The sequence below is a fragment of the Aedes aegypti genome, chromosome 2 (assembly GCF_002204515.2).
Source record: "Aedes aegypti strain LVP_AGWG chromosome 2, AaegL5.0 Primary Assembly, whole genome shotgun sequence".
NCBI lineage: Eukaryota > Metazoa > Arthropoda > Insecta > Diptera > Culicidae > Aedes > Aedes aegypti.
In genome coordinates this window covers 58,815,717-58,887,805 of record NC_035108.1, presented here as the reverse complement: position 1 = coordinate 58,887,805, position 72,089 = coordinate 58,815,717, and the positions used below count along the sequence as shown (strand labels likewise).

At 35.5% G+C, this 72,089-nt stretch overlaps 2 protein-coding genes across 2 annotated transcripts; both read right to left on the bottom strand.

Moving 5' to 3' along the window:
- Positions 1-43,675: 43,675 nt before the first annotated feature.
- On the bottom strand, positions 43,676-59,462 carry LOC5568105 (WD repeat-containing protein 78). Its single transcript, XM_021846476.1, has 3 exons — positions 59,190-59,462; positions 58,704-58,928; positions 43,676-45,644 (listed from the first exon to the last, which is right to left on the bottom strand). Exons 1-3 carry the CDS (start codon positions 59,460-59,462, stop codon positions 43,854-43,856), a joined length of 2,289 nt encoding a protein of 762 aa, XP_021702168.1. The 3' UTR covers positions 43,676-43,853.
- On the bottom strand, positions 59,328-67,031 carry LOC5568104 (ras-related protein Rab-34). The gene is made up of 4 exons (XM_001651993.2): positions 66,534-67,031; positions 66,278-66,473; positions 65,829-66,042; positions 59,328-59,578 (listed from the first exon to the last, which is right to left on the bottom strand). The coding sequence occupies exons 1-4, from the start codon at positions 66,899-66,901 to the stop codon at positions 59,508-59,510; spliced, it is 849 nt and encodes a 282-aa protein (XP_001652043.2). The 5' UTR covers positions 66,902-67,031; the 3' UTR covers positions 59,328-59,507.
- Positions 67,032-72,089: the final 5,058 nt, after the last annotated feature.

Sequence of the window (72,089 nt, the reverse complement as noted above, 5' to 3'; positions counted from 1 at the left end):
AGAGTATCAAACATGATAAGAGATTTCATTTAGGAATTCAAAGAAAATTTTCATCAAGGGAAAACATTTCTGAGCCAAAATATCTCTGATTGAAATTGGAATTTCATATTTCAAGCTGATTATTTTATTGAAAAGTTTGTTTCTGGGTACAATAAAACGTGAACATTTTAATAAAATGTGATCAATATCTTCATAAAATGAACCGCATTCACAAAGATTGGTATCTTTTAAATTCATACGATATAAATAACAATTACAAATATAATGATTGGATATTAATCTAGAAAAAATACATATGAAATTCCGTTCAACAGATAAATTTTTGAACCAGGGGATAGTATTAACCCTAGGACAAATAGAATAACAGTATCTTCCTTTATCACTTGTATCCCATGAAGTTTGCCAACTGTTTATGGAATCTCTTTTCAATTTAGAAAAATATTCGGAAGGACAAATGATACGTTTATATATTCTACCACGAAAAGCACCAAATTTTGCTAAAGAATCAGCTTGTTCATTACCGTAAATGTTGCAATGAGCTGGAACCCAAACTAATTTTATGAAATATCCCTTGCTATGTAATTCATGTAATAAGCTTTTTAACATCAATATAGTATGATGTGATTTAAAACAAAATTTGACAGAGTTTAAAGCTTGAAGACAGCTCAAACTGTCAGAACATACAAAATATACATTAGGAATACACGATTTAATCAAACTACACGCAAAATATAAAGCAGTCAATTCAGCTATGAAAACAGAGCAAGGGAATTCCAACTTTAAGAAATGAGCCAAATGTATATTATACACGCCGAACCCTGCAGTATTGTTAATCAAAGAACCATCTGTAAAATAAATTTTCTCAGGGTCAACTCCAACGAATTTACGTTTGAATAAGTTATCAGCAAAATGAAAATGTAAATGATGAGGAATATGATTCAGTTCTGCATGTAATGATAAATCGATACATGGGCGAAATGCATGAACATTTATATTATGATTATAAAAACCATTGTTAGATGGGATGAAATTTTCAGTATTACAATATGTGAAAGAATTTAAAAGTCTACAAGTAGGATTAATTTCATATAAAGAATTCAAAATATTGATTATTGGATGATTATTTGAAAAACATTGTACTAAAAATTTAGAATTTAACTCATGAAATCTATTTTTAAGTGGAATTATACCTGCCAAAACTTCTACAGATTTTGAATGAGTAGAATTCAACAATTTTAAACAAATTTTCAAACTACGGAATTGTATCTTTTCAAGTTTTGAAAAATGTGTTTGAACAGCACTTGAAAAGGTAAAACAACCATATTCCATCACTGAAAGTATTGTTGTTTTATAAAGTGTTATCATATCATGAGGATGAGCTCCCCACCAAGTACCAGTAATCGTACGAAGAAAGTTTATTCTTTTAAAACAAATTATTTGGATATATTTAATGTGATTATTCCACTTCAATTTTGAATCAAACCATATGCCAAGGTATTTATAATCAAATACTTGTTCAATTTGATGGTTATTAAGATATAAATTGATGTCAATGGGAGAATGTTTTCGGGAAAATAAAATAAATTTGGTTTTTTCAACTGAAAAGGTAAATCCATTATTATGAGCCCATGTATGAATATTATCCAAAGAACATTGCATGAAATGACGAATAACTTCTCGATTCTTTCCACTAACAGAAATTACTTTATCATCAGCAAATTGGATAAAATAAGTTCCGTTAGGAATTATAGAAGTTATGTCTCTTGTAAATAAATTGTATAAAAAAGGGCTTAAACAAGAACCCTGCGGTAGTCCAAAATAACTATAACGTATCATTTTTGAAGAACCATTATGATAAAAATGCATTATTTTGAATGAAAATAAATTACATATAAAATTGGAAATTAATGGAGGAATTTTACAATCATTCATTTTTTCAAAAAGTAAATCTATGAGAACTGAATCATATGCACCAGAAACATCAAGAAACGTAGAAACAACATCTTGTTTTCTATTGAATGATAGTTCAATTTGTGAAGCTAAAAGCGCAATACAATCACGAGATCCACGACCTTTCCTAAAACCATATTGAGATGAAGGAAAAATATTATTTTTTTCAGCCCAGAATTCAAGACGATTTAATATCATTCTCTCCATTAATTTACGAAGACATGATAATAAACTAATTGGTCTTCTACTATTGACTAATGATGGATCTTTACCAGGTTTAATGATACTAACTACTTTAATGAAACGCCATTCAGTAGGAAATACGTTCTGTAAAATAAATTCATTATATACAGAAAGTAAATATAGTTTACCTTCTAAAGGTAAATTTTTCAAAATAATAAATTTTATGTTATCAATACCAGGAGCAGTATTTTTGGTACTTGACAAAGCTAAATCCATTTCTTCAATCGAAAATTTAGCACAAAGTTCGGGAAAATAATTGTATGATGTTGTATTTTTAAAAGGAATATAACGAGGTACAAAATCAGGACAAATTTTAGAAGCAAATTGACTAATCCAATCTTCCGAATATTCTGAAATGATTGGAGAAGAGGCATCAAAATTTCTCAAATTTCGTGCTACAGTCCATAACGTTGATAATGAAGTCTGAGGGTCAAGATTTTCGATAAAAGTTCTCCAATAATTTCTTTTCTTATATTTGATAGTTCTAGTGAATTGTGCCTCAGCTTTACAATATAAGAAATAATGATCTCTAGATCCAGAACGACGAAAATTTTTGAAGGCATTAGATTTATGTTTTAAAGCTATACTACAATCATTGTCCCACCAAAGAGTTGGATTACGTTTTTTATGCGGACTGTAATTATTTGTTTTTAGTTGAGATTTACATAAACAGTCGATTAATAACTTAGAAAAAAAATCATAATTATTAATTGGAGAAAGTGAATTATCACAATTAATTAAAGCAAAAGAAATTAAATCAGAAAATTTGGACCAGTCAACATTTTTTGTCAAATCAGGAATGAAGGATTCATTAGAAAATTTCTTACGGATGGGATTTTGAATTTCAATTATTATTGGTAAATGATCACTTCCGTTAGGATCATCAATAGTATTCCAAACAGTTTTAATTGATAAATTATTTGAACATAGAGATAAATCAATACACGAATGACAAGCAGGTGGTATAGCAATCCTAGTAAAAGATCCATCATTAAGTATATTTAGATTTAATTCATCAATTAAATCCATTATTAAGAAACCTCTACCATCAGTTTTATCACTACCCCATGCTAAATTATGTGCATTTAAATCTCCAAGTATGTAAAAAGGAGGTGGGATATTTTCTAAAACTGATTTTATATCATTTACAGAAAATTTCACATTGGGAGGAATGTATATACAAACAATAGAAAATTGTAAATCATTATATTTTACTAAAACAGCAACACATTCAATTTGTGAATTGGAAGTTAAATTTAAAGATTTGAACTCAATATTTTTACGAACTCCAATTAAAACACCTCCATATGAAATATTTCTATCCTTCCGAATAATATTAAACGATGGAATACGAAACGATTTTGAATCCTCTAACCATGTTTCATTGAGACAAAAAATGTCAAAATTATGATTAGTAATCAATGCTTTCAATCTGTCAATTTTTGGAATGATACTACGACCGTTCCACTGTAAAATTTTCAAATTATTAAGATTAAATTTAGCCATTACAAGGCAAAAAAGGAACTGATGAGGGGTCCAAATGAGTTTAACTTTTCAAGAATAGAAGCTAAAAATGGTAAAAACTTTTTAATTATTTTTTTCCATAAGTCACTCAAACCTAAAAACTCTAATATATCTTCCAAAATGCTCAAAATAGAATTTTCAGATTTATTACTAGAATTATTGTTATTTGTATCATCATTGCTATATTTAGTGTATTCATTATCTTTCTTGAAACCAGGTATATTTTGAGAAGATTTAGTTTTATTTAAAGGGGGGAAATTAATATCGAAAGACGTTGATGGCTGTGGATCATGATTTTGATATGACTTGTGAATCCTTTTTCTTTTACTGGGAGGTTTATAAATGAAGTTATTTTCCTCATGATTTAGATCATTATCATCAATACTAGATAAAGGTACAAAAATATTAGGAGAACTAAAATTTTCAGAAGATTTAGTCACCTCTGAATATGATAATTTACTTTTATTTTTAATAGATTGATTAAATTTTTGTTGATGAGCAATGTGAACAGAACATTCTTTTAATGAATTATGTTTTCCCCTGCAATAAAAACAAACATCAGAAATTTTTTCACAATCTGAGGATGAATGATTTCCATTACATTTTGAGCATTTAGGTTTGTTAGAGCAAAAGTTAGCTGTATGTCCAAAAAGAAGGCATCGATTACAATGCATTATTTTTGGAAAATAAAGCCTCACATGGAATTTAACATTATCAATTATAACATAATCCGGTAAAATTGACCCTTCAAATGTAATTTTAATACAATTAGAATGGGTATAAAAAGAATCCTTGTCAGTAAAAGTTAATTTGGATAAACGATTACATTCTAGAATTTTAACTGACGAAATTGATTTATTTTTAAAAGATCCTAAACCATGATTCAAAATATCTTCACAGTTTAGGTCTTCATCATAAATTACGCCGCTTATTTCACATGAATCTGAAGGGGCATAAACTCTATATAAATTGAAAAATAATTTAGATTCCAATAAAGAGTTGGCATCTTCACGGGATCCAAATATAACTCTAAGTTTGTCAAGAGAAATTTTTTTAATTTCCTTGACAGACTTATAAGTTTTATAAATTTCTGAAGAAATAATTAAAACATTAATTGGTTTATCCTTTTTACGGAAATAAACAACAAAAGGACCAAGAAATGTTGAAGGATATGTTTTAATTCGAAATGATTTATCTGATGAACTCGATTCCTGGAGAATCGAATTTTCTGCAGATTTGTCTCCATCCCCGTCAGTCTCCATAATAGGAAAACGACGGGGGTGATAATAAAGAACTATGTAACAGAATTAAATCACAATAGAAAAAACATTAACAAATAAAAATTATACTTAACGAACACCAATCCACTAGAATTAGATGGATAAAACCAGCACCAGCACGAAATCAACGCAGCAAGAAATATTCCACTTCTTTCTTCTCCTCCTGAGTCACCGGGCACCAAAATCGTCGGGTACCAGAATCGTCGAACACCAAAATCGTCGGGCACCAGAATAGTCAGTCTATTGATCGTAACACCAGCTGCTACGGAAAACTTCTGTTTTGATGACTCTTCTATCGATCCTTCCCTTCTTCCTTCAGATTAGCTCTCCTACACACGAAAATCACTGCTTCACATCCAATTCGTCAATACTCAGAGATCACCTGAAAAACAGAAAAAAAAATGACAAGCGCAGAAAAAATCCACCAACCCTTGTCAAGGCCTACTTACCGAGTATCTGTAAGTCATTACGGATCCAATTTTAATGTTACAGGTCGGACTCGATTATCCGGAGTATCGATTTATTTTTTTGCTCTGGATAATCGAATCACTAAAATAAAAATGTAAATATGCGTTAACAGAACATAAATAGTATCTTTTTCCGTTGCTTTATTTATATGATACAGTGACGTAATGAGAAACTATATCTAGGAACATTAGAGGTCTTAAGAAGTAAAAAAAATATTAATCAGCATACAATAAAACCCCATTTTCAAACCCCCTTTTCTTACCTAGGTCCAAAACTGCTTAACCATTCATATTGTATATTGCAATACTAATATACTCCGGATAAGCGATTCTAAAATTCCGGATAATCGAGTCCGACATGTATTAGTATTATCTGAGATGAGAAAAAGATGAAAAAGCATTGTATTAGAAATAAATTGTTAATAAAAACTTCATTCATCGGAACAGTTTTTCCAAAGATGCTGATAAGTCCAAACACAAGACTAGTAATTTTTAATGTACCATACCACGAAATTTCTCTCAAAAGGCTATTTATGCTTCGGTGTGATGCAAACGCAATACTTTTTTGTTCAGATGTTCATGTGAAGGTTTGAACGACTTGTTCATTGATTGATGTAAACACAGAGTGGAATAAGATAAACTCAAAAATCACAGAAAAAGAAGACCGTCTTCGCGAGCTTCGTCTCAGATTATTATTAATAATAGTATATTTTATTATTGTACAATAATCTGGATAACTTGAGCATTCACATAACATTTTCTAAACTTTACAGTATGGCCAACCCGGGAGCATCATGACAGCTGCCATACAATGTCAGTGTACCGAAAAATTTTGGTCCGTGGTACTGTCAAACTCAATGAAATCATGGAGTGTGCTCGAAATAGGGCGCAAATTAAAATGATGCCTAATGGACATATTTTAATTTTTATTTTTGTTTGGCATTTGTAATATCATTATACATCAGTGATCACCAAACTGAAAAGGTTTTGTGCGGTCCTCGGGAAGATTTTGTATCACCAGCATGCTGATGGTGACGATTTTCCATGGTAGGAAGATAGAATAATACGATCCGTGAGTATCTGCAGTGGATTTGACCTCTCCTCGCAGCAAACTTTCACGAAATTAAGAATGATTCGAAAAAAGTACTAAGTCCAAACTGTAAACAACAGGACCAGTACCTGTCAAAATTGATGCGTGACGTCACAGTGCAGTGGAGTATTGTGATTTTGTAATTCACGAATTTTTCGTCTGCTTTCTGTCAAGTTCAGTGCTTTGGTTAGGCACACCAGCCGCTAAAACTGGCGAAGGTGAACAAATGAAATCGCATGGCAGGAGATAAACAAGGCACTTAGAAAAAATGACAAAATTAAATCTCACGTCATATTTGCCCGGCATATTGAATCAGGCAAAAAGATCAGGCAAAATTTTCCATCACATTGAACTGAATATTGTTTATGTAGATCACAAGAATGACGTATTTTTAGGTTTAAATACCATAAAATTTACGGCATCTCATTTTGTACATCAAGTTTTTTGTTTTCCATGAAATTTACGTCATATGTATGACATTCTTGCTGTATTAACTTAAATTAAAGTTAAGCATCTCCTTCTGGTTGTTAGTAACTATACAATGAGTCTTCAATAATTAAGACAGTCATTTTAAATTTAGCGGCTGAAGACTTATAAAATAAGTCGAGTCGACCAAAAACGACTCGACTGGAGTCACTGTCGACCAAAAATGTTGCTCGACTCGGCTCTGTCACTCGAGTTTATCGACAATTGTCACTCTATGTGGTCGACGGGTGACATCTGAAATAGGCATGCTTACTTTGATCGACAATGACTATAGACGAGTCACATGAATCCGCTCGATTTACAAAATAGGGCCCTTAATTTTCAATATAAGCTCGGATCTACAAATTCCATGGAACTAAATAATAGAGGCTGCCTAAGTAACAATTTAGATAATTTAGATTCTAACTGGCTTTATTTATTTTTATGATAGTTTTGTTGTAGATTTGCATATTCTTCTAGGTTTTATAGTGATTTTCACCCAGTAGAAATGATCTTGAACCGTTTTTGGTTTTAAATACTTCGTCAAGAACACTTCAGATGCATCACATAAAACTTCATTTTCAATAAGAACAAGTGACCTTGGCAACAGTTTTATGAAACTGTCGTACTTATCTGTAAGAACGCGCTCGAGTGAGAGTAAGAACTCTTGGCCGAAAACATCATAAATTTCACCCCTATCAATCAACGCACTAATATGTACATTATTGATTGTAGTATTATGAATCCTATCGTTAACGGGGCGCCTTGCATGGATTTTCGATCTGTTTTTCACGGAAGTCGGACACCAAATTGATGAAAATGTTTTTTGAAAATGCAACATTGTCGAGGCGCATTGTGCGTGTCGAGTGTTTCATGCATGATATTCACGATGTAATATGCGAGACAACCGAAAACACTGGTAGGTACCGTAAAATGGGGTGTTAAGGACTCGTGGGGTTTTGAGGGATTGAACTTCTCAATCAAGTTCGACAAATCACAGAAACGTGGACAGTCCATATATAGGGGCCTATTTTATAAATCGAGCAGATTCATGTGACTCGTCTGTAGACACTGTCGATCAAAGTAAGCATGCATATTTCAGATGTAATCCAGTCACATAGAGTGACAACTGTCGAAAAACTCGAGTGACAGACCCGTGTCGAGTAAATTTTTTGGTCGACAGTGACTCCAGTCGAGTCATTTGGATCGACTCGACTTATAAAATAGGGCCCATAAGTCATCTGAAATGCTCGATTGCGCTATCCATAACTGTGGGGGACTGTAATCAAAGTCATACATTTCCATTTAACTTTGAACGCCTTTAGGTATGCAACGCCCTTCAAAATTCACAGAATTCTTTCGATTTTGTTCTAAATATACTTGGTTACTTAACTCGTTTATTTGGAAGGCTCAGGTGCCGTAGGGCATAACAGAGCCGAAATCTTTTCTTTTTTTACATTGTTTACATTTTAAATATTGTATTTATTTTAAAAACTATGTTAGTATGGGGAAGATTTAAGGTTAGTGAATACATTTATACAACAAGAGAGGAAAAGATTTTTCGGGATTTCTTAAACTATTTAGATTTCTATGTTGATGGGACAGAATATCCAGATCTGTAACGAAACTAAACAGAAACGGTTTGTGGGAGACACGACGAGAAGAGGACAATTTGAAGGGGAAAACGAAAGACAGGGAACGAACGACAATCAAAATCGGATATTGATACGCTTCAAAAACAGGTAAATAAAATTCATATATTCCAAATCAAGGGCCGCCAACACTTCCCTAACAGGTTTCTGCTGTCTTCCTCGGATCCGGAGAGTTTCAGTCAGTTCAGATCTGATGCTACGATGCTCACCGCATCCCCATATGACATGTTCGATATCCTGGTAAGCCACGCCGCAAACACAGAGATTGCTTTCAGAGAGCCCAATACGGTGGGTATGCGCGCTTAACGAATAGTAATTGAACATACCTAAGCCGACACATGACACGAATGAAATCACGGCTCATGCCCAACCCCTTAAACCATGGTTTTTTCGACACTTCTAAATATACTTTGGGGGCCCAGATAGCCGTAGCGGTAAACGCGCAGCTATTCAGTATGACCATGCTGAGGGTCGTGGGTTCGAATCCCGCTGGTCGAGGATCTTTTCGTAAAGGAAATTTTCTCGATTCCCAGGGCATAGAGTATCTTCGTACCTGCCACACGATGTACACATGCAAAAATGGTCAATCGGCAATGAAAGCTCTCAGTTAATAACTGTGGAAGTGCTCATAAGAACACTAATCTGAGAAGCAGGCTTTGTCCCAGTTGGGACGTAACGCCAGAAAGAAGAAGAAGAAATATACTTTGGCAGTATCCATTTATTACGTAACGCTAAAATTGGAATTTTTTTACCCCTCCCCCTCCGTAACCCTTTTGTATGGAAATTTGTTTTTGTATGAGTCGAAACACTCGATCCTATCCCCTCCCCCCCCTTTGAGCGTTACGTAATTTGTGGACGGCGTCTTATTTATTGCTGTGTGCGTTTGAAATTCAAATGTCAGCTCGGCGTTAGCCGTACGCGCGTAAGCATGCGCAATCATGCTTGCATATACGTTGTATATATAAGGGCGTTTGATCACAGAGTAATTGTTCTATTGGGCAGCGTCCATTTATTACGTAACGCTAAAATTGGAAATTTTTGACCCCCTCCCCCCTTCGTAACGCTTTTAGTATGAGCCGTAACGCTTGAGCCTACTCCCCCCTCCCCCTAGAGCGTTACGTAATTTGTGGATGCCGCCTTGTACATGCTGATTCGAAAAATTTGCATTTATAAGGTTCAAATTTGAACGTAACTACAGCGTGGCATTACTTTTACTGAAATTTGAATTCAAACGGCTGTTATGAAATAGAAGTGGCCGTTTTGCCCCAAGAGAAGATTAAAGTTTAGGTTCTTCAATACACTTAATAAACACGCAAAAAATTCAACACATTTTTTTCAAATGGATAACACACTATGAGAGTACACAAGGCGATTATCGGTGGTAGTTTCAAAAGTTTGGTTATACATTGACCTGAAAAATGGCCAAAAAATCACACGAAGTTGAAAACTTTTTGTGTTCAGTTTTTCACAATTTTTGCAACAAAAATACTTTAAATTTAACTAGAGAATCATTTTATACATATTCTATTATCTCGGGTAAAAAAGCGTTCCAAAACACGTCGTTCATTCAAATCAAGGGTGGCGCGTTTTATCCCGACGGCACATTTTTTACCTAGTTCCCCCATATTCCAAAAACGATTGATTTATTATAAATCAAATGTCAAGACATGATTATCAATTGATATCTATTCAGAGATATAATTTAATGCAAATTTTAATCAACTTTTTAAGGTGATTTTTTTATATATTTTGTATTTCAATCAATAAAATCTAATTAACGGTCTCTAATGACAATCTCCAATCCAGTTCTAACTGCAATGATGTCAAACTGGAGTTTGGTTGTGGATTTCCATGTGTTTATCTTCCCATTATCGAAGTTACCCCAGTACCGAAAATGTCGATTATATGAAAAGTTATAGACTCATTAAAACGAATCGTTATGTAATCTTTCAACTGCAATCGATAACTAAGGTACCAGTACGTGTTTTGGAAATATCAAATTGTGGGCTCCGTGGCCGTGCGGTTAGTGTTACCGTAATCCGGGGTAACATTGATCATTTTTTTTAGTTATTCTTAATTTTTTCATTTCACAATACAAATGTTACAAGTTTCATATTTTTAAAACAAGTACTGGCACCCACCGCTCCTAGCTAAGTACTTTATTTTGTTTTTCGAAAGTTTTAATTATGTTTAAATAAATGTTTTAAGTGATTTTTTGATTCAGCTGATATGGGGTAACATTGATCACCCAAGTAAACAACGTTCGCTAATATTGGAAATGTCGTTACTTACTAAAATCAGGGCCCCTGAAGCCGAATATGAAGACCAAACTCTTACAAGTCATTTACTTTTTGAGTTATTTCAAAATTAAAAACACCTTGAACCGCGTAATACGCCTAAAAGTAGGCAATTTCCACAGGAAATTCTACGTTCGTAATAGTAATTAGTTGATGTTGCCTAATTGAATAAACTTAAGAAAGATTTGACAACGGAATCGTTTTCGGCGATGCCATTTTTAGTAACACCCGCATTTTCCTTGATCACATCGTCTGCAGAACTCATGTGAGACATGAATTTTCGGTAGTGTCAGTGAAAATGATAGAAATCATTGTTTCAAAAAGTTGACAAATTTGCGCATGAACTAAACGTAATTTTGGCAAAAACCTTAATTATCATTAGCTTATGAATATACGAAAGAGAGGCACCATTCATGGTTCGAAAATGTTTCATCAATAAATCTTTATTTGAACGTTTAACAAGATGAGTCATCCCGATCAATGTTACCCCGCTGATCAATGTTACCCCGGATTACGGTACCAAGCATCTAGCCGCATCGAGTCAAGATGTGTGGGTTCGATTCCCGCTTCAGTCCGGAATACTTTTCGTCAGGAACGTATTTCGGCAGTGCCACTGGGCGTTGCATGCTAGTCCGTTGTCTAGTGTGGTGCTTCCTTCAAAGGGCAAACTTGTCCACTGGAAGTATTAACGTGTCGGTGTCTATTTAAAATTGGAATCATGAAATCTTAAACTATCAAAGTTACCTGAAGTTCGAAGACACAAAAGCCAATTTGGACAAATTGAGATGTAAAATTGGAAAAATGGAATCGTTCCAGTGGACTCCCAATACGCTAGACTGGGCGCGTTAACCAGCTACGCCACAGAACGGGTAACGATTTTCCAGCTGTTTTTATGTGACTTTTCCATCCCAAAGCAAAATTACAATGCCAGTTCGATTTTGGCGCGATTTAAGCGATATGAATATTTTTGTCATGTTGCCAAAATCGAATGAGTACTGTAACATAATTCGTAAAAAAATGGTTTGTTTTTTTTTTGTCCCACACAATTCGTATGGAAAAAAAACTTAAAAACATCTTATAAATTATCGAATATTTCATTTTAACTAGATTTCTTGATGTGTAATTATTAAACTTTAAATGAAAGTTACAGTCGTTATAGTCGACCAAAAAAATCGCTCGACACGGCTCAGTAACTTGAGCTTTTCGACAGTTGTCACTCTATATGACTGGATTTACTATGGATCTTTGAACGAGTTCACTAATTTGACGTTTGAGCGGTGCCGAATTCACTGGTTTCCATGGTCATATAAACAACACGGCACCGCTAAAATGTCAAATAGCACAATCGTGCATAGGTCCATGGGAGTCGACGGGTCACATCTGAAATATGCTTGGTTACTTTGATCGACACTTATTACAGACAAGTCAACCGAATCTGCTCGATTTACAAAATAGACCCCTTAATTACAATTGTTACAAATATTTGCGGCAGCTTTGTACTCTTTATTATGAAGGGTTTTTTTTTAAACCGATAATAATTTACATCAAAAATTTTCTGTATAAGAACGCATCTTACGGTCAAACAACAAACCTTCCATTACAAAAGTGAACGAAACTAACAAATATACACAAGGTCTCTTTAATCTTTTATTTTGTAATAACTTAAATGATGTCACAAAATAAAAAAAAAATCGCTTTTTGGCCAAATTTACCAACCAGTCACACAAAACGTTGCCAAAAGTTGAAAAAATACGCTCTAGTATGGGCCTGTTTAAAAACCATTTGTTGACTAAATGTTGGTTGTATTACACAATGTGGAATTAATTAAAAACTTCTCTTACGTAGAGTTTGACTCATTCAAAATTTGCAAACTCGAATGGAGCATAGATTTTAACCATATTTTTCACTCAACCCGCAAATAAATGGCTTCTATCCTTAACGAGAGACCCATACCCAATTCTGAGCACACCTTTGATCGTGAAAGATTGCGATCGGGCACCATGTTTTGGTCGCTTGATTTCTCAAGCTCCACAGTAGAGCATACTGCTACCACGAATAGATGTTCCTTCTTCTGGGGCTAAGTCAAAAATCAACTCTTGATGAAACTCTGGCATTCAAATCATCGAAGCGTTAAATGCTATAGTAGTGCGCGGTCGGTCAATCTAAAGAAAAAAAAAAGTTGCATGAACGAACAAAAAGCCCCAGCGCTCAAATCTAATCCCGAAAGATATTGCCGAAACCGTAGGGATCCGCCCAATCACCCCCAGAAAAGTACAGTAAACTAGCACTCTTTATTGCACTAACAGACAAATTTCGAGTCTAGATCACCCGCAGCCCGTGGTCAACTTTTCAGCATACTAATTTTCCACTTACCTAGGAATGGTGCTCATTATGCTACATTCGATTGCCGCCACCCGGTCTCAGATATGATGAACTGGTGGAAAAGACTTGTCGGTTGTTCGCAGCTTCATAATCGGTTGATCACCACACAGCACCGCCCAGACTCAAATCGGCCAGATCTGTTTTACGACTTTGGATCAAACGCAGATGCGCTTGTTTGCGGTGGCAGTGGAGGAAATTCTACACATCCCCCGAAAATAGAGAGTCTTCTGGTTTCGATCCAGGCGGTCAGGGACGGCTTCGGACGACAAATTATAATTTTATAGGATTTTTATTGGTCGGTGAAATTGAATAAAAATTACCGATTAAAATCCGTTGGTGGAGGCGCAGTCGATCGAACTAGCTGGTGGTGGGTGAGAAATGAATTTTGTGTGGTTTAATAGGGCAGTACGAGTGTTTCTGTTCGGGTTTTATGGGTTTGACCTACCGCTTAGGTTTGACTAGCTAGAGACGTCATCGGTGTCATCGTCTGGTGGAGGAATGATAAAAATGTGGCGTTAATTAACAGCTGCCTGTCGATGTCGGTATTTCAAAGTCTTTTTCAATTTCGAGGGTCAGTTTGCAAGTAGAATATGATCAATATTTGGATAGGACTTCTTTAAAACTAAACGGCTAGGTAAAATGGATCGGTTCAGGACCGTCTTACTCTTCGTTTGGCCAATATCAACAATAAAATCTGCTTCGTCTTCAGCCAGAGGCTGTATACACTATTTAAGGCTATAGAATAAAGAAAGTCAAGGAGTATTTTTTGTATAGAGCGTATACAAATTTTCAATTATGCTTCGTGTCCTAAAGAGCACAATCAAAAACACCCACGAACCGCAAAATTGCTTGTCACAAAAAGGGTTCGTCGCTAAATGATCGTTGATGTCACTCGAATGAGATTGACATTCTTTGTCCCGGCACACGGTGTCTTTGTGGATGAACTTTATCACAAAAAAATAGGTAAGTCTGAAATTTCGAACTAAAAACAATTACACTTTGCTCTTTCATTTGCGACCAAAATCAAAATAATCGGTCGGGGGGTCCACAACATTTTTTTTATTTTGTGTGAAGTATTCATGGATATGTGTTTTTGTACCGACACACATTGCGTTGAACATAGATACGGGACAAACTGCAAGATCAAACAATTTGAACACCTTGGCTTGGAAGGTAAAATTGTTCTTGCTCAAAAGAGCTGTAATAAGCATATATGACATATGATATACGCATAATTGCAAAATTGTCTCAAACGTCATTTTAGTTATTGTCAACGAAAAACCTTGAAAATCGTACTTAAATTTGTCATAATGATGAAAGAAGTTATTAGGAAAAATTTTTAATAGGTGAAGATGCATCGATATCAAACCTCGAACTTTCAAGACCTTGTTTGTAGATTTGTATCTTGAGAACCTGACAACCTTTTGCGTTGAACATTTTATTGAGCGAGTGACCAGTGAGTTACCGGTTGTCTGCTTCTCGAGTCCTCCGATAATTTTGTAAGGCTTGTCACGCATGGCTTAACCCCCTCCCCCCCCCCCCCCTTGGAGCGTGACGTAATTTGTGCATGACCCCTAGATACAAAAGTGACTTATCCGCCTTTCAAACAACACAATTTCAGCTATTCGAATTAACTAGTAGAGGGCTTCGCATGTGATAAACCTTGTTATACCTTGTATATACTTGCCCCATGGTGCTGAAAAATACGCTAATTTGGATGGTATTTGAGATGTTTCAAATCTTATATTTTTTATGTTATTTTCTTAATGGCACAGTGCTTATGAAAAGATCAGAAAAAAAGATTATGAGGCTAAAATGGGTTTGGGATTTTTGTACTTGTTTGCAGTACTATAACCCCATATTAACCCATCTACCGGCAGCTTCATATTTTCAAAATATTCAAATCGCGATAACTTTTTTGTTTCTCAATATTTTTGAAAAAAATTTCCACAACTTCTCAAAAAACTCTCTTATTTTCAGAATCTGTATCGGTTTTGAGCATTGGTCATCTATAGTCGGAGATATTCCTTGGGGGACCGACGCATAGCCATAACTCTCGTAATTATCTTTGGCTACAGATTTTTTCTCATATTCGGTTATTCGCTTTTCAAAACTGAACTTTGATGAAAGTCTATTGTGAAGAAATTAAACAAATCGGTGTAACTGTTTTTGAGCAATGAGATTTTATATTTTAAGTACAACTCTAGCCGTAACGAGATCTTGAAAATTTCATAAAACATCATATTGAAATTTTATATAGGAAGTGTAGGTCCCCCAAGGAACACCGAAATATTTTTAAAACCAGTTGACCAATGGTTAATACCGACATAGATTCCAAAGGTAGAAGAGTTTTTTGAGAAGTTGTGAAAAAATGGTGGAAAAATATAGAGAAACAAAAAAGTTATCGCGATTCAAATATATTTTTGTGCTGAAAAAATGAAGCTGCCGGTATAGGGGTTAAGCTAAATAATAGCAAACAAACTCATGAATACCTCTTCTGCTATCTGTCGAATTGAATTTCTCTCTTCAGCAAATTTCTTCATTATGGTTTTAAGAAAGAGCTTTTACAATGGGATAAGGAGTTTGTACTTACATTACAGTACAAGCGTGTTTGGAACATACCTCAAAATTTCTTCATAGTAATTTCCATATAAACCTACATTGTCTTTGGGCCACCTTAAATCACCACCTAGAAAGCTGCGAATTTCACAGAACACTATTTTTATAGTAAGGATAGTAAGGAACATATGTGAGATTGAATTCTCAACCATTTTTTAATTTTGAACCGCCCTAATGTACATAAACACATAGATAGGCAAATTCAAACATATGTGCAAGTCTCTCGAAATCAAACAAAAAAAAAATTACTCTGGACCCCCCGACCGATTATTTTGGTTTTAGCAGCAAATTAACGCGAGAAACCTAAACTTTATTGTGGAGAAGTTTCAGACTTACCTATTTTTTTTGTAATAAACTTGTTCTACGAAACACACCGTGCGCAGCCACACTCACGGAAAGGTGATTCATCACCAACACTTCACTGCCTCTCCGTCACATGGCTATTCTTTTCTCTTCCGTCACACACTTTTTTCGCACAAGTTTTCTTTCTAAAAAAAATCGTTTGTTGCAATCCCAGCGTTCAATGCAAATCTCGTGCATTGGGGCTCGATTGCGTCGCGTCTTTAGTCGATTTGCATATGCTCCATTGGAATTGAGGTGACGAAAGAACAAACGGTTTCTAAGATGCATCGGGAAACGAGCCCGACTCCTCTCATGCTCTTTACCCCAACAAACAAGTGTTTCTCAATCGAAAAGGATGTCACTTTTTTGTTCGTTTGAAACACCACATTCGTCAAGTGATTATATGTGACGGAATAATGCAGTCTGGGTCCTACGCGGATGCAACCCAACTCAGATGAGGCACATCTTTTCGCAGTCGCGCGAACTTCTGTCATCATCATTCGGGCCAAAGTTGCAACGGATTGCATTTCGCATTCGAGATGAAAGCATGGAAGGAAGCTACATGGGCGGAACCGTTGCGCAAAAAAAAGTAGAATGGAATTCTATAAATATAGAAATAGACGATTGACTTGTTCCAGAACAACGAAAACAACTCCATCTTTGCGATGGACAAGCCAGTTTCTTGGGCGCAACTTCTCGCGAAAGGTGCGGGGAAATGAGCTTGAGGACAGCTGGCATAGAGGCGTGGAGAGTTGAGTTAGAACCAGAAATACGTCTCGGCGATGGGTTTACTCTTATGAAATGCATAAAATATGGAATTGATAATGAATGGGAAACGAGTGAATGCTTTTTTGACGTAGGACTACGTCTTTGTTTTCTATATTGGGGTGCACTTTAGAAGTACGGAAAATGAGACATGTAACGAAATTAGGGGAGATTTTGAACGTTAATAACTCAGTTGTTTATGAACCAATTATTACGATTTTAGTATCATTCGATCAGAAATGTATCTACGCATCGTTAGTAATATATCCGATAAGTGAATTTTGTTGTTAAACTATTGAAAATTTGATAAATGTTGACCCCTTTCTTATACAACCAATCACGTTCGAGCACTTTTCGACGGTGTCGCTTCCCACTATAAAAGCAAACGGGTCCCTGCTTCTTCCCTCACTCTTCTTTTTGCGGTCGGACTGTGAACACGGTCGGGCGAGTCATTCTCGCTTTGCTTTTGCACCCGCGTCACAGTCCAATTTGTGTCGTCGGAAGAGGAAGACGCAAGATTGATTTGCGGCGGCGATGACGATGGCTTGGACGCTTCTCCGAGCGGCAAACTACTGCCGCAAATTTATCCGCGCTCCCAGATTTCGACCCGTGATAAATTCAGCATCGGCGGTCAAGAACCAAACCCGTTAGGATCCAATTACCAGAAGCCCCCAGAGTTGCTGATCCGAGGAGTTGCTGCTAATCGAGCGTCGGAATCGCTCGAGATTCCAAGAGTGAGCATCGTTTCCAGATTTCGACTTGTGACTAGGGATCCACTACCCGTTGCTGTTGCTGTTTGCGTTGAGGATTTCCCGTTTGACCATGGCAATCAACTGATAACTTCCCGCAGTGCTATTTATCTACCATCGGACCTTGTCAGGACCATCAAATTTGTGGAAAAGAGTTGAAGAAATAATATTTCCGACCTTATTAGATCTTATATTTCTCAATCAATCTCGCAGCTTCATACAAAATTTAATTTGTTATGAATAATTGACTATTCGTGGACGCTGCTGCAGTGCCGTCGGGGTGAGTGCTCAACATTTCACAACGATTGTAAACTAGAGTGGAATTTCCGACAGTATCTTTCATTTGCCATATTTTATGAGAACACTTCGATTACGAAAATGATCACAAGTAACAAAATTGCGACATGTTTAGAATGCTTTTGAAAAGAAATTAAAGAGTTGCTTGTGTAATATTCCCTAATGTGTTTACCACATACTTGCTATAATCTCTTAATTCATCTCATAGCATCATACAATAATTGATTTATTACGAATAATTGACAATACGGCAATTTGAGGATATTTACGCTGCTGCAGTGCCGTCGGGATGCCATTACAGCATAATGCTAATCTTGTACATCCCTTACCCAGACATCAGTTTCATATAGCCTATTTCCCAGATAAGAAAACGAAGAATTTGAAAGGAGGAGCATCACCTGCTATTCTAAGGGTATAAAGCATCCCTCCTTCGTTGAATTCCGTTTCATTCTGTTTTCGCTTTCGAGCTGGTAAGAGCTCCTCTAAACCTGCTCAGCTCCTCGCTACCAGAGGCAAGCTGTTTGTACGAGATGGCTGAAGACAATCGACCAAAGCCGCTTGTTGAAGCGCACATCGTCATCCGCACCGCAAATCTCATCGCGCGAGGAGGATTGCAACCAGTGCGCTGTCAGAGTGTGTCCGTGTTACGCAAATTCAACAATTCAATCGGCCCTTTTCAGAGCCAACAAATGTGTTTTAAAGAGTTGATTGTGTAATATTCCCTAATTTGTTCGAGATGGCTGAAGAAAATTGACTAAAGCCGCTTAATGAAGCGCACCGCTTGTCAGCACCGCAAATCTCATCGGGCGCAACCCCCTGAAGGAAGCGCTAGTTCTTGAAGCCTACCACCATCTGTGTGGCGCTAGTGCTGGAGTAAACAAATTTAGGCTTTGCCCTCATCAATCCCGTGCGGAAGCGACAAATGTCGTATGAGAAAAACATTATACTATTGATAATCAATTATTGTTGTGCCTAATAAAATGTGGCTTAATTATCTAGCAATTACAGAAAAACTGGATAAAGTAATACACACTCAACACGAGCTTGATAGGTAAAATATGAAAGTCGCTTTCGAAAACGAGTGTGTCTCGAGCCTAAAACGGTATTTTTGGACGAGCTGTCAAATCAGCACCTTCTCCAGCACCAAATTTTTGGCTTCATTTCAGTTGTTCGTGAATGACAGCCGTTTCAGTCCTGTGATCGGGCGAGGAGGATTGCAACCAGTGCGCCGTCAAAATGTGTCCGTGTTACGCAAATTCAACAATCCAATCGGCCCTTTTCAGAGCCAACAAATGTGTTTTAAAGAGTTGATTGTGTAATATTCCCTAATTTGTTCGAGATGGCTGAAGAAAATCGACCAAAGCCGCTTGTTGAAGCGCACATCGTCATCAGCACCGCAAATCTCATCGGGCGAGGAGGACGCAACCAGTGCGCCGTCAAAATCAAACTCATCATCTGTGGTGCAGTCAAGAATCAAGCCTGTTAGGCACCATTACCACTATTATTAGGCAAATCAAGCGTCCTTCTAGTGAAATTGCTCAAGATTTCGAACTTGAGCTACATTTTAAGATTTCGACTTCAGCCGTGTGGTCCTGTTGCTGATGTGTTCCATCCACACGACGAAACATTCAGCTGGTTCGTCGTATAAGCAGAGAACTTGTTCATTGCATTGCATTGAGGATTTTTCGTTTAACCATGGCAATCAACTGATAATATCCTGTAGTGCCATTTATCTATAACAACATTCGTGCTAACAAAGCCTTTGGCTCTTTTTAGGGCCACCACATGTGCGTAAAAGAGTTATCGGAGTAATATTTCCGACTCAATTTATTACATTGCCAAGCAATGAATAATATTTCTCTCAAACCATAAGAACTACAAAGCGATGACTGGATCTACTACTGAATCACTACTGTTCTTTCCAATGCTACTGTATATTTCAGAGGAGGTTATTAATATAATTTCAAAATGATCATACATCCTGAAGTGAAATTTCACATTTTCATAGATAAATATGACGAATGATTGACCAAATTGCAAATCGTTATATGCATTAATATTTACGAAAGTTTCGAGCACTGAAAACAGTATGAAGTCAAAACGAGCAACAAAAATGACATCAAATTCAGTTGCATAAACCATCGTGGTCCTACGTCACCAGTTCGTACAACCCCATAGGGATGTACCCTTATAGTTTTTTCGTTCAAAATTAAGAAAATTTACAGGAAAATGTGTTCACTGTATGCTATTCTCCAACCGAAACACAGTGAACACATTTTCATCGAAAAATTTTCAGTTTCGAACAGAAAAACTGCATTTGAAGTTTTGATGATGGCGATGATTACGATGACGGAGCGTTGAACGTTAACGTTTTCAAACCCTCTGAGCTATTTATTTATTTATTTATTTATTTTTAAACTAAAAATTTTGAAAGAGGGAAAAGCCCTTTTGAGTGATTTCCATTTGAAATTCTTCTCAAAAAGGCACAAAACCTCCTTATCTTTTCAAAATAACATTACAAAATGGTAATAATAATAAAATATAAATCTATAGGCTCAGGCGGCATTTATCCATTACGGAGCCAAAAATCTTGAAAAAAGGGCCATGGCTCGAAAACTACTTGATGCCATCCTTAAATGAGTTTGTTGAAAATGTTTTCATCAAACCTGAAAAAAGAAAAAAAAAAGAAAGAAGCAGAATCATACGTAATACAAAGCATCTATTAAGTATTTTTAACGAGGGTAAGAATTTACTTCCCAGAATATCACGAACAGATTGAGGGAGCAAACGATGATATATTTTCAAATTTCTAAAGAGAGCAATTCTAGGTATAGCAAAACGCGTACAATGAAAAACAATATGGTCATATGGAGAACATTTTTTAATCAAAGAACAAGTAAAATACAAGGCAGTTAGTTCAGCTATGAAAACTGAGCAAGGAGATTGTAATTTGAAAAAATAAGCAGAATAATAATTATAAACTCCAAAACCAGCAACATTTTGGATTAATGATCCATCAGAAAAGTAAAGTTTATGTGAATCTAATCCAACAAATTTACGCCGAAAAAATAAAGGAGCGAAGCGAAAATACTCATCACTAGGAATTTGTTTTAATTCTTCATATAACGATAAATCGATCATTGGGTGGAACGAGTGAACATTAATATCAAAATTATGATAATTGAATGTGGAAATTGTTATAGGAACAATATTTAAAGAAGAACAATATTTGTATGAATCTAAAATTTTGCAAGTTGGATTTATATCATTAAAACATTTCAAAACATCAATTATTGGGTGTTTTTTCATAAAACAATTCAACACGAATTTACAATTTAACTCATGTAAGCGAGTTTTAAGTGGAATCACTCCAGCTAAAACCTCAATAGATTGAGTGTGAGTTGAATTCATTAATTTTAAACAAATTCTTAGACACCGAAATTGAATCTTTTCTAGCTTACAAAAATGCGATTGACTTGCATTTACAAAAGTAAAACATCCATATTCAATAATAGATCTAATGGTCGTTTTGTAAAGTGTAATTAAATCAGTAGGATGAGCCCCCCACCAAGTATAAAATAAATTTAGTTTTAGAAACAGAAAAAGAAAAACCATTATTGTTTGCCCAAATTTCAATATTGTTTAATGCACATTGCATAAAATGACGAATAACACTGCGGAACACGATTTTGTCTCAAGCACCAAAATATCACTATTTACTGAATTAAGAGTTGCTGAATCTCTTGCCATTTACAGAAATATCATAGCACGTCTAGTTTTTGAGATATTGGCTGTTGAAAATGCTAAATTTGACTATTACAGCCAACTTGCATGCAAGTTTTCAAGCTTGTATGGCAATTTATTTGTTTAATTTGCCTCAGAACTCAAACTTCATGTGTATAACAATACTTATCAACAAAGTTCATAATACTTCCGATGCTCAAAAGTTATTTTTTGTTGGTTTAGAAAAGTATTGTATTTTGCCATATAAGAAAAACGAAGAATTTCGTATGGAGACTGCAAGCATGTTGAAAAAATCGATTTAACCTCAATTTAGTGGTGCAATTTCAATCAAATTATATCTGAAATGAAAGTTAAAGCCCTATTTTGCATGCTTGGTAGATTAGATCATAATATTTCTTGATTGATCATTGTTTATATTTCATGTAAACATCAATGAAAACAGTGTTTTATGCAACTTTGGCGACCTGTAGCTAAAAATTGTGACGTGTTGGAACATTTCTGAGAACGGCATCAAATTCAGCAACCCCAAATCTGCTAGAGACACATAATTTGATTCTTGAGACACGCAAAAATGTCATTTTTGTTACGCTGTGTAATTTCTCTATTATTACCGCTGATAGAAATAACTTTATCATCGGCAAATTGATAAAAATAACATCCATTTGGAATAATGGATGATATGTCACTGGTAAATAAATTATATAGAAATGGACTCAAACAAGACCCTTGAGGAAGACCAAAATAACTATATCGTATCAATTTGGAAGAGCCATTATGAAAAAAATGAATAATTTTGAAAGAAAATAAATTATATAAAAAATTGGCAATTATATTTGGAATATTGAAATTCTTTAATTTTTCAAAAAGTAGATCTAATAACACGGAATCATAAGCCCCAGAAACATCAAGAAAAGTTGAAACCATATCCTGCTTCTTATTAAACGAAAGATTAATTTGTGAAGCTACAACCTTTTCTGAAACCATATTGGGAAGAAGAAAAAAATTTATTACTTTCAGCCTATAATTCTAAACGATTAAGTAACATTCTTTCCATAAGCTTACGAAGACATGACAATAAACTAATTGGTCTACGACTATCAGCTAATGAAGGATCCTTGCCTGATTTTACAATACTGACAACCTTAATAGAACGCCATTCCAAAGGTAGAATATTTTGAAAAAGGAATGAATTGTACAACTCTAACAAATGTATTTTTCCATCATGTGGTAAATTTTGCAAAACAATAAATTTAATATTATCAATTCCCGGTGATGTGTTTTTTGTAACAGATAATGCTAAATCTAATTCTCCTAATGAAAATGAAGCACTAAGTTCAGGAAAATAATTATATCTCTGACAATTTTTGAAATTTATGGAACATGGAACAAAATCAGGACAAATTTTAGAGGCAAATTTATTAATCCATTCTTCAGAATATTCCTGAATATTTGGAGAAGAAGCATTACAATTTCTTAAATTTCTAGCAACAGACCAAAGAGAAGATAGAGAAGATTCTCTATCAAGATTTTCTATAAAATTTTTCCAATAATTCCTTTTTTTAAATTTAGTAATTCGAATAAATTTAGCTTCAGCTTTACAATATAAAAAATAATTTTCCCTTGATCCAAAACGACGAAATTTTTTAAAGGCTTCAGATTTATTTTTTAAAGACATAGAACATTCACTATCCCACCAAAATGAAGGACATTTTTTTCTAGAAGAAATTGGAGATATTTTGTATTTTTGAGATTTTATTAAACATTTAATTATAATCTCGCAAAATTGTTTATAATTATCGAGTGGAGATAATGAATAATCAAAATGAGTTAACGAAAATGAAACAAGATCTGAAAATTTTAACCAATTAACATTTCTACATAAATCAGGCTTAAGAGATTCATTATTTGTTTGTTTATTGTCGTTATTACAAATTTCGATCAAAATAGGTTAATGATCACTACCATTAGGATCATTAATTATTTTCCAAGAAGAAAGGAATGTTAAACTATTAGAACAAAGAGATAAATCAATACAAGTATGATGAGCAGGAGGAACAGCAATTCTGGTAAATGATCCATCATTGAGAATATTCAAATTCAACTCATCAACCAAATCCATGATCAAATTACCTCTTCCATCACTATTCCTACTACCCCAAGCAGAATTATGTGCATTAAAATCTCCTAATATGTAAAATGGAGAAGGTACATTGTCTAATATAGTCTTTATTTCTGATAATGAAAAAGGAGAATTTGGAGGAACATAAAAACATATGATAGAAAATTTCTTACCCAAATGTTTAACAGATATAGCAAAATATTCAATTGCAAAATTAAATGGTAAATTCAAATATTTAAATTGAATATTTCCACGAACACCAATCAACACTCCTCCAGCTGAAACATTTCTATCTTTCCTAATAATATTAAAAGTAGGGATACGAAAGTGTTTACATTCCACTAACCAAGTTTCATTTAAACAAAATATATCTATATTGTGATTAAATAACAGAGCTTTTAACTATCTATTTTGGGTATAATGCTACGACAATTCCATTGTAATATATTTAATTTATTAAAATTAGCCATTACATTGAAAATAATGAAGAAAGGAGGGGTCCAAAAGAATTTAACTTTTCAAAAATAAACGCTAAAAAAGGTAAACATTTTTTAATCAAATTTTTCCAAAATTCACTGAATCCTAATAAATTTATTATTTGTTCCACAATATTCAAAATGTCTTTATTATCATTATTGTTGGATGAATTATCAACATTATCCCTATTTTTATTATTAAAGGAATTGCCATTCTCTACTCTTTGCAACCCGTATGGCAAGTGGAAGAAACATTAAGTGGAGGAAAGTTTTTATCAAAAGATGTTGATGGTTGAGGATCAGAATTTGCATTATGTTTGTTAGATGATAAATTAGCCCTTTTTCTTTTAGTAGGAGGTTTATATATAAATTGATTAGAATCCTCATTCAAGTCATCATCATCATAATCAGATAATGCTTCATAAATATTGGAAGAACTAAAATCACCAGATGCTTTCAAAATCTCTGAATAAGAACATCGATTTTTAAATTTAATCTGTTGGTTGAATTTTTGTTGGTAAGTTTTATAAACTGAACAGTCTTTAATTGAAAAATGATTCTGATTACAATAAATACAAACATCAGATTGTTTATCGCAAACAGATGAAGAATGAGAATCTCCACATTTGGAACATTTAGGTTTATTTGAACAATAGGAAGAAGTGTGTCCAAATAAAAGACAATGAGTGCAATGCATAAGTTTAGGAAAATAAAGTCTTACACTAAATGATACGTTATTAATTGAAACAAAATCCGGAAGAACAGATCCGGCAAATATTATTTTTATACAATTAGAATGAGTATAACTAGAACTGTTGCCATTGAACGTTAATTTAGATAAACGATTGCAATCTAAAATTTTGACGGGAGAAATGGATTTATTTTTGAAAAAAAACCTAAACCAAAATTTTTAATGTCATCGCAACTCAAAGATTCGTCATAAATGACGCCACTAATCTCACATGAATCACAAGGGGCATATACACGGTATGAACTACCAAATAAGTTGGATTCCAGGAGAGTATTGGCATCTCCACGAGAACCAAAAATTGCCCTTAATTTATCTAACGAAATTTTCTTGATTTCTTTAACGGATTTAAATCTTTTATAAACTTCTGCAGAAATCAAGAGAACATTAATTGGCTTATCCTTTTTTCTGAAATAAACAGGATAAGGACCAAGAAAAGTAGATGGGAAAATTTTGACTCTAAATGGTTTTTAAACTGAAGGAGGAAGATTAGAATGATCATCCTCTTTAGAATTCGACGATTCCCTGTCAGTTTCCATATTAGGAAAACAACGAGGAATATAAAAAAATAATCAACAATCGAGAAGTAATAACAACTTAAACTAATAAAATAAGAAAGTAAATAAAATTATACTTATCAAATTCAATAGAGAACTTGATGAATTCTTTCTTGAGAGAAATCACCTCAAGTTTGAAAACTTTCCAAAGCCCACAATCTGAACTTGATTCAGAAAACTTCGATCGCTCTCTTCAAATCCAATCATCGCACGTAATCAGAATCTTGAATCGCTTTCCTCGCATCCAAAAACATTCGCCACCATGAAAACTTCAGAAAACTCCGGTCGCTCTCTTCAAATCCAATCAACGAACGTAATCAGAATCTTGAATCGCTTTCCTCGCATCCAAAAAAATTCGCTACCATGAAACACAAAACCAATTCAATATCCGTACTCCGAGATTTTTTTTCCTCCTGAAAAAAAGAGAAAAAGATCAGGTGCAGAAAAAATACGTGTTTCCTAGTCAAGGCCTACTGCAGCAATAAAAAAAACCCTCTGAGCTAAATATGATTTCAGTATTGTAGCTTTCAAATCCTCCCTAATTGCTCATCTTTGACAGATGGGCGTATTTTGACTAGCGCTCACAATCTTCTTCAGAGTCAGTTACAAGTACCACAAAACTTCAACCGAAGCTTCGTCCGATTTAGAAATTTTGGGGCATCATGAATGCCAAATTAAAATAAACTCAGTCTTGATGGTTTATATTGACTTGAAAGAGTATCACTGTACGCGCTAACATGCAAAAAGCATATGCTGATACTTTTTCAGCTGTGTCAGTGCAACACCAACTGATTTTCTTTGATTCAAAATCGTAAGATGAATTAGCAACAATCATCAACGACGCGTACAAATTTCAATGACGGCCTACTTCGCCTTAGGACTAAGTAGCCCGTCTTTCTTTTTAATGGCTATTTATGTTGGCTTTTAAACTCGTAATTCAAAGTAATTCAGCCCGCATAGCTGATTTTGATTCGAAAAGGTATCAATGTTAGCCTTCTTCTCCTTAAGAGCTTAAGGTGAAGATAAATCGAAGCCAAAGTTCAAATTTTCAAGAGCACGGATCTGGAGAACCGAACATCCTTTCAAGCTGAAAACTTAATCGATTGGTCACTAGCTGGTGGTGACCAATCGATTAAGTTTTCAGCTCAAACGGATGTTTGGTTCTCCAGATCCGTGCTCTTGAAAATTTGAACTTTGGCTTCGATTCATCTTCACCTTAAGGCTAAGTAGCTCGTCTTTTGGCAGCCATGTTGATTTTGCAGCTTGTAATTTCAAAGCGATAAATCTCAGTCATCTTAAGTAATAGTGATTCAGAAAAGTCTCACTACTTGCGCTTACATGCAGAAAGTATGCTGATACTTTTGACGTAGGACTACGTCTTTGTTTTCTATATTGGGGTGCACTTTAGAAGTACGGAAAATGAGACATGTAACGAAATTAGGGGAGATTTTGAACGTTAATAACTCAGTTGTTTATGAACCAATTATTACGATTTTAGTATCATTCGATCAGAAATGTATCTACGCATCGTTAGTAATATATCCGATAAGTGAATTTTGTTGTTAAACTATTGAAAATTTGATAAATGTTGACCCCTTTCTTATACAACCAATCACGTTCGAGCACTTTTCGACGGTGTCGCTTCCCACTATAAAAGCAAACGGGTCCCTGCTTCTTCCCTCACTCTTCTTTTTGCGGTCGGACTGTGAACACGGTCGGGCGAGTCATTCTCGCTTTGCTTTTGCACCCGCGTCACAGTCCAATTTGTGTCGTCGGAAGAGGAAGACGCAAGATTGATTTGCGGCGGCGATGACGATGGCTTGGACGCTTCTCCGAGCGGCAAACTACTGCCGCAAATTTATCCGCGCTCCCAGATTTCGACCCGTGATAAATTCAGCATCGGCGGTCAAGAACCAAACCCGTTAGGATCCAATTACCAGAAGCCCCCAGAGTTGCTGATCCGAGGAGTTGCTGCTAATCGAGCGTCGGAATCGCTCGAGATTCCAAGAGTGAGCATCGTTTCCAGATTTCGACTTGTGACTAGGGATCCACTACCCGTTGCTGTTGCTGTTTGCGTTGAGGATTTCCCGTTTGACCATGGCAATCAACTGATAACTTCCCGCAGTGCTATTTATCTACCATCGGACCTTGTCAGGACCATCAAATTTGTGGAAAAGAGTTGAAGAAATAATATTTCCGACCTTATTAGATCTTATATTTCTCAATCAATCTCGCAGCTTCATACAAAATTTAATTTGTTATGAATAATTGACTATTCGTGGACGCTGCTGCAGTGCCGTCGGGGTGAGTGCTCAACATTTCACAACGATTGTAAACTAGAGTGGAATTTCCGACAGTATCTTTCATTTGCCATATTTTATGAGAACACTTCGATTACGAAAATGATCACAAGTAACAAAATTGCGACATGTTTAGAATGCTTTTGAAAAGAAATTAAAGAGTTGCTTGTGTAATATTCCCTAATGTGTTTACCACATACTTGCTATAATCTCTTAATTCATCTCATAGCATCATACAATAATTGATTTATTACGAATAATTGACAATACGGCAATTTGAGGATATTTACGCTGCTGCAGTGCCGTCGGGATGCCATTACAGCATAATGCTAATCTTGTACATCCCTTACCCAGACATCAGTTTCATATAGCCTATTTCCCAGATAAGAAAACGAAGAATTTGAAAGGAGGAGCATCACCTGCTATTCTAAGGGTATAAAGCATCCCTCCTTCGTTGAATTCCGTTTCATTCTGTTTTCGCTTTCGAGCTGGTAAGAGCTCCTCTAAACCTGCTCAGCTCCTCGCTACCAGAGGCAAGCTGTTTGTACGAGATGGCTGAAGACAATCGACCAAAGCCGCTTGTTGAAGCGCACATCGTCATCCGCACCGCAAATCTCATCGCGCGAGGAGGATTGCAACCAGTGCGCTGTCAGAGTGTGTCCGTGTTACGCAAATTCAACAATTCAATCGGCCCTTTTCAGAGCCAACAAATGTGTTTTAAAGAGTTGATTGTGTAATATTCCCTAATTTGTTCGAGATGGCTGAAGAAAATTGACTAAAGCCGCTTAATGAAGCGCACCGCTTGTCAGCACCGCAAATCTCATCGGGCGCAACCCCCTGAAGGAAGCGCTAGTTCTTGAAGCCTACCACCATCTGTGTGGCGCTAGTGCTGGAGTAAACAAATTTAGGCTTTGCCCTCATCAATCCCGTGCGGAAGCGACAAATGTCGTATGAGAAAAACATTATACTATTGATAATCAATTATTGTTGTGCCTAATAAAATGTGGCTTAATTATCTAGCAATTACAGAAAAACTGGATAAAGTAATACACACTCAACACGAGCTTGATAGGTAAAATATGAAAGTCGCTTTCGAAAACGAGTGTGTCTCGAGCCTAAAACGGTATTTTTGGACGAGCTGTCAAATCAGCACCTTCTCCAGCACCAAATTTTTGGCTTCATTTCAGTTGTTCGTGAATGACAGCCGTTTCAGTCCTGTGATCGGGCGAGGAGGATTGCAACCAGTGCGCCGTCAAAATGTGTCCGTGTTACGCAAATTCAACAATCCAATCGGCCCTTTTCAGAGCCAACAAATGTGTTTTAAAGAGTTGATTGTGTAATATTCCCTAATTTGTTCGAGATGGCTGAAGAAAATCGACCAAAGCCGCTTGTTGAAGCGCACATCGTCATCAGCACCGCAAATCTCATCGGGCGAGGAGGACGCAACCAGTGCGCCGTCAAAATCAAACTCATCATCTGTGGTGCAGTCAAGAATCAAGCCTGTTAGGCACCATTACCACTATTATTAGGCAAATCAAGCGTCCTTCTAGTGAAATTGCTCAAGATTTCGAACTTGAGCTACATTTTAAGATTTCGACTTCAGCCGTGTGGTCCTGTTGCTGATGTGTTCCATCCACACGACGAAACATTCAGCTGGTTCGTCGTATAAGCAGAGAACTTGTTCATTGCATTGCATTGAGGATTTTTCGTTTAACCATGGCAATCAACTGATAATATCCTGTAGTGCCATTTATCTATAACAACATTCGTGCTAACAAAGCCTTTGGCTCTTTTTAGGGCCACCACATGTGCGTAAAAGAGTTATCGGAGTAATATTTCCGACTCAATTTATTACATTGCCAAGCAATGAATAATATTTCTCTCAAACCATAAGAACTACAAAGCGATGACTGGATCTACTACTGAATCACTACTGTTCTTTCCAATGCTACTGTATATTTCAGAGGAGGTTATTAATATAATTTCAAAATGATCATACATCCTGAAGTGAAATTTCACATTTTCATAGATAAATATGACGAATGATTGACCAAATTGCAAATCGTTATATGCATTAATATTTACGAAAGTTTCGAGCACTGAAAACAGTATGAAGTCAAAACGAGCAACAAAAATGACATCAAATTCAGTTGCATAAACCATCGTGGTCCTACGTCACCAGTTCGTACAACCCCATAGGGATGTACCCTTATAGTTTTTCAGCTATGTCAGTGCAAAACCGAGTGATTTTCGTCTATTCGCAATCTTGACATGAATTAGCCACAATCATCGATGCCCAGTACAAATTTTAATGACGGCCATCTTCTCCTTAAGCGCTTAAGTATTAGGGCCAAGTGGTCCAAAATGCACTCATGGGGTAAAATGGCCCAGTTCACATTTTAATGAAATTAATAATATTTATAGTACTTAACGGGTAGAAATGCTTAAAATCACACCGTTGGTATGACGAGGGTATGACGCCATTTTGAAATCCAAGATGGCGATCTCCGATTGAGGAAAACCGTCCGAAACCCATTATGTGCCCGTTCTGAAAGTACCCATAATGTATGGGTTTTCAACAGTTTTCTCAAACCGGAGGTCGCCATGTTAGATATTAAAATAGTGTTATACATCGAATTTCGTCATCCCTTAGCCGAGCCTGTTCCAGCCGGAGGTCGCCATCTTGGATTTCAAAATGCTGCCAGAAATCGGTTTTCGTCATCCCCTTGTCGTGCCTGTTCCGAAAATACCTATATTGCATGAGTTTGTAATGATTTTCTCAAACCAAAGATCGCCATCTTGGATTAATTAATTTTATATGCCAATAGTCCACAATATATATATATATATATATATATATATATATATATATATATATATATATATATATATATATATATATATATATATATATATATATATATACTCGAATAAATCGACTTTTCCTTTCTGTTGCATCAACTCATAGGGGAAGATGGTCCAAAATACCAACTTTAGCTCAATCTCATTTTACAGGAATAAAACAAGGTTTTACTAGAAACTTGTAACACAGTAGCGAAAATGTAACACAGTAGTATACAATATTTTCTATGCCCGAATCTAATATTTTTTTAGGAAAACTGTTTGTTTGGCGTCAAATATTGATTTTTAGAAAGCACCTTAAAACGGTTGTACACCACAGTAATCTTTTCCCGGCCCCGAATTCACTCGATGAAATTCGCGGACCGACCTTCGACGCTCAAGGTGGACTGGGACTGGCGGCAGACACAGACACTGGGGGACTTCAGCACACGCGGGTTTTCGGATTCGCACTAGATTCGTTGTACACTGGGTGGTAGGTTTAACAAGACTGACTCTTTATTCAAGGATGGGGCTTCACTTTTATAGGGTAGCATATTGGTTAGTATTAGTATGAGGATAGTTGATGCGCAAATTAGTATTAATATTGTATATAGAATAGTAAATAACAAACAATTCAATTGGATTTACAGTTTCAAGGCCAAAATAACTATCTCTCTTTACAATATGAAGCTTTTTACCGTTATGTTTGATTTGAAGTTAGTTTTAAGCTAGGGTGATTCATTTTCATTTATTCGGTATTTAACAACGGTACTTGTTCAAAATGCCAAATGGTCGGAGCAGAACGAAACAAAACATTGGAATAGGACGAATCAATATTCGTGATCAAACGTCAACATCCCACCGCAAAATCGCTAGTGTTTGGAGGTGATTTTAACCTCCAAATTGCCAAATAACCTCCAAATCATCACTTCCAAGTTAGTTCTAATAACCTCCGTTATATGAAATATGGTGGCGCGTCGATCGTCGCAAGTTTACCGTTAAACAGTAAAGGATCAAACGCAATGATAGCGGAACGGCAACGGAATGCGGAACCGGTTCGCCAGCATGAACCACACTATCTCGACTGACCCATCAACGAATGAAAGTGAATCAACACCAAGTCGACAAACATGTTGTAGTTCATGCTGGCGAACCGGTTCCGCATTCCGTTGCCGTTCCGCTATCATTGCGTTTGGGCCTTAAATATTGGGGTAAGACGCACCAAAATATTGGGGTAGAATGCACTGCTAGATTGTCATCGTGCTCTGGGGATGCTCTGATGTTTAGAATTTTTCGATATTTGAGTTGATAAGCGATAGAAAGAAAAATACGATTTATATGAATATAAATATTGGCATAGGAAATTAACTATATTCCAAATTAAGCAATTCAAGATGGCGACCACCGGTTTAGGACGATCATTGAAAAGGCATGACATAAAGGTATAAAAGTGCCCTTTCCGAAAATACTTTTGTTGCATACATGGATTTTAACGGTTTTCCGTCATCTTGGATTTCTCAATTATGTCCATCATTATGGTATCTGGTTTACCCCTATGAAAAAAATACCTCAAACGATCCTAATACTCGATTCTGTTGACTTAACGTTTGATTTAACAAAAAAAATGAATATGTACAGAAACTTATCGATATTACGACATATTAATAATATCAGAACATCCCTATCGTGTTCTTTCCTCCGGTTTGACCGAATTCGCATCGAGATGGCAGACTTTGTTGATTCTGTGATATTTGATTTATTGATTTCGATTCAAAAAACGACTGAAACTGATCCAAAGTGTTGAATTATTACTAATTAGAGCAAGATGTTGCAGTTGAAGAATATATTTGAACAGCTATATGACATTTGCTAGTGAAACAAGCTTATTTTCAGATCTGTGTTTGATACGGATTCACGAAAAACTACCAATTTCTATGATAATTCATTGATAGTTCGGTGGGAAGAATAGATCAAAGTAACTCAGGCTTCTATGTTCTACAGCAAAAAAGCAGTGTGCTCTGAAAGTACAGTCACCCCACAGTTATGAATCAACTAAGGGTCACTTTTCAGAACAAAATATGATTCAAAAACATAGTGACGCTGTACAAAATAAAATTACCTCCCTGGCACTGGAGAGTATAGCTGTTTTTGAGAAAACCCGGTTATTTATGAAAAAGTGTCGATTTCGATAGAAATGGCAAACGATGTCCACCCCACAGATGTGGATCAATGGGAGAGGAGGATCCTTATTATGGATCAAATCGACTCATATCTGGATCAAAACACTATAACAGCAGTTTATCTGCCAGGAAAACGAATGGTGTGCTAGTGAAAGCATAGGGGGGCTGGGGGCAAAAAGGACACCTTAAGATATATAGGTTCAAATCATGGTTGATAAGCACAATTTTTGAAGATTATTCCAGTGTAGGGGCAAGCTCACCTCTTGTTCTAAATGATGTTATCGATAGATTTCAAAAATATAAGAAACACATTTGAGATTTTTGAAAATGTCCTTTCTTATGAGGTTTTTAAACGAGGCACGGGGCAAGAGTGCCACTCGTATGGGGCAAGAAGACCACCAGAGCAAAATGCCACAAATTTTGTATATTATTATTTCTCCGCCTAAACGATAAATTGTAGAGTAAGTTAATATAAAAACTGAGCGTTAAAAGTTGACTTATAGTTAAAAAGTAGTTTTACGAAATTAATTTAGTTTAATTTATTTATTTGACGGTAACAATAATCGTTAAAAATTTAAGAAACCATTTTGAATGTCCAAGATAGTTTATTTTGATTTTATTAAGTAGGAAACATTGATTTAATGCAATATTAAACAAGAAAAATAAAAGTTCATTTGATTTTACATGAAAAAATTGCGGTGTCCCTCTTGCCTCATAAGACATACTGTTATTATGAATGTAAAATTTAATGTCAAAAGGACTTTTTCGAAAAAAATCCTCACAGCTATATTAAACAATTGAAAATCATCAATACTGAGCGGAAAAATCAATATGTTTTGTATTTATTGGGAGTCTATTTATTTATTTTAACTAAAATTTGGAAGAGGGAAAAACCCCTTTGAGTGATCACTTGAAGAGATCTTTCTCAAAAAGGCACAAAACCTCTTCATCTTTTCTAAAACGTTATAACAAATTTCTTATGAACTAAAGGCGCATTCGGCTTGAACCATAACAGAGCCAGGATCTTGATCTTTCGAAACGTTGGAAAAGGGAAAGGGGAATCCGTCTTGGTAAATGGCTCAAATTTCAATCCTTAAAAGAAAAACAAAGAAAATTACGGCAGTAAAAATCAAACACGATATGATATCTCATTTAAATAATTATATAATAATTTCAAACAAGGATGAAATTTACTTCCAAGGATATCACGGACAGATGTAGGAGGAGTTTGATATAAAGTTTCCAAACTTCTAATGAATTTACTTCTTGGTACCGTAAATTTGGTGCATACAAAAACTATATGATCAATATCTTCATAAAATTCCCCACAATCACATAAATTTGAATCCTTCATATCTATGCGATATAAATAACTGTTGCATATGTAATGATTCGATATTATTCGTGAAAAAGTGCAAATAAAATTTCTATTTTCTGATATATTTTTAAACCATGGGAATTTATCAATAAACGGACAAATGGAATGACACCAACGTCCTTTATCACTTGAATTCCAATATTGTTGCCAATTATCCATGCAATATTTATTAAGTTTTGAATGATGTTCTGAAGCAAAAATTTCTCTATTATAAGTAATTCCACATGCAACACCTAATTTAGCCAAAGAATCAACTTGTTCATTGCCATAAATGTTACAATGAGCAGGAACCCACAAAAATTTAATTAAAAATCCTTTAGTATATAAATCGTATAAAAGATTTTTAAGCTCCAAAAGAATGTGATGAGTTTTTGAATTAAAGTTTATAGAATTCAATGCATGTAGAGAACTCAAACTATCAGAACATATAATATATATGTTCGGATTAAAGGGTCTAATCAAGTTACATGCAAAATATAATGCGGTTAGCTCAGCTATGAATATAGAACAAGGATTTTGTAATTTAAAAAAATGAGCCAAATGATTATTGAAAACTCCAAAGCCAGCAACATTTTGAATTAAAGACCCATCAGTGAAATAGAATTGATCATGACTAATACCATCAAATTTTCGTTTAAATAATATATTCGCATAATTAGGATGTTCATTTTTTGGAATTTGTTTCAATTCTTCATACAAAGAGAAATCAATAAGGGGACGAAAAGTATGAACATCAATATTATAATTTTGGAAACCAGGGGAAGAAATTGGCATTAAATTTTCATTTGAACAATAGATAAAGGAATGTAATATTATACTTGTAGGATTAATTTCATTTAAAGATTTTAAAACATCAATAATTGGATGTTTATATGAAAAACATTGCAAGATAAATTTGCAATTTAATTTTTGAAAGCGAATCTTAAGAGGTTCAATACCAGCTAATACTTCAATAGATTGAGTATGAGTTGAATTCAAGAGTTTTAAACAAATCCTTAAACATCGGAATTGAATTTTTTCAAGTTTTGAAAAATGAGTTTTAACTGCATTTCCAAAAGTAAAACATCCATATTCCATGACTGAACGAATAGTTGTTTTATAAAGAATTATCAAATCAGAAGGATGTGCTCCCCACCATGTACCAGTAATCATACGAAGGAAATTTATTCTTTTAGAACAAACTTTTTGAATATATAAAATTTGACTTTTCCAATTTAATTTCGAATCAAACCATATACCAAGATATTTATAATCAAAAACTTGTTCAATTTCATGCCCATTTAAATATAATGTAATATTGGTTGTTGAATGTTTTCGTGAAAAAATAATATATTTTGTTTTTGGTACCGAAAATGTAAAACCATTATCAAAAGCCCAAGTGTCAATATTGTTTAACGCAGATTGCATAAAATGACCAATAATTTCTCTATTTTTACCACTAATAGACAAAACATTGTCATCAGCAAATTGTATCAAATAACATCCATTAGGAATAACATATCTGAAGTGAATAAATTATATAAGAATGGACTTAAACAAGATCCTTGAGGTAAACCAAAACAACTATATCGGATAATTTTAGATGAACCATTATGAAAAAAATGCATAACTTTCAAAGAAAACAAATTGTACAAGAAATTTGAAATCAAATTTGGAATTTTCAAATGATTCATTTTTTTGAAAAGTAAATCAATCAAGACAGAATCATATGCACCAGAAACATCAAGAAAAGTAGAAACTACATCTTGTTTTCTGTTGAATGAAAGTTGTATCTGAGAAGATAAAAGAGCGGTACAATCACGAGTACCCCGACCTTTCCTGAATCCAAATTGAGAAGGAGAAAAAATGTTATTTTTTTCTGCCCACAATTCCAAGCGATTCAAAATCATACGTTCCATAAGTTTACGTAAACATGATAATAAACTGATAGGTCTTCGACTATCAGCTAATGATGGATCTTTGCCAGATTTTAGAATGCTTATTACTTTTACAAAACGCCATTCAAAAGGAATAATGTTTTGAGAAAGAAAAGAATTGTATATCGAAAGTAAGTATTCTTTACATTCATCTGGTAATTTTTTGAGAACTATAAATTTAATATTGTCAATACCTGGGGCTGTATTTTTAGTTAATGATAAAGCCAAAAGCATTTCCTCCAATGAAAATGGAATACAAAGATCAGGAAAATAATTAAAAGATTGGTTTTTAAAATTGATGAATGTAGGAACGAAATCCGGACATATTTTAGATGCAAATTTTTCAATCCAATCTTCTGAGTATTCTAATACAACTGGACTTGAAGAATCATGATTTCTCAAATTTCTTGCCACAGACCATAATGTTGATAAAGAAGTCTCTTTGTCTAGACTTTCAACAAAATTTTTCCAATAATTTCTTTTTTTGAATTTGGTAATTCTTGTAAACAAAGCTTCAGCTTTACGATATGAGAAATAATGTTCCCTACAACCAGATCTACGAAATAATTTAAATGCAACAGATTTATTTTTCAAAGCAACTGAACATTCTTCATCCCACCAAAAACATGGGCGATTTTTTTTTAAATTTCCTGACACAATCTTCTTTTTTTGAGATTTGTGTAAGCATTGGACTAGCAATTTTGAAAAATGATTATATTTCTCAATTACAGAAACTGGAACATTACTACTTATTATTGAAGTCGAAATTGAATCGGCAAATTTAGACCAATCAACATTCTTGCATAAATCGAACACAAAATTTGTTTGTTTTAATTTATCATAACTTGCATTTTGGAATTGAATCAAAATAGGTAAATGATCACTATTGTTTGGATCATCAATAGTTTTCCAAGTAGACATCATGGATAAACTATTCGAACAAAGGGATAAATCAATACATGAAGGATGACTAGGTGGAGTTGCAATCCTAGTAAACGAACCATCATTTAAAATATTTAAGTTCAACTCATCAATCAAATCCATTAATAATGTCCCTCTACCATCAGATTTATTACTTCCCCATGCTATATTATGAGCATTAAAATCTCCCAAAATATAGAAAGGGGCAGGAATCAGATTTAAAATACTTTTAATTTGAGATATAGAAAAACATGCGTTCGGAGGGATGTAAAAACAAACAATAGAAAAAGTAAAATTATCTTTGGTTATCGAAACAGCTATATATTCAATTTGTGAGTGCACTGATAAATCCAAATATTTAAATTCGATATTATCACGAATGCCAATTAAAACTCCTCCGTACGAAACAGTTCTATCTTTTCGAATAATTTTGAACTGTGGTATACGAAAAAATTTAGTTTGTTCCAACCATGTTTCATTTAAACAAAATATGTCTATATTCAAATTCAATAATAATATTTTGAGTCTGTCAATTTTGTTGATAATACTCCCACAATTCCACTGTAATATATTCAAAGTATTAGAATTTAATGAAGCCATTACGCAGAAAATAGAGATGCAATGAGAGGTCCGAAAGCATTCAATTTATCCAAAATAAAAAAAGGCAAAATTATCTTAACTATTCTCTTCCAAAAATCTGAAAGATCTAAAAAATCTATTAATTCTTCTAAAGTTTTCAAAATTGAACTATCAGATTTCTCATTCTCATTTGAATTTTCATTATGTTTAATTTTTTCATTATTATTAATTGAGGAAGTAGTAATTTTTTGAAAACCAGGAATATTTTTTTGCGTAGTAGAATTTTTGAGAACAGGGAAATTCGAGTTGTAGGAAGTTGATGGTTGAGGTTCAAAATCAATTGCATTATTTTTTGATGAGTTAATATGTGTTCGTTTTCGTTTAATGGGAGGATTGTAAGTGAAATTCTGTTGTTTTCCAAAATTATCATCATCGTTATCTGGCAAAATTTCAAAGGTGTTGGAGGTAGAAAAATTATCTGAAGATTTCATAATATCTGCATACGATAAAAGATTTTTATTTTTTATTTTTTGATTTAATTTCATTTGATTTTCAATATATATAGGACATTGTTGCAAAGTATTATGTTTTTTTGTACAATAAATACAAACACCAGAATTTTTCTTACAATCTGATGATGAGTGCAAATCTCCACATTTGGAACATTTTAATTTATTTGAGCAAAAATTGGCAGTATGGCCAAAAAGTAGACAACGCTCACAATGCATGAGCTTTGGATAATAAAGTCGAACATGAAATATTACATTATCAATCGTTACATAATCTGGTAAAACAGAACCAGAAAATGTAATTTTGATACAATTTGAAGCTACATATTTTGATTCACTTCCATTGAAAAATAATTTTGATAATCTATTACATTCTAAAATCTGGACTGGTGGAATAGATTTATTTTTAAAAATTCCCAAACCATGATCTTTAATTTCATTGCAATTCAAATCTTCATCGTATATAACTCCATTGATTTCACAATAATCACATGGAGCATATACACGATACGAATTAATAAACAATTTAGATTCCAGAAGAGCGTTGGCATCATCTCTGGAACTGAAAACAATTCTTAATTTATCGAGAGAAATTTTTTTGATTTCTTTCACAGATTTATAATTTTTATAAACCTCTGAAGAAATCAATAAAACATTAATGGGTCTCTCTTTTTTACGAAAATATACCACATATGGGCCAGAAAAAGTTGATGGATAAACTTTTACACGGAAAGGTTTCGAAGGAAGGGATTCTTTTAAATGAGAAGCATCATTTACATCTCCTTCACCTCCATCAGTTTCCATTATAAGAATTCAAAAAATCTCCAAAACAAAAAAAAAAAGAATAGAAGAAAAAATAACAAAAAATAAAATTAAATTATACTTAGCGATTTCCAAAATAAGAGAACGCCAATTCCGAATCAAAACTTCAGATTCTTGAATTTGGATACTTGATACGAACTCTTGAATTAACTTGAAAAAGCAAACAGCGCAACGATAACAATGTCCTAAATCCCCAAGAAATTTAGCGATTTTTAAAGGATGATGTTCTCTTCCTTCCTTCCGCAAATCGAAATCTCAGATTCTTGAATTTGGATACTTGAACACCAACTCTTGAAGTAACTTGAAACTGCAAACAGCGCAACAAATAATAAAGTCCTCAATTGGAATCCTCAGAAAATCTGAAATATGGAGAAAAAAATTGACAAGCGAAGAAAAAAACCGTTTAGCCTGGTCAAGGCCTACTTACCGAGTATGATTTATTGGGAGTCAAACCTTGTTTTCCAGTCTTACATTCTTATAATATTTCGCATTTTTTGCGTTGGTGAGTTAAAGACATTTTTCTAATTTTTTGTACTAAACATTTTTAACTGTAATATTTACACAACTCTCAATTAGTACTCAATTTATACTTATCCTGCGTTACACATCACAATATTGATTTGAACTACGTGAAATTAGAGGTGGCACTTTTGCCCCGGGTGTCCTTCTTGCCCCATGTCCCCCTACGTTTTGGCGTTTGTTTCGGAATTGTCTTTATTGTGCTCTGCAAGATAAATCCACGTAATGTGATTATATGAAAATATCTATATACCATCGCAGTGATAATGAAAATCACCAAATGTTTCAGATTTAGTAAATTTGAAACATTTGCGTCCTTGAAGAATGAAAAAATCCAAGCCTACTTGAATTTTGACGTTGCGATTGTATTGCGCGCATATCTTCTGCGCGTTACCGCCGCCGCTGGATGTGGATTTAAAATGAGCGCCGCAATATCTTTGATTCATAAACTGTGGTATGGGTTTCAATGCCCCACAGTTATGAATCAACGCTTTCGGGAATACGGTTGGCATATCATTTCCTACGAACGGAAAAAGTATGATTAAGCATATTATAATTTATTACGATGCTGTACAGAATTATGGTTCACGTAGGTAAAATGTGTTCTGCGTAATAGCAACTCTATTTGATGAGATATTCCCGTTTTCATCCAACTATGATCCATATCTGTGTGCTATCCATAACTGTGGGGTGACTGTAGTTGAATGATCAACTCAGCAATAATAACAAATTATCCTTACGTCCCATCAAAAATTGGTCTTCGGCAAAGTTGTAGCCGGGAAACACAAAACAACAAAAGGTTTGCTTTTTCCATAGTAATTTCCATATAAACTTAAGAGTTCTGTTTGATCTTTCGACCTTGTCGCTTGTTTTTGCCGGAGCGAACGACGAGGGCAGGATCAAACATGTCGCGCGTCGGTCTAGTAAGTGAAAAAGTGGCGTGATCGGTAAGTTCGGTTGGAGTAAGTAAAAAAGTGCCGAGCAAACGAGTGAAGCTGAAAGTGGATTGTGGCTGCTCAGTCAAGGATAACGGATCAATTGGTGAGCTCGTTTCATGCTACTATTTCTAATCTATAAAATATGTATGACTGCACATTTAATCGTTACAATGGTGGGACGTAAATATGATTTTTCAACAAACTATGGATAGTTCGTCATTGTGAGTGTCGACACAAACTCTTATTCATGATTTATTTATGTTTAACATTTATTTTCAGAACACCTCTTATTTACCTTTATTTTTGTAATAAAAAAAAAACTTTGAATGGTTCGACACTACAAGTGTAGACTTGCGAAAGGTTCACTTTGTTCAACAAACTTTGGATGGTTTGCCACTGTAAGTGTCGGCATAAGAATAAAAGTGTTCTATGATGTCCCAACCAATCGAGTTTTTTTTTCTTTTCAGATGAGTAATAATATAATAACACATGCTTTTGTCCTGACAGCTGTACGAATGTTACATTTTGGTATTTGTTCAACAAACTTTGAATGGTTTGTCACCTCAAGTGTCGGCATAATTTTCCTCTACATAGAAATTGTTCATATCAATGAAAATATTATATTTACATATAAGCATGTATATATCTCACAAATTATTGTTTATCATGGTCTATTCGCTTATCAAAGTGAATCCTGTGACCCAAAGATCCTTCCCATTAACAAACATCCCTCCCAGTAACCTTTGTGGAGATGCAGAGGCAAACACGGTCTCCAAATAGCAAAGGTTACACACTAACATTCCTTCCTCCAATCCCACCTGACTGCAAGGACGTGGCCGGCGCCGTTATTGACCATGTATAAATAGAGGCACTGAATTATGCACATTGAACAAGATTATGGCCAGTCCCAGCCGAACTTCTAGTTGATTCTTTGTGCATTTTCACTGACTTCGGTCAATCACGGAATAGCAACCATTGATATGTGTAGTCAGTCTAAGCTAAGCTAAGCTAAGGGGTGGTCCATTAATTACGTAAGGGTTTATGGGGGGAGGGGGGGTTGAAGATTTCTTACGCGCCATACAAATTATTTTTGGTTTTCATACAAAAAATCTTACCATGGGGGGAGGGGGGTTGAAAAATCAAATTTTGGGAGAATGATTTTCATCATAATTGACACCGTTTAAGCATAGGGGAGCAAAAACTTCAAAATTTACATCAGTCTACTGTCCATGCAGCATTTTTTTCACAGCGATTCAACTTAATAAATCATCTATCAAGATTAATTTGAACCTATGAAGGTCTTGAAATGTACTAGCATAATCATAGATAGCAGTATACGCTCAATTGGATGATTGGTTGAGTTCAACGTGCATTCAACATCATTTGGTCAACGCCATTTAGTCATAGGACGTTTAGTCGAAAGTACGTTTGGTCGAACGGACAATTTGTGAATGAACATTTGGTCAAAGTCGTTCAATGGATCATTGAAGGTCACTCATTTGGTACTCACTGCAGCAGAACAGCGGCACTACCGTATATGCAATTTAACATTGTGACAGCATTGCTGTTCTGTCAAACACACAAGTCTACGATGGTGCTATCTATGCATTTCATAGCGACCGTTTTGGTTATTTTAATGATTCATTACAATAGAAAAAGCCTATGACATTTGGTCGAAAGCTTGAAAGATTGAAAGACTACTAAATTAAAATTTTCAAAATTGAGCTGTTTAAAATTTTTCATTTTTGAGGATTGAAAAACTTCACTCGGGTTGTAAGGCATGGAACAAGAAAAAGGAGCCCATCAACTGAAATAAATCTGGCCTTCAACTTATCAGCTACATAGAGCAGACTAATGGAATAGTGATTCTTCACCCAACCGAGATGAGAAAAACCAAACCAGTTCAAGCTATTGGCTTGTTATTTGCTCTGGAACTGCAACCCATGTGAGTCGGAGCTAAGAATCAATCATTTTAATTGAACAAGTTATGAAATGTGGTGGCTTCCTCTCTCGCTGCTTTTGATGCCGCCCAAAAGATTGGAAGTCGTGCAGACGGCATGGCGGTACCTGCAAATGCGTTCAAGGAGATGGGAATGATTTGTTTCCACGAGCAGTGGGCTGGAAATTCCGTTGGCAAGTAAGGCAAATATTTCAACCTAATGGGCTGCTATTTTTAATAAGCGGTGGTTTTACTGTTTGAGTAGCTGGAAGCAGCAAAGCTGTGGTGCAACGGATAGGTACTTTCGAAAAGTTGGTACAGGCAACTAATTTTCTATGTCGTAGATCAATTGTAAATAATTAAAATCAATTATCCTGATGGACTAATGGTAGACCAAATCTGGGTAAATACTCATTCAGAGCCAATGGAAAAACTCCAGTTTTCGTACCGATACTAGTAACACAACTATCTACAAAGAAACCAAAAAAGACTTAAAATTCTTCGCAATAAGCCGCTATCTAAAATCATCTCGGCCCTCAACAAAACAAAGACCCCAAAATACATTTAATGCGGTAATTTGAAAGCTATTAAAAAGCAATAAAACTCACTCTTGTTTCTCCCGGCCAGCAGCATTCGTAACGAGCGTCCACAAGATCAAGTGACATCTTTCATGGATCGATCAAAGAAGCTGAACTTTAATTATTTATTAATTTATTCATAAACAACATTTCGGGTGGGTTCCGTCGCCGCCAATTCCGCCACGGCCACTCCGGCCAAGTTAATAAAACGATTATTTAGTGCGAAGAGGAAGGACATTCCAAAGTTGTAAAAACAAAAACCGGGAGGTGTAGGATTTTTATGGTTCATCTGGATATGGCTTTCGGTGATAATGGCCGCAGTGGCCGTAAAACAACGGTTATCAGGCAAGAAGTCGGAACCGTAAAATCCCAATCCGTATGCGATCACAAACGATTATATCAGACAGACCCCAATTTAGCGCGGAGATATTTTTGGCAGTGAACCAGATGGCATTTCTCGAGACCACACGCACTCATAGTTCGTCCTCCTCTAAGTGGTATTTATCAAAATTGATATTTTATTTGATTTTAATACGTTTTTAAGATCTAGGTTTATTGCTTTCAAAGACACACGAAACACCAAAGTGGGAAAGATATGAAAGCAACTGACGCAAATTAACACCAGTAATCCAAACACATTAAATGGCAATCAATCAAAAAACGTACGTCAGTAGCCCAAATATCCGCAACGCTTGACCAATTTCAGCAGCTCCGGTTTGCAAATCAAGTTTTTGTAAAGGGCTGACTGCAGCTCCTTGTACTGGAAATGCGGCGGGAAGGGCATATCCTCCAAGGCGCAAATATACGTTCGTCCCTCGCTGTCTCCCACCAGAACACTTCGACCGCAATTAGTGAACTTGACAACGGTCAGTGCGGTGGTCGAATCTCCAAATGTTGTAAAGGAAGCCGGCTTCAGCATCCGTCTCTTCAGATCCCACAGCTGAACGGAATCCTGAGTCACGCTAACAATGATCGTTGAGTTGACCGGTGACCAATGTGCCGCCTGAATTGGACCGAACCCAGTTGAAAGAGTCAAGATCGGTTCGTTGATATCTTCGATCCAAATCCGAATACACCAATCTCCGCCACAAGTCAGATAGACCTTCGGACTCCATGGCGAGTATTCAATACCGAAAACTCCTCCGCTGTGCATCCGAGACACCCCCGAGTGCTGATACGAATAGTTGATCGAACACCTGTGAACGCACCCCTCATCCGTCCCGATAAAGTAAATATCCTTCCGAACCGGATGAATCTTCAAGCTCAAGGCCTGAGGGTGACGATCGGCTTCGATACCATCCTTCTTCTTCTCCACCTCGATCCCTTCCGTTTCGCACTCTACTCGATCCAGCCTCAGCTGCGTATATCCGATTAGGTAATGTCCAATGTTCAAAGTGTACTTCATGATCGTGCCATCCTGCGAAGCCGTTAAAATCTCGTCCTTATCGTCATCCGATTCGATCCACTCGATATCCCAAATCGGCTCGAACCCTGGCGACGACTTCCTCTCCGACACTCCGACCGGTCTCTGCGAGTTGTCCATAATATCCCAAATCTGCACCGACCCATCGTACAACCCCACCGCCAACAGTTGTGGAGTCTTCTTAGAAAACGCCACCGCTGTAACCGGCACCGAAAACTGATACCTCCTCTCCGGATTCACCGGGTTCTTGATACTCCACACGCACACGTACCCAGTGCTGCGATCGTCAAACTTAGTGAACCGATAGATCCCGTACGCGATCGCCACAATATCCCCATTCGCCGGACACCAACTCGCACTAGCCACAGCTTTCCCCGCAGTCTCAACCGTCCTGTACGTCCACAGCGTTTCCAACCGGTACAAATACTTCGCATTCACGTCCAGCGGATCCGGCATGTACATGTTCCGGAAACGCTTCTGCTTCTCCCGGTAGACATTCCCCGCCAGCAATCGCTCCAAGATCATCGACGACAGGTGGAAGTTCTCACTCTTGTTCAACAGATCGTCAATGTTCTCCATGCCTTCGCGCGAGTATGTGGTTATCTCGATCTTGGACGACGCCTCCGCCAGATCAATCTCCTTGGTGTGACGCTCCAAATCATTATAAGTATCGTACATGTCGTAGTTGGACACGAACGAGGCTACCTCCTCCCTCTTGATTCGCTCCGTATTGACTCCACGTGACTTGAGCAACATTTCAGGCGTTTGAGCTTCCGCGGCGGCCATCGCCGTCCTTCGGTTTTTCTTCTTGTTCTCGTAATAGGTGTTCTGCTCCTGTACGGATGCCGCTTCTTCCGAGTCCTGGGCCACGGTGTGACTTGCCGCTTCGTACAAGATGATGTTATCGGTCTCCGTGAGCAGAATCTTAACGTGATAGGTTTTGGCATCCTTCTCCAACGATGGACTGCGTCGGTCGATCACTCCGCTAAAGTCCGGTTCCTGGTCCAGGTCAAAGGCTTCCACCTTGTCCGGTGCCTGGAATTGATCGAAAATTATTGAGCATGATTTTGTTTCAGAAGTTTGCTATATAGTAAGAAATTTATGTTGCATACCCGTATAACTTGCTTTTATTCAATCGACTTTGGATAATTTAGAAGACGAACATATTTCATCAAATTCCTATATATTTTATCAAAAAAAAAAAAACAGCAAAATGTTTTTTTTTTTTGAATAATGTTTAATTTTATTATGTTTAAGTTTAACCAATTCTAAAAATGCTTATGAAGGATTAGGTGTCTTATCTTGTTACAAAAGTATAATAAAAGGGAAGTGAGTGATCAACCATATAATTTGATTCACTAATTTCACGCATTTTACACGTCTTATGATCCAGTTTTAAATGATCTTTCTTTTTTGAATGATATGTTAAACTAGAAAGCCATTTGCAATTCAATGTAGGGAGCTGGATCTTAATCTTGGTATTTTGGCTCACTTCGGCAGTGAAGTTTTTTGAAAGCTATTGAGCTCATAACTGGCCACATTGTGCGTCGTACCGAAATGCTTCTTATTGCAAAGTTTCAGACAATTTGGCCAAAAACAACATACCATAGTGAATCATGGAAGTGCTTAAGAAGCTCTACATTGTTTTATCCAATACTGTATAAGAATTCCGCAGAGTTCCTTCTGGGATTAATTTCCCTAATATAGATTTCTATGAAAGGTGAAAGCAGTACTTTGACAAACACCTGAATAGTGCAGTTCTGGGAGGGAGGCACCGATATTACACACAAAATATGACCCAAAGTTATTTCGAATTGCAAGAAAACTCCAGCTTGCCAACGACAATCAAGGCAGACTTGATGAAAATCGCTAGTTTTCTTTTGTTGTGTTCCTTCGATCGCTCTGGACAAACATGGAAAAAGGGCCAATGTTTTCTATGCATTTCATTTTCGTTTTTATTAGAAAAGGTGAAATAATGCGTATTTGAATACTTTATATTCAATCAGGATAAAAGGAGCTATTGTGACATTACTTTTGAATAAGCATGAAGAGCTTTTCAATCGATTTTTTGTCACATTTGATAAAATGCAAAAATATCTTTTAATCAATTACGCGCTTTTATCATGTTTGTCTATTGTTTTAGATCTTGGCTCATAGTGACAGTTCGTGACAGCAGAATCTCGGCTCACCTTTATGTACATAAATTTCGTATTGGTTTCTCCCTCCCAGGTGCAGATGTACAGTAAAAATCAATAAAATGAAAAAAATGTTATGGATTTTTTGCTAGATTTATTCTCAGTAAAGAATTCTTCGACGCGTCCTTCCAAAAATTGAATCCCTTCAAATATGCTACCAGGAATTTTTTTACTTAAAGTTGACATTTTCAAACAAATACACTAAAAACATAACTACCCAGGTTCATATTTTAATTTTTATGAATTTCATCTTTCATTAAAATGTTCAAGTACTGAATGGCAAGGAGTAGTCAAAATTTGATTAAATAAGAATTTTTAAATAGGTATAAAGGGGAATTTAAGTTACCGGCGACATTGAGAAGAAGAAAGTTATGAAAATATGGACTTACGAAGAGTCTGAGGTATAGAAATTTGAAGGGGTCAAAAATCAAAAAGTTATAGAATAACGAATACTCTATGACCTATCTCCGAATTGTATTTTCCCGAATAGCCTTGAATCCCATCACCCCGAAAGACATTCCACTCCGAATCGCCACAACCATGCGCTACAACCAGGGCTGTTAAATGTCATGGATATCACGTGACTTTCACAACTGAATTGCTTCATCCTTCCCTGTAGACAAATAATCGAAAATGATTTTCCCGGTGACCTTTTCCGAATTACTATCGGTTGACAATTTTTTCTGATGGTATATTTCGCATGGAAGGATGCTATAAGCATTTCAATTTGCCAAAATTTTGATGTTTAATAGCACTTGCTTCAACTATAGTTCCAATATCAAACTAAAGAACAGCCGAAGATGGGAAAAATCACTGATAAAAAAGTAATTATGTATAATGTACTTAAATAACCAAAATAACAAAAAAGTTAATCCCAACACTTTTTATGGGATAGCTATTTAGCTAGAACAACCAATGTTTCAAAGAAGGTAACTTTCCTGAATAAAGTGATAACAGCTTCTATACCAAAAATATACAGATACAGTCAACCTGGGAGGGAGAAACCAATACAAAATTTATCTACGTCACAGTGAGCCGAGATTTTGCTGTCACGAACTGTCACTGTGAGCCCGGATGTGAAACAATGGACAAACATGATAAAAGCGCGTAATTAGCCAAATAATATTTTTCAAATTTCATCAAAAGTAGCAAAGATTGAATTAGAATCAATCCATGCACATTCAAAAGTAACGTCACGAGAGCACCGTTTATTCTCATTGAATATAACATATTGGAATGAGGTTCTTTTTATTGTTTTCATTGAAACTGAAAATTAAACGCATACAAAACTGTGGCCCTTTTTCAATGTTTGTCCAGAAAGATCGAAGGTACACAACAAATGAAAACTAGCGATTTTCACTAAGCCTGCCTTGATTGTCGTTGGCAAACTGGAGTTATCTCGCAATTTGGAAATAATGTATCCAATTTCGTGTGTAGTATCGGTGCCTCCCTCCCAGCAGTCAACCAGTGCTGGGAATGGTAATAGTAGTAGGCTTGAATTTCGAGAAACTCACATAGCTCTTCCCAATACACTGCCGTTATACGCATAATTGTCCCATGTTACTTTTTGTGCATTTTGACTTTTTGTCATCAAACAGTTTATTTTTACGTATAGTTTAAGAAAACACTTATCAAAAATTAACTTTGTTTGGAAAATCAATGAAAAGCAAGCCAAGTCATTTTGTCCCATTGTTGAATTTCCACGCATAACTGTCCCACTACTGTATTTCTACGCATAACTGTCACACTATACAATTCGCTGCGCTAATCTTGAACAAAATATTCAGTTGTGAGTTTTGAATTAGCTGGTGTTTGTGAAAATCGTTTTGAACATCTTCTTACGTTGACTTTACATCCCATGTGGAACACAACCCGTTTTATGTATTTGTATTATCGGGATGCATTCGTCATTCATGCGAGTCTGACGTTAAATTTGATTGAAATTTTCAATTTAATAATATTGTTTCCCATCGGTTTTTCAGTGAATTTCAGTTGAATTTCCAGGGTCAATCACAATTTTTTTCAATTATTTTGAACCGCCGTCATGGAAATTCACCGTAATTTTGGATTCATCACGAGGAAAATGTCCAAGAATTTGGCACCTACCATTCGAAAGATATATCACTCGAGCATCTTCTCCGTGAATTTGAAAATATTCTAACGAGGGAATCGAAAGTTATAGTGATTTGAAGGTTTTGAGCTATTTTGCATGGGATATTCACATGCTTATAAATATTCCTCAACGGTGCACCATTAATAATTTGTAAACAAACCAAGTAACCACCAGTTTTGCATTGAGCATTCAAAACATGTGATATCGAAGTATTTTCCCTGTAAATCTGAAATCATTACGTTGAGAAAATCAGAAGTTACAGTGATTTGTATATTTACCATTATTTCTATGAAGTTTAAATTAAGCATAAGCATAAGCATAAGCATAGATGACCGTACAATTCGTAGTTGCTACTCCGTGATTGACCAGAATAATCGAAATTGCACAAGGAACCAACAGATGTGACATGGGAGTAGCCAGTCATCATCAATGTACATTTTCGAGGACTCTAAACATTATAAAGTCAATAACGGCGCCGGCCACGTCCTTACGGTCATCGGGGAAGGGAAGGAATGTTGGTGTGACATCCATTGTTACTAGAGACCGAGATCACCTCTGCATCTCCATGGCTGCCACGGGAAGGAGGTTTGGTAGTGGGGAGGGATGAAAAGCTACATGATCTGGATTCACCTTGGTAAGTGATGCGATTCATGAAATCTCAGTTTAAAAAGTTATTTATCAATCTCTGAAGATTACGCATCAGTCGAGACTTTCAGTGTCGAACCATTCAAAGTGATTTTTAAAATTATGCAAAACATGATCAAGTGTTTATGCCGACACTTATAGTGTCGAACCTCTCATAGTTTGCAGACTAAATACATAAACGCAGCATTCCTATTCTTGGCACAATGAAAATGTGTTTTATAATATTTTACATATTTGACACAAAAGCATGATACGAGATTGATACAAAAAAAAAGAGACTGAGATGGATTGGTGGAAAACTAATACCAAACTGATAACAGAGCAAATTTTTTTTCCGGCACTTTTAGGGTTCAAATTACATTACTCATGAAGGTGAAAACATCAGCACAAAGAACGATATTTAGAAAACCATGTTTGCCAACAAGGTCTTGATTATTTCTATGAAGTTTAAATTAGAGCTTTTCTATGGCTTTGTTATATTAATGCTCAGATTTTACAAATAAAAATGTCCATACGACTGACACTCGGCATTTAAAAGATGTATTATTCAAGCATCTTTGCGGCTAGTTCAAGAATACTTTATCTAGAGACAACATAACTAAAGTACTTTAAAGTTTTGTAAGTATATTTTGATTATTTAATTACCATGTTCAATGTTTCAACCACTAGTAATTGCAACAAATTCTTATCAATATGTTGATCAATATGATTTAAAAGCGTGAATGACCGCCTACTATTGCTTCTCCGTTATTACAAGAGCAACTATACATGCACAAGGAACCAACGGATGCTACTTAGGATAATTCGCACCACTCTTAGTGTGTAAGTAATGGAGTTCTCATTCCTTGTAATAAGCAGGACGCGGTACAGCTGCGTCCGAATACAGGTCAATTGGGGTTATGGAATAAATATTTAAGTGTTACTATCTTTGAGGAAGCCGTTGGAATCCTCTGCACTTCCACGATAAGTCAATGTAGTTTGGAAAATTGGAAGGGGTTATATTAAAGTTTCGTCTCGGTAAACAAAACGCTTAATTACAATAGTCCTAGGGATCATCACATCATTTTCTCTGGTTATACCCTGTTATATCTCCCTCAAAACATAATGAAGTCAACAACATAATGGATTTAATAAAATAAAAAGTAACCCTTTTTATGCCCAAAACATGACTGAAGAATCAATATTACGATACCTTTGATGACGAATCATTCAAAGACTTTGCATGATGCAAATCATGCAGCATCAATCCAAAAAATAATCTATCAGTATCTAAAGGAAAAGTCGACACTTACAGTATCGAATAATTCAAGGAACCAAACAAAATATAAGGCTTGTTGCATTTACATATTTTGCAAACCATGAAACAAGGTTAATTTCTACAATAAACTCCTACTGACTATTAATTGAGCAAACACTTATATAAACGTATCCCCTTCGCTGTCATGAATAAAATGTGAACCATCATATTTAGCTTATTTAAAACACTAGAATAAAAAGATCTCAGCTGTTGATAATCCAAACTCGACTGAGCAACAAGGTACCACTTTCAAATTATTCAGTTTCACATGCTTATTTGGGCCATAACGAAACACTGCCCCGCCAAACGCACGGAAATGAAACAAAATTTACAAAAACGAACCCATTTGCTTGTGATTTACTGAAACATTGGATTTCATCAATAAAAGATACAAGTTGAATGCAAATCTGCTAAGTTAATTTGTGTCGAAATTATTAAATGCGTGTTGCCAACACTATTTCAGACGATTGAAAAAAAAATCTTAATTACTCCAAAACTTCAAAGTACTCTAGTTATGTTGCCTTTTTATAAAATATTCTCAAACTAACTGCGAAGATAATTGACTACTGTATCTTTTGAATGCCAAGGGTCAGTCCTATAGACATTGTTATTTGTTAACTATGTACACTTTCATAACAAAGGCATATAAATCAGCTCTAATATAAACTTCATAGAAATAATCATAAAAATACAAATCACTGTAACTTCAGATTTTCTCGACCAAATGATTTCAAATTTGCAGAGAAGGTGCTTGGATGTCACATGTTTTGAATGCTTAATGCAAAGCTGGTGATAATTTGGCTGGTTTACAAGTTAATAATGATGCACCGTTGGGAAATGTTCATAAGCATGTGAATTTCCCTTCCAAAATAGCTCAAAACTTTCAAATCATGATAACTTTCGATTCCCTCGTTAGAATATTTTCAAATTCACGGAGAAGATGCTCGAGTGATATATCTTTCGAATGGTGGGTGCCAAATTCTTGGACATTTTTTTCTGTTAATAACGGTTTCTGGCACACCGTGCTTTAATTTCAAGTCCATGGCTTGCGACAAATCAACTGCATAATTTAGCAAACCAAGTCCAAATAAAAATAGTTCGACCATTTTTGGATGACTTGGCTATATGCTGGGTTGGTCCGAATACCGGTTCACTGGTGGAAGTGGCCATTATATTGGCGAACCTGAAACCTGGCTTGCGACATATCAATTTTCATGAATTTGCAAATTAGGTCTACATGTGGCTCAAATGTATTTGAATGACTTGACCACATGTCGGATTGTTCTGAATGGATCATTGAAGGTAGTTTTTGTCAGTGCTCACCGCATCAAAACAAAGGCGTCACTGTATATGGGATTTAACATTGTGACAGCATTGCTGTTCTGTCAAACACACAAGGCTACGGTGGCGCTATCTATGCTTTCCATAGCGGCCGTTTTGGTTATTTTAATGATCCATTCCCGGTTTCCTGGGGGAAATGGCCTCCAAACTGTCGGTTCTGAAACCTAGCTGGCGACATCAAACTGCATAAATTCACAAATCAAGGCTAAAGAAGGGTAATTCAAAGGTTCCTGGATGACTTGATAACATGCCAGGTTGTTTTGAATACCCTGTTCCCCAGAGGAAGTAGCTATTATATTGGCTGTCTTGAGACCAATCTTGCGACATATCAAACTTGATGAAGTGAAGAAGAAGTCAAAGTCAAGTCGAAAGAAGAATAGGATGACCTGGCTACATACTGGGTTATTCCGCATAGTTGGCTCTTCGTTCTAAAATTTAATTTGCGATGTATCAAAAATATCATGATATGTATTGCAAACAAAGAAATGTCAAATCGTGTGAAGATTTGTGTCGTGAATTTTGAGATAAATATTTACTTGGCAGAATAACCTTGAATTCGCAGATGAGTTTCTGTCAAGCCTGCAGCTGGAAGAGTCGATTTAGGAATTTATTACATCTTATAAACTCTCTTACTTACTCATCCACTCTTTCTTTCACTAACTCATACATTTTCTAACTATCACACATACAGAAAACTTTACTTTCCATCCCTATTTTTTCACTTCTCCACACGTGGCTCCGTATGGCACATGTCACTTGAGCCTTCATTAGGTGCCTTAACATAGTCTTGAGGATATACGTCCTCTACATTCGGTACAATCTATACTTAAGAACGGTCATCACAAAAAAAAAACCGTATTTCTAGGCATAACAGTCCCACTTCGAATTTCGTAGCTAAATTTACTTTATTCCCATAGCACAAACTCTTGACTCTAATAAACACGCTATTCTTTATACTATTGATTGCATATTTTAGAACATGGGACAATTATGCGTATAACGGCAGTACAGTAGTTCAAAAACGTGAATCTCATCAAGTAGCCTATGTTGAATGTATGAATTTTCTAAATCATTAGTGTCATTGAAGGCACCAAATGTTGGAAATGTAATGGGAAATTGAACATTTTTCTACCATAATTTTAGGTTTCGCTTAGCTACGGGTGTTTTAGTATTTTCATGGCTTTTTGCCTACAGTATAGCGATGGGCATGAATTTCACTGGCTTCGCTGACTATGATTGGCTTTGTTTGGCTACTTTAGAGTGAATTCAAAGATTTTTCCCAACCCTGCAGTCAACTCTCCCTCACTCGATATTCCGTATCTTGATATAGAGTTAGGGAACCATAGCAAAAGTTGGTTTTCATGGCTAACTCTATGGTCCCTTGAATCACAGTTGCACTGCACTGGTTGTGTGTTCTGTAATTCAATACCTTCCTCACTTGAGTGTCCCTTCAAGATTCTATAACACTTCCCCGAATACCATTACCCCGAAAACCAGTACCCAGAAAACCAACTCTGAATGCAACCCCAGACAACCAGAAGTCGCATAGCAGTATGCGAACAAAGTCGTTTATTTGTACAAACTGCATCAGTTCCGCACTACATGGTGTATCAAATCGTTTGATTCATGAGTTTCCTCGCATAAAATGTTGTTTTATGAGCTAATACGTACATTCCGTTTCGTCCCGTATAGTTTTACAGAGTAAATCGGATCAATCCGTAGCAGCTGTCAAATAAACTTTGTTATCATAAATTAAGTCGCATAAGAGTACAGGCTAATTCGCAAGAAAATCTACGCACTCGCACTGCATGTTATGTTTCATCATATAAAATATGTACATATATCGCCTCCACTTTTGTACGTAGAGGGCCTTTTCTCGACATCTTATACGTGAAACTTTGCACATATAAGCATCGCATAACGCAAAAGGTGATTTGGTTATACGTACATTCTGGTTGTCTGGGACGTTACCTCAAGAGACACATTACCCAGAAAACCAGTTCCTCAAAAGCGACACCTCCCCGAAAGTATGTTGAGTTATAGGCTGTTTTTTTTTCGATTTGTTTTATTTGAGTTATATTAGAAGTCAAGCCGATAAATAGGACTCTTCTATAGTCATGTCGAATAGATCAAAGCAAACATATTTCATAGTAATCCATCAGTGATTGCTGTCAGTAATATCGACTGATACAGCCGTGTCGAGCGAAATTAATCATTGAAGGTAGTTTTTGTCAGTGCTCACCTCTTCAAAAAAAAAAAAAAAGGCGTCGCCACTGTATATGGGATTTAAAATTGTGACAGTATGGCTGTTCTGTCAAACACACAAGCGCTATCTATGCTTTCCATAGCGGCCGTTTTGGTTATTTTAATGATCCATTGAAAGTTGAATGGGATTTCAGACGAGTCACCCTAAAAATATGCCCTTGCACTGCCCTTGCAGAAGAACTGTGTTAAATCTTGTCGGTACTACAATTTCCAACAAAAGAATTATCCTTCGTTTAATCATCGGTTATTTTTAAGAAAATTGCGCTTGGAATGTAATTTTCGGCATCATAATTATTAACGTTAACATTTTCATCGGAAAATTTCAGAACCATTAGTATAGATCCATTCTAGAATGTGTTGAAATTTTATTTCCTTCAATAATATAAAAAAAAAATATGCGTTACCATTTCTCACACAATATCAAACAAATTACTAATATCCGCATTATCATCAGTTCGAAACATGATTTATTGCCGCGAGCACAGTCATCCTCGCAAAGTCGAATAAAAGTTTGGTTCTCACTCAGCTAAGGGTTAAGAATAGCTGATTATTATAAGAAGGATAAATCTTTGATACAAGGAAAATAATTTCACACCAAAATCGGGTGGAATATTATAAAAACTGGAACGCGCAAAAATTGGTCAACTTCAAATTGATGTGTTTCTATTGAAAATGCATTTAAAAAGACCTGAAATGCTGCATTTGAAAGTGTATATACAATAATTGCTATGATGAGTTTTCATCTTTTGCTTTCCAGTTTTCAAAATTACATCCAAGTAAAAAAGCAGCGTGTCAAAATTTTGCTTACGCAGCAAAAGAATCCGACGTTCTCACACGAAACTAATGTGAAGGCGGATTTCAAGCAGCTTCTGGAACAGAAATTTCATACCGCATCAGATAAAGTGGAAGGTGGTTGTAAAGTAGGGAGCACTTCGTCCTACAGACAAACAGTTTTCATTTCCCGGAACATCAAGTTCTCTTTGTCATATGTGTTAGAGACAATTTGATCGACTCCAACGAACGAGAGAAGACGCGCTTAACCTCAACTTGGTATTCCATAAAATACCTATATGCTGTTCATTTTTCGAATCCTGCTCTGCTGCTGTTGTACTTTTCGTGGCAAAAAAAATCGGGGTTATGGTATTCGGGGTAACGGACTATTCGAGGTAATGGATTTCGGGTTTTTGAGCTACCGCTATCCGGGGTAACATGGATCGGAATGACTCAGCTCGTATAAAGTTCGAATTAACATTTATTGATGGAACATTTTCAAGGCATGAATAGTGCTACGCTCTGTTATATTCATGAGCTAGTATAAATAGAGGTTTTTTACGAAAATTGCGTTTAGACCATACGTAAATTAGTCAACTTTTCGAAACAATGATTTTTATCATTATGAATGACGCTACCGAAAATTCATGTTCTACATAAGCTCTACAAATAATATAAGCAGGTAATATGGCTTACATTTATTACTAAAAATGTTACTAAAAATGGCACTGCCGTAAACGATTCCGTTGTCAAAACTTTCATAAGTAAGTTCAATTAGGCAAAATTTACTATAAGAATGTAGAATACCTTTAGGAAATTGCCAACCTTTAGGCGTATTCCGCGGATCAATATGTTTTTGAGAAGATTCATAGAATCACTTAAAATATTTTTTTAAACAAGCTTAATTCTTTCAAAAAACAAAATACAGTATATTTTCACAAGCGGTAGGTGCCAGTAGAAGTACAAAACTTGCAACATTCGCATTTTCAAATAAAATATTTAATGAATATCCGAAAACTGATCAATGTTACCCCGGATTACGGTACTTTACCATTCGGGGTATTGACTTTCAGGGTAATGGTATTCGGGGAAATGTTATAGGATCATTTGATGGATAGATCAAAAACTATAATTTTAATGTATAATTTTGAACAGCCAATGTTCAAACAAGGCAATATTCCTAATAAAATATTGACAGCTTTAATGACAATGACTGAATTGAGAATAATGAAAAAAAGGAATATCCACCTTGGAAGCTAATATCAATATTAACAGTACACGCAGCTGACACCCTGTTGATGTCGAGGAAACTCACACAATCATTTGGGGTAATGGATTATTCGGAGAAATTTCCTGAATCCAATACAGTACTGACCCGATTTTGTCAGCCCCCGATTTTGTCTGCCCCCGATTATGTCTACCCCCGATTTTGTCAGTTTTTTGACCCGATTTTGTCAGCCTATTTTAAATTTGTCAAAAAATTGTTATCGTCATGTTTTACCACGTTTACATTAAAATTGATGATGATGTTTGATGTCATGAACGCATGGGCGTAGCCAGAGGGGGCAATGGCAATGCCTTTTATTCAGTGTTAAAAATCGATATTACCAATATAAGGGAGGGGGGAGCCCCTGATAAAAAAACTGGCTACGCTTATGTCCATCGCCCTCTTAAAAGTCCATGTAACCATGTAACACGTCAAAATTTGAAAAACAGGAACAAAATAAAGTGACCCGATTTTGTCAGGTTCCCCATTTTGTCAGCCTAAAATTCATCGAGGGGCTGACAAAATCGGGTCCTCACTGTATCGAGTTGTAGAGAGCCGACTGTATACTGAAATTGCATGTGAAGTTGCCCACATTTAGGCGTGTATCAAGCATAGAATAAGGTAGGGCAAAAGTTCGACCTTACTGGAATATTCAATATTTCCAGAAAAACGATAGTCATTAAAAAATAAATTAATACCACACAGTGAACTTTCAACATATTGGCTACAGTTTTGCTCACGTGTGAATCACGTGTGATGCAAAAGTTCACTGGCTGAAACACGAAGTATCGATACTTTTATAACAGGCATACTTTATGCTAGCCAAAATCTTATGTTTTCTGATAAATACTCACTTAATTTTCATCAAAAATTGCCCAAAACCGGGTTAATTATAATATACCGTAAAACGTTGTAACTTTGATAGTTTTTTCGAAGAAAACTTGAATATTTATGCACGTTGTTCCAAAAAATTATAATTTATATTTTTAAAACAAGTACTGACATCCTAGCTATCGATTGTAGTTGATAGACGATTTTCTGTGTTGGGGCTACTTTGATAATGGAGTATAAATCGAACAAAATTGAATAAATCACGTAACATTTGTAGGGCATTGCATACCAGTAGGCGTTTATCGTTATACAGTGAAACCTCCATGAGTCGATATTCAAGGGACCATCGACTCATGGAAATATCGAGTCATGGAACAGCAATCCTTTGGAACGCTGCTTCTAGGGACCTTCTTCTTCTTCTTTCTGGCGTTACGTCCCCACTGGGACAGAGCCTGCTTCTCAGCTTAGTGTTCTATGAGCACTTCCACAGTTATTAACTGAGAGCTTACTATGCCAATGACCATTTTTGCATGTGTATATCGTGCGGCAGGTACGAAGATACTCTATGCCCTGGGAAGTCGAGAAAATTTCCAACCCGAAAAGATTCTCGACCGGTGGGATTCGAACCCACGACCCTCAGCTTGGTCTTACTGAATAGCTGCGCGTTTATCGCTACGGCTATGTGGGCCCCAGGGACCATCATAGTAACCATGAAATTTTGTTTTTAGTATGGTTCCATGAGTCGATATCGAGTCATGGCACATCGACTCATGGATATTCTCGGTTTCCCGATTTTAACCGAGACTCAGCTAACAATTTGTCCGGTTGCTTAGCAACGAAGCATGATTTACTGATACTCGGCTTTTATTTACCGAGATCCCAGGAAATTTGTTTGCCGAGTTCTCGGCTATGCGGATCTCGGGTAAAATTAGCCGAGATTCGACATTCTAATTTAAGTGTGATGATAACTAGGCTGTCAAAGATAAGTCACCAACTAGGCATTCAAAACTACATCAAACAGTGATCGTAGAATAGATTGTTTGTAAGCGCTTCGTAAATGCTTAAATCGTATCAATTTATAATATTCGTATATAAAGCCCCAAATGCTCTCGATTCAAATGAAAACAGGCCTTACATGAAGTGTCATACTAAAATTCTTTAGCTTTGCATTCATTTTGCTTAACCGATCAACATAAATTATGATATTTCTTTTACAGTCAACCCTCCATGAGTCAATATTGATGGGACCACCCCATTTTTCGGGTTAGGAAGAATTTTACAATGTTAGCTTAATACTAACACTAAGCCCTTTTAAGTAATGATTGACTCAAAAATTATCACCTACTTATAAATTTATTAAGTCACCTACCTGAGCTGGTTCCTCCATTCTCGTGCTCTGCTCCGCTGAGGACTTCACATCATTTCCCGACGGTTCGTCGATCCAATCCAAGCTCAATATCGAACAAACATCCGGACTCCTGTCGTCATCGTCACCTGGATACCTCGCCTGCAACTGATCCCAACTGTATTTGTCTTCCCCGTAACGCGTAGGTGCAAGACACCGGGGTGTGTAATCGATTTCATCGATAATAACCTGCATGGGAACGAATGTTGCATTTTTGGAAGGGATGAGTTACAGGGAATAGTAATTGAGGGGCCCAAATGCAAATGGGTGTAGGTGACAGTTTGGTCGGTTTTGAATTGTGGATAGGTGTACCAGTTATGGACATAATGTTTCCTTATTTCGCCATACCAATTTTCTCAAAAGAAGGTTTTGGTCACTTGCACCCCTTTGCTTCTAACCCCCTCAATTGAGATCACCTGTTGTCGAAGCTACATGAATAAATTCTCTTACATCCTGTTGTTCGCGACAGTTCAGCAGTTCTTTTAGCTTCAACGTAAACGGGCTTGGATTGATGGGGGGTTTTCCTTTGGCGCTGGAAGATCGTCGATGGAACGTAACGGACTTTCTGTCGGATTTCTTCTCCTCATCTTCAAGGACAATTTCACTTGGGGGCACTTCCGAGTCCCATTGGATGGAAACCAGAGAGGCAAGATCGTTCTTGAGGGATTCGTTTATAATTGGAAGAGATTTCCGGGGATTTCTTTCCGATTTTCTGTGCGCCATTTTTGAGCACAAAAAATTAAGTCAATGTATACTACGATCAATAAATTAGTTTATTTTACAAAATGAACACCTTTTCAATTTTTTGTCCTTTTCGTCCTTTTTGAGGAAGTAGAGATCTGTAATTGGATGAAACGAAACATTTAAATATCATATCATACGGTTCTCTATATTTATGTTATTGGAGATTGAAGATGTGGACGTAGGTAACAAAAGGGGGGTTCTAAAAAGATTTTTTTTTGTGTATACCGGTCAACAATTTACAGTGAAACCTCCATGAGTCGATATTGAAGGGACCATCGATTCATGGAAATATCGAGTCATGGAACAGCAATCTTTTGGAAAGCTGCTTCTAGGGACCATCATAGTAACCATGAAATTTTGTTTTTAGTATGGTTCCATGAGTCGATATCGAGTCATGGAACATCGACTCATGGAGGTATCACTGTATTTTTCTTCTCAAGACCCCTAATGTTCCTAGAAATAATTTCTGGCTACGCCACTGCATGTTGTTTAATATAATAATGTTTAAGACCTTTTATCTCAGATTTTAATTTTTCTATTAGTGATTCGATTATCCGGAGTGAAAAAAAAAGTCCGACCTGTATTAAGCGCTATTTTCTCGATGCCTACTTCCATATATGGCAGTTATGATTCTATGGACAAGTTAGCAACTGCAAACATGCCATTTTATGCCATTTTGAGCGATTCAAGCTATTTTAAGCAGTATTTTGCCATCTTAATCCATTATGACATAAAATGGATTAAAATATGAAGCCTAAAATGGTATAACATGGCATAAACAGCTTGAAATAGCTTGAATGGCACGTTTACAGTTGTTATTTTGCCCATAGAAACATTCAAAATTCAAAATTCAAATTCAAAATTCAAAATTCAAAATTCAAAATTCAAAATTCAAAATTCAAAATTCAAAATTCAAAATTCAAAATTCAAAATTCAAAACAAAATTCAAAATTCAAAATTCAAAATTCAAAATTCAAAATTCAAAATTCAAAATTCAAAATTCAAAATTCAAAATTCAAAATTCAAAATTCAAAATTCAAAATTCAAAATTCAAAATTCAAAATTCAAAATTCAAAATTCAAAATTCAAAATTCAAAATTCAAAATTCAAAATTCAAAATTCAAATTCAAAATTCAAAATTCAAAATTCAAAATTCAAAATTCAAAATTCAAAATTCAAAATTCAAAATTCAAAATTCAAAATTCAAAATTCAAAATTCAAAATTCAAAATTCAAAATTCAAAATTCAAAATTCAAAATTCAAAATTCAAAATTCAAAATTCAAAATTCAAAATTCAAAATTCAAAATTCAAAATTCAAAATTCAAAATTCTAAATTCAAAATTCAAACTTCAAACTTCAAACTTCAAACTTCAAACTTCAAAATTCAAACTTCAAACTTCAAACTTCAAACTTCAAACTTCAAACTTCAAACCAGTGTTGACCAGACTCATTTCCCCGAAATTCGAATTGTGAAGCCATGAACTGTTATAAGTGTGTGTTGTATTCCTTAGATGGAGGGGGAGGTGGTTGGGCTTGAGTGTTGCACATGGGATCCGACAGTTTCGATCTCGGTGGGCCGCAATTCAAGTTTCGGTGAAATGATTCACACTCACTCACTCACTCATTTCATTTCACCGAAACTTGAATTGTCGCTCTCTGGGATCAAAATTGATCGATTTTGTGTGCAGTACTCAAGCTTAACCATCTGCTTTTCTATCTTAGGAGGATAGAGCATGGTTGTAGTAGTTCGTGGCTTCGTAGTTCGGAAAATGTTATTTTCGGGGAAATGAGTCTGAACAACACTGCTTCAAACTTCAAAATTAAAAATTAAAAATTAAAAATTCAAAATTCAAAATTCAAAATTCAAAATTCAAAATTCAAAATACAAAATTCAAAATTCAAAATTCAAAATTCAAAATTCAAAATTCAAAATTCAAACTTCAAAATTCAAAATTCAAAATTCAAAATTCAAAATTCAAACTTCAAAATTCAAAATTCAAAATTCAAAATTCAAAATTCAAAATTCAAAATTCAAAATTCAAAATTCAAAATTCAAAATTCAAAATTCAAAATTCAAAATTCAAAATTCAAAATTCAAAATTCAAAATTCAAAATTCAAAATTCAAAATTCAAAATTCAAAATTCAAAATTCAAAATTCAAAATTCAAAATTCAAATTCAAAATTCAAAATTCAAAATTCAAAATTCAAAATTCAAAATTCAAAATTCAAAATTCAAAATTCAAAATTCAAAATTCAAAATTCAAAATTCAAAATTCAAAATTCAAAATTCAAAATTCAAAATTCAAAATTCAAAATTCAAAATTCAAAATTCAAAATTCAAAATTCAAAATTCAAAATTCAAAATTCAAAAATTCAAAATTCAAAATTCAAAATTCAAAATTCAAAATTCAAAATTCAAAATTCAAAATTCAAAATTCAAAATTCAAAATTCAAAATTCAAAATTCAAAATTCAAAATTCAAAATTCAAAATTCAAATTCAAAATTCAAAATTCAAAATTCAAAATTCAAAATTCAAAATTCAAATTCAAAATTCAAAATTCAAAATTCAAAATTCAAAATTCAAAATTCAAAATTCAAAATTCAAAATTCAAAATTCAAAATTCAAAATTCAAAATTCAAAATTCAAAATTCAAAATTCAAAATTCAAAATTCAAAATTCAAAATTCAAAATTCAAAATTCAAAATTCAAAATTCAAAATTCAAAATTCAAAATTCAAATTCAAAATTCAAAATTCAAAATTCAAAATTCAAAATTCAAAATTCAAAATTCAAAATTCAAAATTCAAAATTCAAAATTCAAAATTCAAAATTCAAAATTCAAAATTCAAAATTCAAAATTCAAAATTCAAAATTCAAAATTCAAAATTCAAAATTCAAAATTCAAAATTCAAAATTCAAAATTCAAAATTCAAAATTCAAAATTCAAATTCAAAATTCAAAATTCAAAATTCAAATTCAAAATTCAAAATTAAAATTCAAAATTCAAAATTCAAAATTCAAAATTCAAAATTCAAAATTCAAAATTCAAATTCAAAATTCAAAATTCAAAATTCAAAATTCAAAATTCAAAATTCAAAATTCAAAATTCAAAATTCAAAATTCAAAATTCAAAATTCAAAATTCAAAATTCAAAATTCAAATGGCTTAAAACGACTTACAACGGCTTAAAATGGCTTTAAGTGACATAAAATTGCTTGGTTTTAAAAGGCTTAATTTGGCTTAAAATGACTAAAAACGGCTTAAAATAGCTAAAAACGACTTAGAATGACGTAAAATTGCTTAAAATAGCTTTAAATGGCTTAAAACGGCTTAAAATGACTCAAAAAATGGCTAAAACGTCTTAAAATGGCCTAAAATGACATAAGATAGATTATAATGGCTTTTAATGCCTTAAAACGGCTTAAAATGGCTAAAAACGGTTCAATTGACTTCAAACGGCTCAAAATAGCTTAAAACGGCTTAAAACAGCTTAAAACAGCTGAAAATAGCTTAAAATGCTTAAAATAGCTTAAAATGGCTCGTAACGGCTTAAAATGCCTTAGAGTAGCTCAAAACTGACTTGAAACTGCTCTAAATAGCTTCTTCTTCTTCTTCTTTTTCTTCTTTCTGGCGTTACGTCCCTACTGGGACAGAACCTGCTTCTCAGCTTAGTGTTCTTATGAGCACCAAAATTCAAATGGCTTAAAACGACTTACAACGGCTTAAAATGGCTTTAAATGACATAAAATTGCTTGGTTTTAAAAGGGCTTAATTTGGCTTAAAATGACTAAAAACGGCTTAAAATAGCTAAAAACGACTTAAAATGAAGTAAAATTGCTTAAATAGCTTTAAATGGCTTAAAACGGCTTAAAATGACTCAAAAAATGGCTAAAAACGTCTTTAAATGGCCTAAAATGACATAAAATAGATTATAATGGCTTTTAATGCCTTAAAATGGCTCGTAACGGCTTAAAATGCCTTAGAGTAGCTCAAAACTGACTTGAAACTGCTCTAAATAGCTTCTTCTTCTTCTTCTTCTTTTTCTTCTTTCTGGCGTTACGTCTCGACTGGGACAAAACCTGCTTCTCAGCTTAGTGTTCTTATGAGCACTTCCACAGTTATTAACTGAGAGCTTACTATGCCAACGACCATTTTTGCATGCGTATATCGTGTGGCAGATACGATGATACTCTATGCCCTGGGAAGTCGAGAAAATTTCCAACCCGAAAAGATCCTCGACCGGTGGGATTCGAACGCACGACCCTCAGTTTGGTCTTGCTGAACAGCTGCGCGTTTACCGCTACGGATATCTGGGCCCCTAAAACGCTAAATCTGGGCTAAAAAACGGCCTCAAATGGTTTAAAACGACATAAAACGGCTTGAAATGGCTAAAAACAGCTTAAAATGACATGGCTTATAACGGCTTAAAATGGCAAAACACGACTTGAAATAGCTAAGAGCGGCTTAAAATGACATAAAATTGCTTTAAATGGATTAAAACGGCTTAAAAAAAAGCTTAGAACGGCTCAAAATGACTGAAAACGGCTCACAATGGCTTAAACGACTTTAAATTGCAAAGAATGGTTTAAAATGACATAAAATTGCTTAAAATAGCTCTAAATGGCTTAAAACGACTTAAAATGACTCAAAAATGGCCAAAAACGTTTTATAATGGCCTAAAATGACATAAAATTGCTTAAAATGGCTTTTAATGGCTTAAAACGGCTTAAAATGGCTAAATCAGGCTCAAAATGACTCATAATGACTTCAAACGACTTCAAAATGGCTTAAAACAACTTAAAAGAACTTAAAATAGCTTAAAACTGCTTAACATAGCTTAAAACGGCTTAAAATAGCTTAAAATGGCTCAAAACGGCTTAAAATGACTTGAAGTAGCTCAAAAGGCTTAAATGGCTTAAACATTTCTAAATAGCTTAAAATGACTCAAAATAGCTCAAAATGACTTAAAATGGCTAAAAATGGCTTAAAACGACTTAGAACGGCTTAAAACGGCTTAAAATGACTTAAAACAGGCTCAAAATAACTCATAATGACTTCAAAATGGCTTAAACCAACTTAAAACGGCTTAAAATTGCTCAAAACGGCTCAAAATTGCTTAAAACGGCTAAAATTGGCTGAAAACGGATTAAGCCGTTTTATGCCATTTTTAGCCGTTAGAAACTATTTTAAACCGTTTTTAGCTCAAATTGGCTTTAAACTGCTTAAAGTAGCTTAAAACGTCTTAAAATAGCTTAAAATGACTTGAAACGGCTTCAAATGGCTTCAAATGGCTTAAAATTGGTTTAAAATGACTTAAAACGGCCTAAAATAGCTCAAACAGCTTAAAAAAGACTTCAAATGCCTTAAATCAGCTTGAAATAGCTTTAAAACTGCTTAAATTAACTTAAAATAGTTTAAAATGGCTTTAAACGGAAATTGCTCAAAACGGCTTAAAACACCTTAAAATGGCTTAGGACGGCCTAAAATGGCTTAAAACGGCCCAAAATGGCATAAAACAGCTTAAAATGGCTAAAACGGCTTAGAATGGCATCAAACGGCTTAAAATAGCTTAAAACGGCTGAAAGGTTAAAAGACTCACCCAGTCAACTATCAGTCGATATTGACTGACATTTTGCAAGACTGATTTTAGTCTGTGAAACTCTGTATTGTTTGATAACAAAATATCTTATCAATCAGCTTTCGCACTAGATATTGATAACTGTATGTATTGTCCAACAATTTGTTATCATATCGAATTTAAGTCAGAGATAACGTGCACGAGACATTGGGAAGCAAAATCAAGTAGGCCATGGATTCAAACGAATAGGATTCGATCGAAAGTTGAATGTGCCATAAATGAGAAAGAGGATGATTATGTCTTTATTTTGTCTTTGCCTCGACTAGTCATTGTCGACCATAAATTCCCTTTGACACGATTCTCCTACTTCTTCTTTCTACCGTTACATTTGCTTTGATTTTGCTCTTAGAAAATATTCTGAGAAATCAGAAATTCATGAAATGAAGTTTTATTTACTTAGTTCACTAAGTATCACCGCACCAAATCAAAGGAGCCTCTATATAATTGATTTAATCAAAGTAGAAATAAAGACCTCTATGTTCCTTTCAATTGCCTAACATTTTATGGCACATAAAGCAAAATCTAGAATGCCATGAAAAGTGTGCTGCGATCTGTCAAACTTGGGTACCTTTTGCAGTACCAAGGGACGTGGTACACGTTCTGTACTCGACTACTATGTCTCTATTTGTCTCTGGTAGCGCTACCTATGCTTCTCATTTGGTTATTTTAATAATCCATTATACAGTCATAAACGAAAAACTTACTGAGAAGACTATTTCCACTGGGATGCACCACGGGATTGTTCGGTTCCATCAATCGCTGTACGGCTGTGTCAAAGGCCAAGGCAGTCAGTCTTTGGAACAGTTTAGTGACATTCTCCCCCGTTTGGGCCGATACGGACCAATACTCCGCCTGTAGATCACGAGACATGGCGATGGCCTCCTTTTCCACATCCGTTAAGCAGGATGGTTCATTATCCTGCAAAAGTTTCGTATGGAGTTATCAGTTACGTTAAAAATCACAGACAAACAGACGAGCTTCATGAAAATCCATCGATCAGTGAGCAACAAGACCTACAGATGGCGGTAGTGTGAAACGTCAAGCAAGAAGAAAAACAACGTGTGCGCCCCTTGAAGTTTGAAATGATGAGTGGTCGATGAGAATTTCATCAGTGTTACGTCCATTTGTCTGTGATCAGACTATTAGAATTTACCAGCAAATCCTTCTTGGTCCCGACCATAAATTTCAAAACTCCGGGATGATTAACCTTCAACGCTTCGTCAAGCCATCTGCGGATATTTAGCAACGATTCGGCTCTGGTTTGATCAAAAACCGCCACGACGACGTTTGCATTGCGATAGTAGGCCTGGCTTATGCATTTGAAACGCTCGTGACCTGCTGTGTCCCATCTGTTAAAGGTAAAAACGGATCACTCAATCGTCACTTTCAATCGCGAATCTTCAACTCACATCTGCAAACTGTACGAATGCCCCAAAACGTGGAACTTCTCCACTTCGAAATCCACTCCGATCGTGCCGCGGTATTCCGCGTCGAAAATCTCGTGACAAAATCGATTGACCAGCGAACTTTTCCCCGTGGCCACGTCCCCTACGAAAATCACTTTACACGCACACAGATAGAAGGGTGTCACCGTTCCGGCGCCCCCACGACAAGCCCTTCGAGTTTTCTCACCGAAGTCGACCCGATCGCGATAAGGACTGGCTCGATCGCAGTATGCCGCGGGCATTCGATCGAGCTTCCGACTTCCGTAGTCCACGTTGTTGTTCAGAATTTCGTAGTTATGTGCTTTTTTGCCCGCTTTCCGGAAGGTTGGCATCGTTTCCCACGGGTTTTTTTTTTAATGGCAGATAAGCAAGCGGGGAAAAAACGTGAAGTTTACGTTGCCACGGACCTACTAGGACTGTGAGGGATCCCTTCGGGCGCGAATTGAAAGATCACCCACGGCAACCAACCGTGGCGATGTTTGTGTTGGTGCGCAAGGACACGATACACTTTGGTTCCATTCTCCGTGGTTTGCTGTGACGGTATACACGCAGTTCTATGTTTCATTTATGGAGCAAAAGGACACGCTTCACTTGGAAAAAGGGAATTGGAAAACGGTCATACATGCTACATGTAAAGGAGTATGGGGACAAAAATTTCCTTACTTTATATTCTCTAATGTTTCTCAAATTTTAGCAGTTTTAACAAAAGCGAAATAAAGACATAGTAGTCGGGTTCAGAATGGGTACCACTTCTAGTACTCCATTCGGTCCCTTGGTACTAAGAGAGTGGCAGATCGCAGTACACTTTTCACGGCATTCTTGATTTAGATAAATTATCTCATGTGCCATAAAATTTTGGGCAACTGCAAGAGATATGAAGGTCTTTATTTCAGCCTTGGTTTGGGTGATTTCTGCAGTGCATCGCCCTTCATCACCCTATGCGTATTAATCGGCACAGGAAATACGCTCACGCTTACGGTTACCTGTTCGCCTACTGAGCATAAGCATGTTGTCTGTTATGCTATGCTACCACCAAGGCCTGCTTCGACGGTGAAGTGTGTATTTTTATTTACCATCAAAGAGGAACGAAAGAAAACATCGGTTCATTCCTAGATTACCGTATGTTTTGTGGGGACTTTGAAGAAGGGATACTCGAAAGAACAACAGCTGAATGTAGCAGCGCGCTTATTCGAGGATCCTTCCTTTTTCACACTGTGTTCTTTCTATACCATTTCTACGCACAAGGAGTTCGATAAGCATGTGGGTTATAATCCATATTCAGTATTGGACAAAACATTTGCAACTTTTTAGATTTTCCATACAAAATGATCAACTTTGGTAGCCAAGATCTTAGTTATTCATGGAACGATTTGAATTAAATTTGCACCACATGCTAGACATAACTTGAATTTCAACATACCATTTTGAGTAATTTTTCCAAACACGAGTATCGATTTGACTAAAGTGAAAATTTTGATAAAAATTTTAAACTATTTATCTACAAATAGGAAACCTCTAAACAAAAACTCTGCAAATTTGTTCATCTTATCTAAGTCTTCTAAGTTGGAGATACCCTGAAGCTATTTCTTTGTTTTATTTAAATCCTGTCAATTATCAAAATTTGTCAAAAATTTCCCTTAAGTCAATCTGTGATTTTGAACACATCGTGATTGAGAAAATCACTCAAAAATCTATGTTGAAATTCAAGTTATGTCTGAAGATCTGCGAAAATTTCTTTCAAATCGGTCCATGAATAACTCAGATCCAACCCTATAAAGTTGACCATTTGGTATGGAAAAACGAAAATGGTTTGTCCAATACTGTAAAATAGGAGCCCGTGAAAAAGGAACAAAACATGACGAATGTAGAAGGTGGCGCACGCAACAGCGTGTGTAGTGTAGAAATGTTGAAGGATAAGGGTGTGAAACGGAAACGAAGACATTAGAAAGGTCCTATTCTGTTCTCTGGCCTGGCCTCACTTTGCGGCCAGGTGTTATTGAAACGACGGTACTACTAATTAGCACCTTTTAAAAAGAGATATCTATCCAAGTTTTGCGTTTAATTATCACATGAATTAAATATGAACTTTAAGCACAAGTTGTATAACTACCAACCTTGCAAAACATGATGATTTATTTGCATTGTTAATTTGCATTAAACCTGTAATAAGTAAATCTCACTGCTTTTACAAAAGCTAAGTATGCTATTCCAATCAAGAAAAGTAAAAATATCTTTGAGAGAATTGGTCAAGAAATTTTCTACAGCAAGCTCAACAGCGTACTGCGATCGAAGAATGGTCAGAAAACTGTCCATCGAAATGTAGGATTAAAACCGTTACAGTGATACCTCCATGAGTCGATGTTCCATGACTCGATATCGACTCATGGAACCATACTAAAAACAAAATTTCGTGGTTACTATGATGGTTACTATCCTTAGAAGCAGCTTTCCAAAGGATTGCTGTGGTCCCTTCAATATCGACTGATGGTCCCTTCAATATCGACTCATGGAGGTTTAACTGTATTTTGGGATTCTAAAGCTGCATTTTACAAGCCTTTTCTCCCCATATACTCAAAGTACGGTAAGCATATAAGTAAAATTACGTGATAATATATTACAGTCACAGTCGGCGGCGTGCAGGAGAACGGCGTGTGGCGGCGAAGGATGAACCACGAGCTCGCTCAACTCTACGGCGAACCCAGTATCGTGAAGGTAGCTAAAGCTGGAAGGATACGCTGGGCAGGGCATGTTGCAAGAATGCCGGACAACAACCCTGTAAAGATGGTGTTCGCCACGAATCCGGTCGGAACAAGAAGGCGTGGGGCGCAGCGAGCTAGGTGGATTGACCAGGTACACCAGGACCTGGAGAGCGTGGGTCACAGTCGAGGATGGAGAGAAGCGGCCATGAACCGAGGGAATTGGCGAAATATTGTTGGCGAGGCTTTATCAAGATAATTGATGTAAAGCCAAATAAGTAAGTAAGTAAGTATATTACAGTCAACTCTCCATAACTCGCTATTGAAGGGACCATCGAGTTAGACAGGTATAGAAACCAACTTTTACTTTGGTTCTCTTAGTTGATATCGAGAAACCGAATATGGAGTATGGGAGAGTTGACTGTAATATTGTAATTTTGCACCCTATCGGACGCGACGATTTGTAATCATCGCCGGTGAAACTGACGCCAATATCGTCGCCAGCCAAGCAACCGCTGTGAATTTTACTTTTCACCAGTCCTACCAACACAAAGACAAATCACCTCCTTTGATTTATTTTCTGTCATATGACGTTTCACCAGTCTTGTCAACACAAAGGCAAAGCACCTCCTTTTATTGGTTTGCTGGCGACGATTTTTTCAGTCTGTTCGAAAGTTGACGGTGCGTTTTGTTGTGAATGAAGCAGACAATATTTATCTTATGCAGTTAGTCGATCGCCGTTTCAAACCTTATTCTTAGCCTGTCCAAAATGCATGATTCGCCTCAGTCCTCAAAACTACGAATTACCTTGTATACTTGAGTAAGACAGGGATGGTATCAGGTCTCTTTTTTGAGGCTTGTCCCTGTTTTAATGTAAATCTCTTAAAATTATTTTAACGGAAGGTCTCTAAATCCTCTATTTAAGATTCATCGAAGCCAAACCTCAAATTTTCAAGAGCACAAATCTAAAGAACCAGACAGCGGTTTGAGCTGAAAACTTAATCGATTGGTCACACGATTGTTTAGTTCTCTAGATTTATGCTTGTGAAAATTTGATGTTTTGCTTCGATACATCTTCACCTTAAACCAAAATGGCATCTAAACTTGTTCTAATTCTTCTTGCTAAGAATCCTGTTGCCAAATTTTAAAGAAACCTTAAGAGACTATTACGCGACTATTTCACAGGTTGTTCAGCATTTTTTCTCAGATTCCTCGAAGAAAAACTTCAGGATACCTATTAGTAATTTCTTCTGACATACTTTTAGAGCCTTCTCCGAAAACTCATCTATCTGTTTTCCCATAAATTCTTTCAGCAGTATTTCAAGGGTGCTGAGTAGAATTGGGTCCTGAAATGTTTAATGAAATCTTGTTTTTATTTAATGACACGAAAGAGCATGTTACTGCAACTATTTTAGCAATTTTTCCCGCTCAAATAGCGGCTACATCATATTTAAACTTTAATTTAAAAATTGGGTCCATGAATGAACCTTGACAGTTTTGATCATGTTTGACGTTCGCTTAATCGACAAAAACACCACAGGACTTTTAGTTTTAACACTGGGGTTGTTCCTATCTGACATTTTGTGAAGGGACACGGAGAGCAAAATACACCCAAAATTTGAGTTTAAGCCAAGGAGTGTGACAAAATCTAAAAAAAATGTTTTTTGGACTTAAACAAAAGAAAAACGTTAAAAAAATTGAGTAAATATGTGTTTTTAGCCTAAACTTAAGCGTTTGGCACTAAAATTGGGACAGGCCTTTAGGACCCTATTTCTTCAGAATTTGTGCTAGGCAATCTAGGAGCACTCTTAACGCTTCTACCTCAAGTAATTCCCCAGAGACGATATCAGGATCTCATCCAGATACTTTTCGACTGATTCTTCCACAGATAAATAACTGTTTGTTCAGCTGAAAAGAGGCAGTATAAAAAACATTTTTGCTGAATAAGCTGTTATTCCACTACCAATGTTACTTGAGCATTACATGAGATCTAACAGTCTTTGAAGCAATTTGTAATCATCATCGTGGCATTGCTTTTGGGTGTGCAGGAATTCATTTTCATAAGGCATCCGATAATACATAAATAATACCTATTTGTTCTATGTATGGCCGAACATAAACATTATAATTAAATATTTATAGTTGAAAATTGTGTTTGCATGTGGAACATATGTTTAATGTTTGCTTAATTTAGTTAAACATTTTCAACGGTTAGAATGACAACAAAACGGAACTGGTGATTTTCACCAAGCCTGCCTAGATTGTTGTTGGGAAGCTAGAATTATCTTGAAGTTTGTTGCATATTTCGTGTGTAGTATCGGTGTCTCCCTCCCAGGTTATAATACTCTCCGTTACATGAATTATGGTGGCGCGAGGATCGTCGCAAGATTCTTGTTAAACACTCAATAGAAATCGCATGGTGATAAACGTAGATTAATGTGCTATAAAAGTGAATTATACATGCATTTGATAGTTAATAACAGCATTATATTCATAAACTAGTGTGATTACATTGATCGGTAATCTAGCTGGCATATGCTATATTTTGTTAAACTGTTTCTTTTCCCATAACCAAGGATAATAAGGAGCATAAGGAGAGTTGCGCGAAGAGTGAAACCAAATCTACCTGTGGTAGATTAGAATCAACCGAGTAGGCGCTGCTCTAAGAAGTGAAGTAATTCGGTCGAGATGTCAAGAAGTGCAGACGGAATCCACCACATATTGGCGACTAAGATGGGATTCAAATCACAATCGATTATATTAGGCTCCGATAGGCTTCAGCAACAACATCATTTATCCAAAAAATGAAAAGGTGAACGATAAC

Excerpts from the sequence above, each read along its gene's own strand:
- LOC5568105 (XM_021846476.1), bottom strand. The coding sequence starts at position 59,462 with ATGGCGCACAGAAAATCGGAAAGAAATCCCCGGAAATCTCTTCCAATT. Across the intron at positions 58,929-59,189 it reads ACTGTCGCGAACAACAGGAT|GTTATTATCGATGAAATCGA; the intron begins GTAAGAGAATTT and ends GTTCCCATGCAG. Across the intron at positions 45,645-58,703 it reads GAATGGAGGAACCAGCTCAG|GCACCGGACAAGGTGGAAGC; the intron begins GTAGGTGACTTA and ends GATCAATTCCAG.
- LOC5568104 (XM_001651993.2), bottom strand. The coding sequence starts at position 66,901 with ATGCCAACCTTCCGGAAAGCGGGCAAAAAAGCACATAACTACGAAATT. Across the intron at positions 66,474-66,533 it reads CATTCGTACAGTTTGCAGAT|ATGGGACACAGCAGGTCACG; the intron begins GTGAGTTGAAGA and ends TACCTTTAACAG. Across the intron at positions 59,579-65,828 it reads CAGTGGAAATAGTCTTCTCA|ATCTCTACTTCCTCAAAAAG; the intron begins GTAAGTTTTTCG and ends ATCCAATTACAG.